We start from the raw sequence: 70,142 nt of genomic DNA on the forward strand, positions 1-70,142 counted from the left end.
AGGAGGACTGACATGTAGGTTAAATCGTGGAAATAAAGACAGACAGGAGACAAAGAAAAAGGGCGGACATGTTTTATGTTCGCATCAAGTGAAGCTTCCTAACCTGCTCCGACCGTTCCCTCACAGCCAAACGCTGCTATGTGTAGTCTTGCTAATTACTGATGTCACTCATTTACCCCTCGGAGCATATACTGATTCTTTTGCATCCTGCCATCAAGATAATTTGACAGCCAGGATGCGGAGCTTCAAGGAAATGAACTGAGAAGGTCGATAGCTTGAGTTGAGCCTGGTTCAACTCAACAGCAGGTTCTACTGTAGAAAAGTGGCTATTGATCTGCAGGGGCACTAGCAGAAAATACCTGAGTTAATCTCAGAGAGCAGTGAGGTAAATATAGAGTAGGGAGAGAGTGATCTAATAGGATTAGTCTGAGTCACAGACGTGTGCCACAGCACTACACACACACACACACACACACAAAGATGCTGTGGACATGTGGGTAAACAGACACAACACATGCTAAAGCTTCTCAGCCATGACGTTCATCTTTACTGTCCATCAGTCCACCACTTAGGCGTGACTGTTCTGTCTTAACAACTATCGGGTGGATGATTATTGAATTTAACTTTGGTGATCTTTTCATTTAGTACAACATTATAGATTGTTCAATACTTTGGTTTGTGATCAAATACCAGCAAATATAAAGACTTGCCCCAGCGGTTCTTTGTGTTTACATAGAGTAATAATAGTGCTAATGAGCAGAACTAAATATTACCAGCGAAACATTGCATGTTAGCATGCTGAGTTAGCATTTTTAGCTTAGAGCAAAGCTGTGCCTAAGAGCAGCACCACAGAGCCTAACGTGTGCAAGTATAAAGTACAAGTTCTCTAGCTACAAATAACATGAAAACGGTCACGCTTCACATGTTAGGAGTACATAAGGGATCATCAGTGTAAACACAGGGAAGGAGGAGGAGTAATGGCGGCCTGCTGCAGCCCAAACTGACCATAATGTACTAGCAGGGCAGGCAAACACCAGCAGGCACTGATTTAAAGAAACGTCTCTGCTGGGCAGTGGGACGTTCACATCGTGTCCGTGCAGTATCAAAGCTGCTGAACCCACAATTTGTGCAATGTCAGTTATAGTCCAAGCTAAAATTCAATAAAGAACATCACAACCAATCATTATAAAAGTTTTTATTCACTCTGGTTAAAAATAAGACACTTGTGGAGAGAACTAAACATGGAAAGTTACAAAAAAAATCTATATTCATTTGTTTTTCTGATCTGATCAACAAACAAAATGCTAAAAAATGCTGCACGTTGGGGTTAAAACTGAGTGGAAAACACTGAAACACTAAACCAACACATAGCTGTTACCAAAGTGTAAAAAGGTTTGACATGAAATGAAAGACAACACAGATACATTCATGAGTGAAACACATGTAACGTTATTAAAGTAACAACCGTATAAAACTTACTTCAATAGCACACTGGTTAAACTAAAGAGCACGATGTGAAGAGCATCAAGAAGAGAAGAAGAAGAAGATGACAGAGCAGTGGTTCCCGACTCTTTGGTCGTACTCATCACAGCCAGTCGACATATACAGCTGGTGATTAGGGGTTACAGGTGGACAAACAGCCAAACAGGTTGGGAACCACTGAGTATAAAACTCGATAGAAAGCCTTCACATGTAATCAGGAGATGTGAGGTTGTGCTGGCCAGTTGAAATCTGACTAGAAGTCATTTAGAGACGTGTTAGAGTTAGGCTAAATACAGCATCTTCTTCCAATTCATATTTTTATATGTCATTCCCTCTGGGGGACTTTATATATAATGTGGTTTGGGATACGTCTGAGCAAAATATTATTTAAAACATGGAACTGATATTGGACCAGGCTGTGGTCATGGGATGAGCGTTGGATGCAATAAATAAAACAAAAGCTGCTCGCTCACTCTTCAAGACTTAACTCTACATCTACACCTCATCTCTGAAGAGAAAGATTAAGAGTGGAGAGAGAAGAAACAAAGCATTAGTCACCAACCCTGTGTCCATCTACTCTGTTATATTCTCTCCATCTTTTCCAACCCCCCCCACTATCACAGCTTTGTCCTAACTCCCTCGTCCTTATCTGGGTTTGCCAGAGTTCTCTCTGTCTCTCCTCCTCACGTCCTCTCTTCTTCATCACAGCTCGTCCCGTGCGCTCCAGTTCTCCAGTTCAGACTGCAGCACGTCAGAGTTCTGGGCCTCGAAGCTCAGCTCCCCCTGCTCCTGAGTTTTCCTCGACTTGGCTCGGTCCCAGTCGGTGTTGACGGTCTCGTTGTCCCAGACCACCGAGGTTTCCGTGTCACTGATGTAGCCCCGGTCGCCGGTGTAATGGGTTGGATACACCAGAAGCGGCTCGGCAGAAAACGCACGCAGGTCCCGAATCTCAAAGTGGTCCATGTACTCTGAACTGAGGAGTGAGAGGAGCGGGGACGTGATTAGACTAACAAGAGCGCCACAGGACAGAATCGAAAAGACAGATGAGCGGGACGGATAGATGATGAGAGGGACGGATGGGTTGTACTCACACTGGATGTTTGTCGTACATGACGGGGAGGAACTCATCGACAGGAAGCAACTTGTTCAGAGGTTCGGCCCGGAGGAGCTTCTGGGCTCCTTGTAAAGACAGCAGGTAGCCTAGTGTCCAGTAGGAGTAGTCCGCCTCCACGATATTGTGGATGTTTGGTACAGACTTCTCTTGGTGGTCCACCTGCATCCGCTTCCGCCCAATGTAACTGTATTTAGAGTTCAAGATAAGATGGACAGTAAATATCATAAGCACTAGAGTAACACAGGCATCTAAAACAGACTGACATTTAAACACATTGATGCAGTCAGTCGATGAGCAAAGCACTGCACCATAGCTGTTGAATTTATCCAAAATCTACTTAAAATTCAAAACTGATTAGATTCAAGCATATTGTAACGTATTTTGTATAATCTTTAGACTCCAGCTTTCTAACAGCGGTTAATGTTAATTCTAAGCTCAGCAAATTAGATGTTTCTGATCAAAAAACTCTTGCTTGACCTTAAACTTTTTATGAAAAAAAACCAACCTGGGAGACTGTCATGTCCATACACACCTAGTCACTATGCAGAAAATGAATGGTACTCTCACTTTGTGTAAATAACGCCTCCTCGTTAGCTTATCTATGACAGTGATCAGTCTAATGTGAAAATGCTGCAGCATCTCAGTAATTCCCACAAGTGCTTTCAGCATGTGATCATGTGTGACAGATGGACGGATTGCGCTGAAGGGGGGGAGATAATCCTGTCTGTTTACAACGCGGTGTTTTACATCACTCACATGAGATCCCAGTCCAGCTTGTGTGTCGTCACCTCCTGCAGCAGCGTCTGGAGACGTCGCCTGAAGAACACCTCAAAGCGGAGGTCGTCCTCGATGACCAGGGAGGTCTGCAGACCGCGATCTGCTATCTGTTATTGTGATGGAAAAGGGCCAAATGTTCAATCTACAGTGAGTACATTTGATTTTCTGATATGTCGTTGGACTAAACTGTGGACATGAAGACATATAACCAACGACAGGTTTCCTTTTGCTAAACAGAAACTTGCTGCAAAACCTTATTCCGCGAAAGGCAGGCGTTTTATTTATTGAAACATAAATAAAACGAGCTCATTACTCTCACCAAGCTGCCACTTCTCACACAAACTGAGATACTGTGTTGTTCAGTAGTAAACGTTATCTACCGTGCACAGGTAGACCCAGAGGCCTGAGGCCTGCCCGAGCGTCTCACCTCCTTCCAGATGTTGTAATGAGAGAGGAAACAACCCAGTTCACCCTTGGTGAGGGGCCGACCGTGATAAGGGTCTTTGTAACCCGGCAGCATCTTAATCCTCATCGACTCTACATCAGTCTTGTTCAGAGCTCTGAAGGGGAAAGAGAAGGCAAAAACAACGAGGTTAGAGATGGAAACAACTAATCATATGGATCTGATGTGTGTGTGTGTGTGTGTGTGTGTGTGTGTGAGAATGGGAAGCAAACATAACATAAGGCATGCATGTCTTACGAGCTGTTTTTCTATTCATTCTCACCATTTTAAATGAAGAACTGTTAACTACTGACTGGAGAGCCAACACAGGAATCAGAGCTATATTTTACTCACAGATGAGCTGAAACTACGAGTCTAATTGACAGCATACACCCACTACTTTTCACCTGGTTGTTAGTCTCAGCTCAGCCTCCCTACATCAATCTACACGGCATGTTGCAGAGGCACAAATCAGGAAGACACAGGCAGTGGGGGAGGAGGGAGATGAGAAACGTACTTGCCATCCACAGCAGCAACAACCTTACAGCTGAGCTCCTGCTCATACAGAGTTCTTAGCATTCGCTCGCGACGGTCAGATCTCCGCACCAGATTTATCATAAACACCTGGGTGCACACAAATGCAAAACCTCACACACATGCTTAGGTTATTGTGTGTGTGTGTGTATCCATGTGTGTATGCGATTTGGTGTGTGTACCTCATCAAAGCCCATCTTGTTAGGCTGCTTGGGAGGGAGAGACAGGAAGCTGGAGGGCTCCAATGGAGGATTTTTCACTTTCAGAAAAAGGAAAATGGGGGGGGGGGGGGGGGTGTTAGAAAGAGAATGTGAAATGTGCTGGGACAGGAGGTTCCCAAAATGTGGATCCGCACAACAAACCATTTATTTGCATTGACTAGAACTCAGCAAGATGTTTAAGTATAAAGATGACTCTTTAATTATCATTATTGGTTTTCAAATTGTAGTTTTCACGGCAACGCAAACAGCAATGCTGCACAGAGACCATGCACATTCTAATAAAAATAAAATCAGGGTAACAGAAGATCAGTACATTTGCAACCAACAAACCTCCATAGTATAAAGACGTGACCAGGTGTAATCACAGCCTAGTCTGTGTAAGTGCTTCACCACTAAAGCTGTGAAACACAAAGAAATCATTCTGGTCTTTGTGAGCGCTCTCTGACCTCTCGACTCACCCATGATCTCAAGCTGAGTATGCACGAAGCTCTCCGCCTCATCCTGCAGGGTACCGTGGGAACGCATTGGCACTGGGAAATACCCATAAGTCTCTTTGTTGCACACGTACATCTGCACATCTGAGAAGATAAAAGCAGAAAAACAACAACACTTGCTTACAAACACAAAGCATAGCAAGAAAGATATTAAGCAGCCCTCCAGATGACAAGCCCATCTCTGTTGCCTTTGTCTCACCTGACATGCGAGCCGAGTAGGCAAAGACGATGACGTCGTCCAGGGCCCAGCTGTACTCTGGGTGTGGTGGATAAAACGCCAGCTGACGGGAGGCCTCTTTCTGTAGGTCCACTAGATAGGTGGAGTGGACCATCGGTACGGCGAAACAGCCACGATGCTCCTGCTTACGGATAGGCATGTAGGCCGGTGTACGTTTGTAGTAACCCTGTAGTGAGTGCACACAAACACTGTACGCTCACACGCAGCTCTGTTGTGTCCAACTCTTTTCCTTTAGGGAAGAAGACGAATCTGAAACTGCATACTTTACTACCAAATTACTAAAAAGAACATTTGTTTTAATTGAGAGAAATAAAAGAATAAGTGAATGACACTGAGTAATGCTGACAAATAGGAAGAGACAATGACATTAGCCTCTAGGCTGCTTCAGACCCATTAACTGTCGTTAAAGGAAATGAGAGGCCGACTCTTGATGAGTTGGTTTATTCTGTGCTGGAGGATAGACAATGTCCATATGTCTACTCCGATTTGAAAAGAAGCAAAGATGAGTACTTAAAGGCATCCTGTCTCAACAGATCGCAGACAGAACTGTATCCGAGACATAAAAGCCCGATACATCAGATGTGCAAGTTTGTTGCACGTTGGCATAACTGTACCGACACCAGTGTGTCTGCAAAACATCCCGCTGCTGATTAATCTTCATTAAAATACAAGGCATACATCAATAAAAGACACAGTGGCGTATGGTTTGGTAATATCTAGTGAAGCCCGCAGTAACAAACTGAGAAGGTGGAGCACATTAAACATAATGAGCTGTGTGGGCTGTATGTGCACCAGTCCTATAATAAGCTTTATTACAAGCTAAATCCTATTATATCAGAGCAGAAAAGTTTCATTTACCTGTGAAACCAATCATTTACTTTAATTTACTAATTATATTCAGCAGAACATTCAGTTCCGGCCCAGTAATCTGAGATGAAACACTGGAATATAATAAGAAAACTTCTCTCTCGCCTTCAAATTGACTCATAGAAAGTGTGACTTATTTGCACAAATTTGATTTCCTCGTGCATAGGAAAAAATAATGAAGTGTTAAATTCCCACTAGATCATATGTATGTGCTAAGAAGGTGGCAGGAGCTCTATTATTCAGCAGGACTGCATTAAAAGGGACATTTTATTCACCATCAGTAACCCACAGAGAAGCAGACTTTATCTTCTTCATCACCATGATGATGATGATGGAGAGTAATCTTGACAGTCTGTTGGTCCAGTTTGTGTGTTGAGAGTGAACGACGATGCTGGTGGAAACTTTGCCATGCGTTGTGAATATGGGAATATGAATGAAGAAAAAGCTGTCCGACGGTAACATGCTGTTCATAATTCCAAGCCCATGCAGAATATTGGTATAATAGTATCTGATTATGTCCATTTCTAAATCTGATTTCTAATGTCACCATAGTGTTTCTAAACATTCTCACTGTAGCAGAGTATACCTGTGAAGTCATGCCGCACCAGAAGTTAGAGTACGCAGCTCTGGACTCCAGCATTGGCGCTACAATGGTCTTGTTCTCACTCATCAGTTTCCACAACGTGTCCGTGTTGGTGAGCAGGTTGTCACAGTCGGCCACCTGCAGACGGAGGAGAAGGGCACAGTATCGACAAGAAATCACACACAAGCGTGAACATGCGAGCACACGGGGCTAAATGTCCCCCGCTGTCACTGAATGATTGATCGGGCCACAGCAACATGGCTCGATCACAGAGGACTGTGAGCATAATCAGATCCTTCCTCACCCGTCTTATCCCACAGCCCAGGATTTAAAACAAGCCTGGGCGACTGGCTGCTCTGACATTTGCAGGGGGATGTTCTGCACTCTGGTTTAAAGCAGAGTTCATTCTTGAACTGAGATTATAAACTGTACTTTTTGATTGTCTTTTACTTTGACCGCTAATCAGTGGGGCTGATATATTAGCTGGTATTAGCCAATCCCACATAAATCAGCATTGGCCTACATGTCGGATAATAAATAAAAAGAAATATTTCTTCGGTAGTTTAGAAGCAGCGTCACTATTACACATCTTGGTCATAGTTCTTTAATCACCAAAATTGAAGAAATCCTTACGAAATGTTGTCAAAGAAAGAAAAAGATATCAGCCATATATGATCAGCTTTTTTAAACTCTCAAATATTTCGGTATCAGCCATAAAACTCAATATTTTATATATACTGTATATTTTTTACATTTGACATCATGGCTGTGGAAAAACTCACAGCTGACTGAGAGACAGGCGGGGTTAAAATCATATTGAGACAGCTGACTCAGTTCAAATGAACATCAAAGTTCAATGGAAAATGTAAATATACTCTATACAGTATTTACCAGCTATTTCTGAGGCTTGAAGGCTTGAGGAAAACATTTTGACAATCTCTAAATCAGTGCTTATGTTGTATTAAAATGATTGTAACAATAGCAACAATACTTAGGCTTCATTCGACATTAACAGTTAACTCTAAAAAATGTAAATCTAATCACGGGTTTAACTGCCTACAAACAAATTGTTTGAACTGCACCCCTCTCCTTCACATTGTGGCATTCACTGCCTCCATCTTCTCCATTACTTTATTACATCAGCGCAGCTCATTATGCAGTAGGTTGCATTATTCATAACACAAAGAAGCACTTGCATGTCACAGAGATAATCTCTGGGAGATTAGATTTAAAGACTAAGTAGGAATTAAGACATTATAAATAAGAAAGTGCATTAGTGAGTAGTCAATGAAAATGTCTAAAAGGTGGCTTAAGTCATAGGTCATAATGTTGTCTCCTTAATGCAGTTCCTTTTCTTTTCTATGTAAAAGATTGAGCTCAGCGTTCTCATCCACATTCTTTACTTATACCGTGGCGCCGCGGGATGCCTATGCACACATCTCACCCAGTGACCTCACAGAGAGTGCCGAATAAGAGGAGGCTCGTGGAGCTGTTGAGCGGATGATGACATACCAGCAGGTAGTCGGCCCAGATCTCACGGGCGGTCTCCAGCGCTGCCTGACGCAGCTTCATTACGCGTTCATATCGGAGATTATTCCAGTGCTTAGGCCCCGTCTCGTCTTCAAAGGCACTGAGACATGCACAGAAAAAAAACCCATTAAGTAAAGTACGTGTCTCACACACACACACACACACACACACACACACACACACACACACACACACACACAGTACCTGGGTTCATCTTGAGGTCTCCACTCCACATAGTGATAGTCATTCTCCACCTTGATAAGCCAGTCTCTCAGGATGGCTGTGGTGTTGTCTATGTTGTGATCTGTCGCCACCCTGTGGGAGAGAGAGGGGGGATGGGGGGGTGGGATGGGGGGGTGGGGTGGTGTGGGACAGACAGACAGACAGGCTTTTGTTAGGGCTGGTGATAGGCTGAAGCTGTATTCGTCCAGATACTGACCGTATCAAGTCTTGCCTGCTCCTCATAAAAACTGCTTCCTCACCACTGTCGTTAAAATTCAGCGATTCCGCCTTTATTCGGTTGCATCGGGCCACTGGCTGCAATCCCTGTGCACGATAATGCCTTATTCATAAATATCTGACAGCGGTTATTATGCTGTCACTCAAACGGCACTCTCACTACAGGGGCTCTATTGTGTTCTCGATCTCCATTCGTTTATTGCAGCGAGCTAAAGCCTCTGAATGAAAAAAAAGCTTCCACTTACAGTAAGAAGCGATGTGTAGTTACACGCTCATGGCACCTGAAAGATCCCAATCCGTTGCATGCATTGAGGTATGCAGGTTTTAAATAAGGTATTTGTATCTCATTGGTACTGAGCAATAGTTCCATCGAAGGTTTTGGAATCTGTGTTCCTATCGGTGTTACGATTGCTCCTCCAGAATGTGTGTGTCTGATCCAATGAAATGTCTCCTGATAGAGCACATGTATCTGGTAATATAGATTAAATAACAAGAAATAATAAATAGTCAGCTGTAGGCAGTATTGACAAACTTACATTTTTGAAATTATTCTGAAATAAGCCTGAAACGTTTACTCATTTAATTCATTAGTAGATTGACTTCATGAATAGAATAAAACAACAGTTTGCAATTGATAGTTAAATAATTAATCAGTCAAATGTGTATAAACATTGTAATTGTAAAGTCAGTAGTTTTAGGTTGTTCTGACAAAACAAGCTTATTTGTCCATACCACCTTGGTTGCGATGGGCATGTTTCACGTCCCTCTGATATTTTGCAGACTAAAAACATATTTAAGATACCACCTCCCAGATGACATAATATCGATTCATCACCCATCTGTACTTTGGTCCTGTGAGGGTCTTGTTGTCATTAGAGCAGAGCTGCACATGACTGTAATGTCAGACGTGGTGGACAAAGAAGAGCACAGACAGACAATAGGGGCTGATAAAAGAGGAGCGGCAGCATTCGTCTGCCGTCTGTGTTATCACAACAAATCTCAGTGTGTGTCAGGGAGGGGGCGGCGAAACGGACAAAGCCGGAGAGAGGGAAAGAATGTGGAAATATGAGAGAAATGGATTTACTCCCAGCACCATCATGGAGTGAGTGACAGTCGGCGTGCTGCAAGTGTTAGTTTCCCGTCTGTCCGTGGTGTTTTTAACACAGCAGTGCCGTCCCAGCACCCACATGTGACCGGCTCACCAATCCATCTTCTTCTTCTTCTTCTTCTTCTTCTTCTTCTTCCCCCACCTCTCCAGTCTCTACCTTTCCCTCTCTGATTGCTGCGAAGTCTTGAATGAGCAGAAGGTAGAGCAGCGAATACAAAAAATGATTTATTCAGTATGTGCTTGCATGCCAGCAATAGAACCATGCCTGAAGGATAAGAGAGAGAGCGAGAGAGAGCTGAGAAAGAGGTAGACGGATACAAATGGAAGGTTTACGGAATGATAACGTCCATCCTGCATGGCCCTGCAGAAAACACACACACACACACACACACACACACATGTCATTAGGCTACATGTGTGTGTGTGCGTATGCTGCCGCTTGCCAAATACTCCATCTTAACCTGTCAGGCTGATAACTGCAGGTATCGACAGGTGGCCAGCCAGCAGCTCGGTTTAAGTCTTTCATGCCGCTTTTTCCAAAATCTCTTCACATCTATTCTTCCACTGAGGGAGGCAAGAGATGTGTTGCAGATCAAAGCAACCACGCAGAAGACTGAGCTCCGGCTGCCACATGGGCATATAGTTAGACGCAGGCACCGAGGCTGTATTTGCTGGCTGGGATACAAGGGGAAGCGGGGGGGGGGCTCCAAGCTGGTTTGTTCAAACAGACACACAGACACTTGAATCCCTCATTCTAGCTCCAACTGAAAAAGTTCACTGCAACATTTACTCTCAGAAGAGGCACCCTGTTTGGATCACATGTTAAATTCACTCCTGAGTGAACGGTGTTTAGTTTGAATCCAAGCACAGCCACATTAGACACAACTCTGCTCCAGGCTATTGCTCTTGCCTGCCTTTGTCAGGTCACTGGGTTTCCATGAAATATAACCTGTCAGGTCTGTATGCTGATGAAAAGATTACTCTTCATCTTTAATGATGATATATCTAAAAACAGATCTATTGGCACGGGATCAAAACGACAAGAGGAAGTGAGCCATGCTGGAGACCAGAATGATCTGGAAGGCCCGTGTGAGATAACGACAACCTGACTGAGGCTGAGGAAGGGAAATCCATGTTCATAGAAATCTTGAACAATATTTTGGTGGCTCGGGTGCCAATTATAATTTTATTTTTTCACAACTACTGATTTTGTTCTAGTCGAGTCTGCAAAACGAAGATGTGGAAAAGAGAAGAGGGAGGGGAAAGAAAAATGGGAGGGTGGGGTAGAGTAGAGGGGGGGGGGGGGGGGGGGGGGCGATGAGAGAGACGATCTGGGACTGAATGGAACTTTTTCCACAGGCGCGAGTCCGCTGCTGCAACCCGCCCTCTGTGCTCCGCTGCACGGGGGAAAGTCTCCACAACACCCCCGGGCGCGGGTGTGAGGCCACGCGCTGCTCTGACTGTTACTTATTGCACCGCTGATTTGATTTGTAAAGTGTTTGGTGAGATAAAACGCTCGTGCGTTAGTTGATAATAACACAGCGGCCCCACCTGGCCAACACGCACAAGGGCACGCGCATAAGGCAGGCAGAGCTTTCCTCTTTAATGCGTCTAACAGGGCTTGACGTGTCTCTGCTGTGCCTTGTGTGAGCTCACACGGACGTTGAATAACACTTTTGTCGCACTTTACTGCCTGTTCTATTCTCTTAAAAAACACTTTTCAAAGTTTTGACATGTTATAGCTGAGACATTACGTTTATAACGGTTTGCAGCGGTGACACTCACCACAGCGCAATGCGGTCCTTCGGGTAGTTGAGGCGCTCGATGGCTCCGAGGAACAGCGGCAGAGAGTGCGCCGAGTTGCGGCACACCAGCGCGACGACAACCCGGGGAGCGAGGAGCGGAGACTCGGGGCTCCAGCGCTCCTCGGGGAAATATCCCCGGCTCGGGCCCGGCAGGAGGACGAACAGCAGGGCAGGCAGCAGAGAGGTGACCCGGGGCATGGCAGGGGAGATAAACTCGCAGGAGACGCGGCGGACAGAGAAGGATACGGAGGATGTGGAAGCTGAGGGTCCCGCTGTTGTGTTATGCCGACAGCGGCGACATGGCGGAGGAGCAGGCGGAATTAAAGGGCATGTCTGGACCGGTTGAAGGGGAACTTGGTGTTCTCAAAATAAAGTCGTTGATGCACATTTCTGTGCCTCGTGTAGATTGTTAAAATGTATCGTATCAGGGAGTTCCTGCCAGTTTTGGTTTAAAATGAATCGTATTTCATATAAATAACTTGGTGTATCGTTTGAGGCCAAAGAGACTGTTGGGCATCCCTCTGGAATATGATGTCCTCCCCTTTAAGAACAGATCCAGCTGTAGGACAGATAGAAAGCAACATGGGCGTGTCCGTGCGTTCAATATCCTGCAGGCCTGTCTCATCGGCAAGCAAAGTATATTGCAAGAAGAAAAGCAGAAATGCATGTAAAAATAAACAAAAGTCTTAGGTTGGGAGTCACTGCTTTGCAGCATCATCGATGTTTGATACACAATTCACTCACAATACATATACTGTACATGTATCAAAGCTGTGCATGTGATTGTGTACAGACAACTTTGCTTATTCCACATGAGCCAAAAGTAATTCATTTGTAGTTTAATAAATGATATATTTTAGGGTTAAAATGCTTGTCGATTAGGCGAAACCAATTTCACTATATGACTGTCAATTTGTTACCTTTCTATTGACGTTTTGTCGTGAAAAATGCAAATGGCCATACATATACAGAAGACACCAAACTTCACTATGGTGCATAGTTGCACAGACCCTTCATGGCTCAGTGAGATGGATGTATTTTCCTGCATCAAGCGAAGAGGGCGTGTGGTTTTCAAAGGTTTCTGCGTTGGCCAAAGTGTCATCTTGGTCAGACACGGTGCTGCTTGGGGTGAGGGTTTCAGATCCTGAGGTGGAGCCTTCAGAGGTTTGGCAGAAAGTCTGCTGGCAGTCAGCGGGAGGCTGCAGCTCGTGGATCACTGGCTCAGAGAAACTAGAGCTGGCGCTGCAGGGGTTGCTGGGACTGACAGGGAGAGGCATGAACTGCTGTGGCAGGGAGCACCTCATCCCTGCAGGAAATGAAACTATTCTTGAATAACAAAAGCAAACAACTGGTGCAAATAAAAAGGCCCATAGTTACAGCACGGATGAGTTCTGCTTTTCAAACAGGGCTGAACATTTAGCGCTTAGTCTTGTCACTTATTTTCTATTGTTTTGATCCAACCTGTAACCAAAACAATCCGTCATCACACACTGTACCTGACTGGATGTAAGAGGTCAGGTTGTCTCTCAGGATGGAGTGGAAGATGGTGTCGGGATGGATGAAGAGGGCTTGTTCTGAGTTCACCATGTTATAGTAGTGAGACAGATCCTACAATCGAGGGGAGTTAGATTGAAATGAGGACCAAAATGAAAAAGATGAACATACATAGAGATACTGTATAAAGAATCGTACCTGCTCACCCACTCTGCGTGTGAATGCTGGCAGTGTTACCTGCAGGACCGCTTCCAGAGTTAAGTGAGATCGAAGAGCCAACAGTTCTGTATCCAGGTGCTGTATTCGTTTGCATTGTGAGACATAGCCAGACTGATGTGGACTGAGTGACATGAATATAAGAAGTGTGTGTTTTTCCCGAGCCCACCCTGCTACACACCTTGACCACCTTCTTTTTGATCCTGCACAGCACCGCCGTGAGTCAAAAGAGAAACATGGATATCGAGAGAGCAACCTCCAGAACATCACAGCACACATATCAACCACCTGGAAGAGAAAGAAGAAGAGCGGAGGGATGAGACAGACAGCATGGTACGTTTTTTCTAAGAACACTATTCACTACCTTACACACAAACATGTTTGTTAAATGACTTTGTAGAGAGCGTTCTGAGCTTTGAGGGCCAAAGGCCTCCAGGTTCCTCCGTGGACTCCCCATGTCTCCTGGAGCCACGCTCGCCCCTCTGAGCTCAACTCCAGCCTGCCGAGGCACCGCCACATCCTGGCATCGTCTGGTCCGAGGCCAGTCAGAGTCAGCACCTACGAGAAAGAAAAAATATATATCTTCAGAAAGCATTCAATTGAATTCTTCAGCACAATCTGTGAATGAGTTGCCTGTTTTATCAGTTCACTTTGAAGTGTGGCTCTATGTACAAGTATGTATTTTTTGCAAAAATGCTCAATAGATCATCCACACAGGTTTAACGATCCACATTTATTTCTAAGAATTAATAATATTTTAGAAAGAAACATGGCATGAGCTTCCACAGATCACATGCCTCAGGCCTCACAATATATCTTCCCCTCACATTCCATCACATAGTTACACAATAGCATAGCTGCCAGCCAAATGAATAAGTGGTCTAAAGAAACTATAAAAACACCTCTCCTGTCGCCTGAGGGAAGTGTTATTTAAAGATCATCTGTCTCTTGTTACTGTGAGCAAGACATAAAAAAAACTCTTCCGCTACGACCGTTGAGTCCAGATCAGTGACTCGCTCAAAATGAAGGAAAGCTATCTGTGACATCTGATCACAGATTACGACCTCATTGCCTCAGTGTGAACACGTGTTGACGGCAGTTCAACCAATGAGTGATTCACATTATTTTATTTTAAGATTTCAAGAGGCCTGAACAGCTGGAAGTATCAAGAATCAAGTATTTAAAAAGCAAGAATGAGACTATTTTTTTCCTTCTTTTTCTTAAATCATCTTTGGACCCCTCATATTTTAATTAGGGCCCACACATGGGTCCTGATGTCCGGGTAACTGGTTTAGAATATTTCTTTGCAGAGCAACATCAAAACTAGCGTCTTAAAAACAGGGGGGGTTAGAAAGGCTTAAGACCCAACGCACCTCTTTTTTGATATCTTTCACTGCTTTGCTTTCTGATCCCAGGTCTATGATGTTATCGCATGTCTACAGGAAGTATTGCCAGGTAGAGGCAAATCCATCAAAGGTGGGTGCGGCCACTTCCTGCAGAGTACGGTCGAGCCTTGGGATGATGGCGTGTAGGAGAGACTGTAACAATCGGCTCACACATGTCCTCTCAGGTGAGAAGCAGTAACAAGGATCAAGACGCTGAACACGGTCTCATTTTACATCCTCTGACTTCACAGAGACAAAAGCACACCTGTGATCGTGTGAGCGATGTGGTCCTGCAGCAGACTGGCCTGTCGCAGTACTGCAGAGATCTGTTCTTCCAGATCACAACGATAGAGTGACAACTCCTCCCCCATGGCAGCTTTCACCTGATGCTTTGCTGTCCTGTAGACCTCAGACAGAAACTGACAGGCATGTAAAATATACATAAATGTGTTATGTGTATGCTTAAACCTTGATGTGTTGGACGTATATTATTTGTCCTTTTCACTCACTTTGATCCAGGCTGTCCTCCTCCTCCTCCTATGACGCACAATGATCCTGGGAAATACTCGTTCCTTGAGGTACGGCATCACTTCTTCCATCACTATGCTTACCAACTCCCGAAGGGCAAAGAGAGAGAGACAGAAGGAGAAGTGGAAAGATGAAAGATGGGAGGTTTTAGAAAGGCAACATGGCTCACATGATAGAAAAATAAGGTAGAAAACAACAATACAACTCAGGGCTGTCCTTCGCCAAAGAAATTCTTAGTACTCTAACACTCATTTTGTCGACTTAAAAGTTTAGTTGATTTAATCAAGAGATCTGTAAAACCAAGTTTCTCCACAAAGAATCACACAAGAGCACCACTTTAAATATTGTGTTTACCAGAGATGTGCTCATACGTTTCTTAAAAATGAGTCATTCAGCATGGAAAAAACACAAAACAATGACTGATCAACTAAAGAGATCTCAGACTGAGACCAAAACGACTGGTTAGTCGACTAAAAGGGGGCAGCCCTTATACATTAAAACAGGACATCATACAACACAAATAGGTGAAAATATCAAATCATAAAACATTAAAGGCAAACGAGAAGTAGCATGGTTTGAAATGGACAGAGGAATGAGAGAAGGAGGATTTATCATCTTGTCTGAAGATGGCTCACCTCTTCCTCATCGCCCACTGGATGAACCTCTGTTTGAAAGTTTCCTCTGAGCTGTTTCAAAGAAGACACAGCATCTAAGAAGGCCCTGGACTCCGGTGAATCTTCACACCAGAGTACTAACAGACCAGACATAATCAAGGGAACGGAGGGTAAAAGAACGACTTGAAAAGAAGGCATTGAAGCAGGCAGAAACTTCGTCTTGCTCATCAGTGATATAGAAGTGCACCAGAGCTCTGATGTTGTGTTGCAGCTCGTAGTATGTTGGACCGCCGTGTCTGTTCGTGGCGTGAACCGGTGGCCAGACACACCGGGGCACTGCACGGGTGCTGCATGAAGACAGGAAATGCCGTGGGGCAATCCCAACACGGCAGTTCACCAGCTGATTTACCTTAAGCCTGTATGCACACACAAGCACAGACGGGATGAGACATTCAGGTGTGTTTGTTTGAATTAAGTAGAACATTGTATACATACTGCATTTAGACAGTATATCTAGTAATCTAGTAGTCTAAAAGCATACCTTTGATGTGCCGGCACATGTCATCCACTAACTCACGATGTCTTGCACCCCCAACCACCTTCAAAAACCTGCAGCATTCAAAGTCACAATCAACCACCCACCCACACACACACACACACACACACACACACACACACACACACACACACACACACACACACACACACACACAGACACACAATGTTCAGATCAGGCTGCAGAGGCAGATGTAGGTCAGGGAGCAGGTGGCTCCTGGATTTCTGTCTGTACCTGTTTGGAATCACGGCTCTCGACTGTGAAGCTGCTGGTGACCCGTAGGTGGCGATGTGTCCAGATCTCCTCCACCGTATTGAGGCAAAGTACCCTCCAACACAATCCCAGCATGTGCAACAACATCCTGGAGCACAGAGTCCAAGCGTGTTTTAAAAAGCTACTGTTCATCTCTGAAAATGTACAGAGATGGATATAAAGTATTTTGGGATTTTCTCACAGGATGCTGAATCAGCGGGCGAGGTTCGGTGGGCTCCACGTGTTTGTTCCTCATGTGGGCCAGAAGGTTTGAGCAGAGGTGTCGTCGATAGAGAGGCGCCAAAGTCTTCATGGTGTCAGCAGTGTGCGCTGTTGGTAGATTCCAGCAATTTAGTACCAGAATGCAGTTTGGGGGCGAAACATTAAAGGAAAATTCCATAATACATGATTGGAGAAATTATGCTTCCACACAGCCAGCTTGCCACCAAATTGAACCACTTCAGGAGATGTTGGTGTCAGACATCACTCTCCCCCACATCTGTCAACCTTCTGTATGTACTGTATAGGTGACAGTTCACACACAGAGTTGATGTGGACGACTAAGCAACAGGTATCAGGTATTAGCTTGCAGATTGAATCTGTGTACGTGTCTGCATGCACTTATGGGTGTTTAGTAAATAGCAGCATTCTCTGCAATTGAGCATGAATGACAAAGGACAGAAAGAGTGAGGTTAAAGGTCTACAGGCCACAAAGAGAGAGAGAGAGGGAAAGGACTAGTAGATATTTTTGTGTAAGAAATAATACATTAATGTAATATGAAAGTTCTAAAATCATTGCATTTTTAAGATTAGTTTGACATTCAGATATTCAAATATTCAGATAAACATGTGATTGGACCGGTCGTTACAATAAACAGAAATCCCCTCATGACATAACTGATGCTCAAAAATATTTGACCCCCATTTCTACAGCCTTACCTGAGATGTACCTGTGTTCTGTGGAGTTTAGGTGACAGGTGAGCTTCCCTCCCTTTCTCTTTCATCAGTCTCTCTCCTCTCGTCGTGTACTATCCGTTTACATCCTTATCGGTTGTGATTGTTTGTCCTCACCCTTATGATCACTCTTCCTCCACCTCTTCCTTTACTCACACGTCATTTCATTGTGGTGGACTCAATAAAACTGATTCATGTTGACAGTCAAAACTTGAGGCCCTCATGTTCTAGTTTATGCGCAGCAATGTTAAACAATGGAATCAGGACAAGAAATGTAATTCAGAGAGAATAAAAATGAAGTGGTGATTATAATTGACCCTGACTTAAGAATAATGGAGGGCTGGTGAAAGAGACAGGGGGATTCTAGCACTTCATCCTCTCAACATTTTGGCAGCAAAATCCATTTTCTGAGCATGATGTGACTGATGCTAAGTGGTACAACCCACCATCAGCTGTTGTCATTGAGCAAACCGATGAAAGAGCTGTGCAGGCTAGACGGAAAATTGTGTGCCGCAACTATGGAACCACTTTTAAGAGCAGCGAAGCTTTTAACTTCACCGTTTGCCATTGTCTCTAAAACTCCTCATGTCAGAGGAGAGACACGTAACTCTCCTTGTCAGGATTATCGGAGCCGAGGAGGAGGACAGCAGACCGAAGTCTACAAAACCATTACAGAAAATACATGCAAAGAAACATGCAGAGACAGCTGGCGGAGGGTGATGTGTCTCATCTTGTCCCAGCCAGTATGTGAGGCATAGGTTGCATAAAATGTGTGTGTGGGGGGGGGGGGGGGGGGGGGCTGCTGCTCAGGTTTGTGACCAAATCTGTTGCAGAAATCGTGTGTGATGATGGATGTTTGTAGGTGTGCATGCACACCATCATGCGTGTAAAGTAGCACCCGTATAAACAAAGTGGACATGGATATGTCTTTACATGATAACAGCTAAACCTGCATGAGACGATGAAAAAAAGCTTTGAGGACATGATCACATGCTTATCTCTTTGATTAACTCTTAAATGGTCCAACCCGGGACAAAAAAACTATGACATTTTTACACAGTTTTTAGTTTTTAAATGAATATTTCAGTTTTTAAATTATGAGCAGCCCCCAAGCGGTAGAGAATGTGTTGCAACACTACAATTTCTGCATGAATTTTTAGTTTTTTTTGTAATTTATATCTATAGATATATTTGAATTTTAACATGAAACAGATAATATGAAAACAAAACAAAATTACAATAAAATGAAAAGTAAATATATACAGCAAATTCTAAATTAACAAATATGTGTTCAGAAAGGAGTAGGCAGAAGTATAGACTTGATGGATGGAAAAAAAGTAACTGACTTTGTTTTATATAATATAAAAATGAAAGATTGTTTTAAAATAAAATAAAGAATGTTTTTATATTTTTCTTTTTGAAAAAATCATGACAAAGTTATCAGACCTTTGGAGGTTAATTGAAATGATTCTGCTTTTTAAAATATAATACATTTTAAGGTCCTTTTTTGTGAGAACTTCACCACAAGCAAATCATAAAATCATTTCCTGGGAGGAAATTATTTAGCTTTTGAAAAATGAGTGCACCCCTGGGACTTGACATACTTCTACCAAGACATCACGGCTCAAAATGTTCCAGGAGAATGTACGTATTATATGTCATTCATTTCACTTTGGAGCTTATGATTCAAGGAAATGTGATTCGCCTGTCAGAGCTGATCTGATGTTCTCTGGAACTGAGCAGCTCAAATTGTTTCGGGCAAGTGAAACTAGATCCATTTAACATAGCTCAGGCCGGGCATACAGTACATGAAGTGCTACTGTATGGGAAATGGACAAGTAAATAACAAAATGTCCAATCACCCCTTATTTTTTGCATGCAAAGTATGTCATTTAGTGAAAGAAGTGCTATACCTCTCTTGGGGGAAATACGTAAAGTACTTACAGTAACAAGCACAGGCACAGGAATAAATCTGGCCTTGGGATGTGTGAATGTTCCATAGATCACAGGGGTCATGAAAGTCAACCTGACACTATAGTGATGTATGGCTAAATCTGGTGTGGGCATGTTGGCCAAGCTTCAAGTTTGGAAAGGAGTGTGTAAGCAGTTCTACTTTAAGTAACTTCAGTGCTGCTCATGTTATACATAGTCAGAGCGGGACTCAAGACTGATGCATGTCAACTGCACATACATCACTGATATGGTAACAAACAAACACACTGCTCCTCCCCCCTTTCTATACCTTCCCATGATCCCACTTTACATCTGTTTTGATGCAAACTCACTTGCTGCAGTCTGGAGACCACCAACAACCATGAGCCTCCTATCCTTCCCCCCCGTCTCCCTTCACCGGGCAGAGGCAGAGGGTCTCGCCTCAACGTCCCGGTCAGTTGACTCTCCAGAGTGGTGTGAGGAACATGAAGAGAGTCTGTCCATGTTCTGCTTGGATGACCTGGAGCCTTTATGTGAACTATGTGCAGCTGAGAGCCACGCAGGACACAGGGTTTACCTCCTGACTGAGGCTGCAACAGACTGCAAGGTAGTGATCAGGTGCCACTGCAACTGATGTGTTTGAGCACTTGAGAGAAGATTGGCTTGCGTGACAGATATGGTTTCGTTTTGCAAAGTCGCACTGTGTGTGGTACGTTCTAATGAGCCTGCATGTGATATAAGGAAGAGTCTGAATGCCTTTTTGAATCACATGTTTTCTGATCTAGACATCCCACATCTTTTTAAAAAAAAGAGCCAGGACAAATCATATCACTAATCATCTAGTTTATTTTTTTTTTTTTATTCACTGAAGTAAAAAGCCTGAAATCGGCCTCCTTATTCCTCCACTGAAAGCAATAAAGCATCAGGCTGAGGGATTGGATACGGAGCAGCTGGCAGGGATTCACTGCTATCCTCAAGGACACTTCAGCAGTGCAGATGATTGCCAACAAGAGTGCTTGAATGCTGGTTTTCTAGTCTAGAGCCGTCCCTGCTGCCACAAAGCCAAACAAAACAGCGGTACAAAGACGTCAAATAACAGCAGAGCTCTTCCCAGATTTGAACCCTGCTTTTTGCTGAGACTAAGTGTGCCCCCTCATGACTGTTTCCATACTTTTTTATTAACATGCTTTCTGCGAACCACAGCAAGCAACAAGGAGGCAGTCAGGCATTTTTTCATCTCCTGTAAATATTTATTCTCCTGCCCAAACAGATGGCGCCCGTTAATCCAAGATTAGTTTGCACAGGCAGAATTTAGAGTGAGGTTTAAAAAGGGACCGAGTTGAAAACTAAGCTGGTAATTACTGTTGCTATCATCACGTCTCAAATGCATGTTTAGATCTCATTAGACGTGCAGTTTGACACACACACACTCCCCAAAATGCTCAGAATAACCTGAAGAGCTGGTGGATTATGTTAATTTTGTGTGAACTCAGTGTTATATATTCCTTTCAAATATTCCAGATTTATTAATACTGATGCATTGAAGTATAAGCAGCATGTTTTAGCTGGTTGAAGTAGAACACATCTTATTACAACGTGTGTTAGTTTGATTAATGAAATTCAAATGTCACCATGTGTTTGTTTGTGAATCCTTAGCGCTCCTGCAAACGCATTAGTCCACCCACACAGGTGTTGTCCCTTACGTCGCCTGATTAGGACTCTTCTCGGGATAAAGTCAAGTTAGATTTAGGGTCTTTTTAATACAGCAGACTATTCAATTTAATACGTTTTTCATAGTCATACCGATAAAAAATATGACTGAAAACCAGCAGGGACATAAAGCATACAATTATTTTTAAGTATATGCATTTATTGACCTTCATATTGTATTTTTTTGTTTTTCAGTTAAAGTACTCAGAATTGCCAATGTCAGTGTTCTATTATCATAAATCATATCACTTAAATATAATGATTGATGTAACAATATGTACGCAGAATGTTAATGTTGAAGCTTTTAAAGATGTAACTTTTTCTATCAGTAAATGTCTACCCTACATTTTGTTTTCTCTAAAACAGCTGTAGCTACCATAGTGCTCTTTGCTCAAGTTAACATGACTGACTCAGTACTTGACATGATGTGCTTACTACTACTTGCCTCCTGTGATATGGTTGCAACAGCTCTATCAATGGAGCGTATTTTCAAAGTGATTGTCCTTTTGGCCACTAGGAGGAGCTCAAGACATCACTAAACGGGCTGATGAAGAAGAAGACTCTGTACGAGAAGGTCACACTGACCTGTGAAGATGCATACAAACATAACCAGGTTGAAAAAATTACAACAACAAAAAAAGTTCAGATGCATTGTTAACTTTATGATCGGTTCACTCATCTTTCCTCACATGTCCCTTGCTTTTTCTATTCTTCATAGGCTGAGGTCAAACTCACAGAGGAGCACATGAAAAAGGAATTTGAGAGTCTCCACCAGTTTTTGAGAGAGGAGGAAGCAGCCAGGCTGCTGGCGCTCAGGGAGGAGCAGGAGGAGAAGAAGAGAGATGCAGAAGAACAGATAGACAGAATGAATCAGCTGATCAAATCTCTGGAAGAGAGGATGCAATTGGTTGAAGAGGAGCTGGATGCAGGAGGAGACGGTGTTGGATATTTAGAGGTAACAATCAGTCAAATGTTACATTATTTCGTCAATGAATGGGAGCAGGTCTTTGCACTTGAAATAGTAACCATGCAAACTCTTTTTTTTTACAGAACCATCAGGACATGATGAATAGGTATGTGCCATTTGTGGGGAATTTTCACACACAAGCACATATACATGCAAATGAAATGAAACTGTCTGCATGTGTCTTTACTGCAGTGCACAGACAGATCACGGGGAGCCACAGAAGGGGTGCAGACCTCTAATAGATGTTGCCAAACACCTGGGTAACCTCCAGTATGCCGAGTGGGAGAAGATGAGACACATCGCCCCATACAGTCAGTCCCTGTCTCTGCATGCCCGCACTCCCTGTTCCCTCCCCCCTTCAGTGCCCTCTGACCCCCCCCCCCCCCCCCCCCCCCCTCTCTATCTTCCAGCTCCAGTGACCCTGGACCCCAGGACAGCTGGCCAGTCTCTGAGGGTGTCTCCTGGATTAAACAGCGTCCACATCACCCCTGGAACCTCACAGGGGCTGGGGCAGTGTCTGGCTGTACCGGTCCCAGCTAACCCTGAACGTTTCCACCCTTATTCCTGCATCCTAGCGAGAGAGGGCTTTGACTCTGGGGTGCACTGTTGGGATATTGAGGTATCCACATACTGAGCCTGAGCAGTGTAACTATAAGCTATAATTATTAGCTAATATTAGCTTGGAAAATAGTTTCAGTACACCCGATTTCTAGGCTGTTTTTTTAATGTACTTGATTCCAGTTTAATACATTTCTGTTTAGATTTGGGAAATATATTTGTAGTAACGATAGTCTGTCACCGTTTATTAAAAATCATATTTGGGGGATCCTGGCAAAAAGAGAAAGAAAACATTACACCATTACATTTTGTGTTTGTGTAAACACAGATATCCCATAGATAATGGTTCCCGCCTCAAGAATCCGGTATCGGTTGGGCTCTAATATACTAATTCCTTGATATGCATTTATCTCTGAGCTATTTTCCGTGCCATCCACCCTGTTTGTCTAATCTTTCCATCTATTGATTTCAACAGATTGCTGACACCAACAATTGGACAGTCGGTGTGGCTGCTCAGTCAGTGTCTAAAAGGTCTGAGTTTGAGGCCTGTCCAGAGGCAGGACTCTGGTGTATCAGCCTGCGAGAGGGCGAGTACCTAGCTCTGACAGCTCCTGCTCAGACCCTAAAGTCACACCACCTCAGCAGGGTCCGTGTGAGGCTGGACTGGGATGAAGGGACGTTGGAATTCATGAATGCCGATACTGACAGACATCTTTTCACGTTTAGACATCGTTTTACTGAAAAGGTGTACCCATACTTTGAGTGTATATCGCTGTGTGGAGGCTTTACTGTGTTGGCACAGACAGCGAAGGTCAGAGTGGGGTCAGATTATGTCCCTGTGGAGGACAACTTGCAGATTTCTTCTTTGAGAGAGGAGAAGAAAACCAAACCTCAGAGATGCACCTCGAAGGGCCGGCTCATTAAAACGAAACCTACTGGAAAGGAAAAGACAACAGACAACAAAGCGCCTGTCAAACCACAGGGCAGAGAGCCCAGGTTCAGTGTGACCTACCATGTTTCACTGAACAGAGCTCATCAACAATGAATCTAACACACACAATCACAGACGAATCATGTCGATCATATGGTTCATCATCTGTGTGTCAAATAAGCCATCATTAATTATAATGCCGTCTTTTACATTCACACAGGTGTTACTCTTCATTTTTAGTAGCATGGCTCTGAAGATGGCAATGTTGGTCCAGTACTTTGGTCCAGCCTTAAATATCTCAACATTATTAGATGGATTGCCATGAATTGTTAGACACTCATGTTCCCCAGAGGATGAATCCTGATGACTTTGGTGATGCCCTGACTTTTCATCTAGCGCCACCATGATGTTAACATTTGTAGTTTTGAATGAAATGTCTCAACAATTGGATTGTATTGCCATGAAATTTGGTGCAGACATTTATATTCCTTTCAATAATTAATTTGGTCATATCTTGAATATTGATTTGCAGGATCATGTGATCAAAGTACTTTGGTTTGTGTCTAAATGCCTGCTAAACTAATTAACTCAATGTTCCCATCAGCCTCAGCTGTACTTTGTGATTAGTAATATCAGCAAAAGTAGCATGCTAACACATTACGATAAGACGGTGAACACGGTGAACATTATACCTGCCAAACATCAACATGTAAGCATCGTCATTGTGAGCATGTTCGCATTTAGAGCAAAGCACCGCTGAGCACAGCCTCTGGCATACCGTCGATGTAAACTGTCGTGTTTTAAATACGTTTAAGAATTGATTAGATCGGATTTTGTTTTTAAGGAGTGTGATGAAAATATATATTTGTCGTGTGCTCATCAATATTTAAATCCTCTGAAATTGTATTATATCCCAACAACAGAGGCTAATAACGTGTACGTTTTTCTTTATATTGAAAGCTAAGTTTGTTTTTATGCAAAACGCTTCATATTGTCATCTGTTCTGTTGCAACACATTCAAATTTGTATTAAATCTGGTATAAAAAATAGATGAGTTTATTTGGTGCAAGAAAAAACAAACATATTTCATATTTCCATATCAGCATTTAAAGTCCCTGGAATTACATGCCTGTGTTTTCCTTCTCTATCTTTCTCCTTTTGAATATACACACACTATCCTCTTCAACAGTCGGTTACTTCTCAGCCTCCTCCTGTCTCACAGACACACTCTCCCCTCCACGATGGCATTATATAGTTCATCAGTAACAGCCTCGTAACGCCCGGCACGACTGTTCAGAAAATACATCTTTTCACTCGAGTCTTGCGGCTTGTATCCTTCCCTCTGCAGCCGTGTCTTCTGGATTTTAAAAGTACCTGAGGACAAAAGTGGAAACTTTAGTTCACGTGTGACTTTGTGAATGTGTGTGTGTTTTGCATGTCCTTGCGTCACCCTCTCACCTGTAGTGTCAACAGATGGCATGAGTCGCAGGAAGACGGGGCGTGCGTAGGAAGGCAGGGCTTTCTGTACAGCGATCAAGAACGCATCGAGGTCAAACTGGCCTCCTGCGTGAGCTATTGCAGCCATACCGGCCTTCCCCTCCACACCTGCAGACAGACAGAAAGGTGAGGCCACGAACAGAAGACTGTAGGCTGTAACCACACATTAAGCACTTCATCTTCTGTCCGTCATTCATGCGGCGTCCCGTCCCGACTGTCTCGTCTCATCTCTACCTGGTACAGAAGCTCCATAGACGGCTACAACCGCGTGTCCCAGCAGGCGGCTCAGGACCCCCTCCACCTCCGTGGTGGAAACGTTTTCCCCTCGCCAACGGAATGTGTCGCCGCTACGGTCCCTGAAATAAATGTAGCCATATTCATCCATCACCAGCATGTCACCTGAGAGACAGACAGACAGACAGACAGACAGACAGAGACAGAAATAACAGCAATCATCGTCATCATCCCCGGAAGGGATCACAGGGTAGAGGACAAAGACAAAAAGTAGAGTCTGTAGTGATGATGACTCACCAGTACAGTTTTGATCTGGTATGACTATGATTCACTGTTGGCTTCTCTCTATTGTTATTGTGGCAAGGTGGGAAACATAATGGACAGGTTCCCAGTCCGCCATCACAGACAGTGAATCACTAACATTCACATTTATATTTAAAGTCTCCAGACCAGCTGTCTTATATTGTGTGTCTTCAGGCTGTGGGAGGGAACCTGTATGAACCCAGACATTTCATTCTTATTATTCTGACTGTGCTCTAGAGAAACACACTGAGGCATACCTGAGACATACGCAGAGTCCCCCACCTTGAAGACATTGTGCGCTATTTTCTGATTGGTGGAATCCTTATCAGCGTAGCCGTCAAATCTCCTGAGTGGATCAGTGTGGTTGATGCGTCCTACCAACATGCCCGGCTCACCTGCAGAGACGGAGAGGTACAGGGGAACAACATTTTCAACCGTTTTTATCCAGTTGTGACAGTGCGTGTGTGTGTGTGTGTGTCTGTGTCTGTGTCTGTGTGTGTTCTCACCGGGTAGGCAGGGTATACAGAGGCCTTGTGAATCCCTGAGCAGCTCTCCGTTCTCCTCCTGCACCCTGACCAGTCTGATGGGGTAAAAGCTGGGCAGGATGCGACTGTTGAAGCCACACGCCCCCACCTGGACGTGTAGGACATGATACGTCAGACAGGATTGAAGTTTGGAAAACACTCTACTTTGAAATAATTAAAGACAACACACACCTTTCCATCTATGTTGAGCAGGCTGCAGTTGCACTCTGTGGCGCCATAAAATTCCCCAATTCGTGGGATTCTGAATCTCTGGACAAACTCTTCCCACACAGAAGGACGGAGGCCATTGCCAATGGCAACACGCACCCGGTGATGTGCTTCGGATGAACGGACCGGCTGGGCCAACAGGTAGCGGCAAATCTCACCTATGTATTGAATTACCTTTGACAAAAAGGAGATCGGTCAGTTCAAGGGAACCAGTTGGACAGCTGGCCTGCAGCTCGACACTCCTCGTTGTTAACGGAGTTTGGTGGCGTTGTGAACTCACTGTGCACTTGTGTTTGACACAGTCGTCCCAGAAGCAACTGGCTGAGAACTTCCTTCTGACGACAACAGTCAAACCAAAGAGCAAACACTGGCCGACGCCCATGATGGTACCTGGTAACATTCATATTTTCACATGAGTAAACATATGCTGTGTACATACAGAAAGGCACAATGATAGTGGTCAACCTATTATTATTCTTTTTTTCCCTTAAGCTTAACAGATTCTGGTATTGCAATTCAATGATATTAAACCCCAGGGGCATAAGGACAGAAAGGCACACAAGAACCTACTGGTACAATTCATTCAGAGAGGAATAGTCTTCAACCTCTATGACAACATGTTTTTAAATTAAGCATTTTATAAAGACACAATGATATAATACGGGGATCGACAGGAAAAATGGCTGGGAGAGAGCAGATCGAGTGATTCCTACCTGCAGAATGATACAGGGGAAGACAGTTGTAGATGACGTCATTATGACACAAACCAAAGGAGTGGAAACCAAAGGCAGCGATGCGATAATACCTGAAAAGAAAGATGGAATAAAGTGACTGACATCCATCATCACCAGACCTCATCAAACAACACTGACCAGAAATCCTTATGGCCCTGATTTTATTAAAACACTTTTTACTGCAATAAGAGCTAATAACCAGACAATGACAAATGAGATACATATAAAGTCAGATGTATATCGATAAATCATCAGAGTTTATGGTTCCTACAACTTGCTACTGCAAGTGTCAGGTAGACACTTTGTGTTCCCTCCATTAACTTACAGTGCATCAGATTGAAACCACAGATTAACTCACCGACTGTGCACCACCACAGCTGCCTTCGGCATACCTGTTGTACCAGAAGTGTAGATGTAGAAAAGTCTGTCTGAATGCACAGAGAGAGAGAGAGAGAGAGAGAGAGAGAGAGAGAGAGAGAGAGAGAGAGAGAGAGAGCGAGGAGAAGACAGGAAAAGAAAAGTAAGTTGTTACTTTAAAGAAGCTTTAGAATGACTTGTTGGCCTTTTGGCCCTCATCAGACAGAAAGGACAGATAGACTGGAAAGAGCGGGAGACAGAAAGGACGACATGCAGCAACGGTTAGCGGGTCGGATTTGAACTTGGGAGCCCATGGAGCTGGATTGTTACAGGGAAAGTTCACTTATTCTTTGTGTTTTGTTTCACGTGTGTGGTATGCACCCAGACTCTCCCCTTCATTCCTTAACATGTTTCTGTCTCTCCTTCCATACTCTCTGTTTATTAGACAGCCTGCGCAAGCAAAGACTTGAAGAGTATTAACTTAGGAATGTCATGAGATAACAGGGGAAAAACCAATACAGATAAGAAGCAAATCATTAAGAGGAAAGTGAATGCACAGATATATCACCTAACATATCACGTCAAGAGTGAAGTTTAGATAGAAATGTAAAGGAAAGTATGTTTCAAGATGCACTTAGATCTTGGATGATATCCAGTGTTTCTTTGAAATGAGTTGATGATTTGTTTGACAGTTGTGCGTGTGCTCATGTGCATCCTCCATCGAGTCAAAGAAGGCCAGAAAGACTGACATCTGGCAACGAGCAGTTCACTCTGGCAGGCAAAGACTTGCTAGGGAAAACATGGTGTTGCAATCAGAACTGATATCCTGAAACACGATGAGGACCTGATATGGCAACACAGTCATACCGGCAACCCCACGCACAAACGCTCCGCAGAGACTCACCGTTGAAGTCCTTCCTGAGTGTGTATCGCGGTGGGTGTTTGGGCGAGCGGTCCAGCAGGGCGTCCAGGCTCTGGACCCGGAGGCTGCAGAGCTTCTCTTCACCGTCCTGCTCACCGCTGCCGAACAAAACCATGTGGGGCTGCAGGGAGTCACTCGCCTCTGACACCGCTGGGAGAGAATCCAAAAGTCATGTGATACAGATGTGACTGTCAAACCACCGCCTGCATATTCTGTAGTACTCAGTCAATACCCCAAGCTGCCTTGCATTATCCACATGTTCCTACCGTCTCTCATCTCTGCCCCGAACACCATTGCCCGAGCACCAGACACGCCGACACAGTGCAGAAGCGAGTGCTGTCGGAGGTTGTGGTTTATGAGTGCAGCCTCCACGCCGACCATAGACAGCCCCAGCCACAGAGCCACCACCAAGGGCTGGCTCTCCATGTACACAGCCACCACGTCTCCCTCAGCCCACCCCTGTGCCAGCGCCCAGTGAGCCACAGCATGGCACCGCTCTTGCAGCTCCCTGAAACTCCAAACCTGGAATAAAATGAAGATGGAAATGCAGTGAGTCCGTCCATCTCAGTCAAACGGCATTCATCTGTAATCCTCGATGAGTCCTCACCTCTCCTGTCGCCTCGTAGATCAAAGCAGGTTTGTCCGGGTGCAGTGTCACCACCTGGGCAAAGAGGGCAGGGATGGTGCTTCTATTTCGCAGATTACGGCTCATGGAAAACCTTACCCGCAGGATAACGACCAGGCACCTTTTTAGAGAAGAGTTGAACAGGGGTGAATGAAAGAAAGTTTGCAACAGGAATGGAATAGAAACACGCATAAAAAAAGAAAAATCCTTACATTAAGTCTCTTTTGATGGTGCATAGAGCGACATGCAGGTACTTCCAGGAACCCCTCCAGACCATGAAGAGCCCCAGCCCTGCCAACAGGCTGCAGATCCAGGGGAAGGAGAGCAGCCTGTCAGCCCCAAGCACAGCGAGCCACCCTGTGACACCACTCATCAGATGCATATCTGTGGGCGTACAGACAGTGACTTCGTGCACAGAAACCTTCACAGTACATAGACTTGTGGTTTGGTGAGAGGAGGCTTACCTGTCCGAGAGTTCCAATCCTGCTCCACCAAGGAATAAAGAAAGGAGTCAACAGCAGCGAAGCGCTCCTACAACAAGTCCAAAGATGTATCAGTAAACTTTTTAAAGTGGAGCCGGCGCAGCTTAGACGAGCTGTCAGAAGTAACATTAGACGTGATGAGCGGCAGCACGTACTGGATCTGAAAGCGACGCAGGATACAACTCATAAACTCCTGCGTCACGGAAGCATCGCTCCCTGCGGTGTGATTACCCCCCCCCCCCCCCCCCCCCCCGGGAGAACAACACGTAGAGTCACATTTAATGAATCACGAATGTCTGTCAGTCTCATTTCTTTCGGGAAAAAATATTGTTCGTTTCATGAGAAACTCGGAATGACACATGTCGTAAATGGCCGTGGGGAATTCATTTACTGGAGTAAATAATGTACAATGGAGGAATATAAGTCATAAAAATGTTTTATTTTTTTATTGTGCATCAAAACGTAAAGCACGGTAGAATGGCGCTAGATATAATATTACATAATAACATACAAGCAGAATCTTAGAGCAGTTTGTTTTGCGAATTGTTAGCAGTTCATCTCACTAGAAATCACTGTTGAAAAGCGAACAAGGGCCAAGTTAAAAACAATTGTCTTGTTTGAAGGCCAACCACTACACAGTGTCTTCAATGGACTCCGAAGCTCATTCAGTGAGAGTCAGGATGCCTCAGTGTTCTACTGAACGACTGAGAAGGTCTTTCGTTCCAGCAGCTGTCCGATTTTTTAATGAACACCTTTAGAGGTTTCTATCTTTCTGATATCAATCATGTTTTATATGGTATTGTCTGGTGTTATTTACTCTTTGTAATGTGTCTTTGTCTGGTGTGTACTGTGGACTGTGTCGTCTGTATGAGTTGTGGGTGGCAAATAAGTTTCCCCACTGGGGATTAATAAAGTTATTCTAATCTAATCTAATCTTTATTCTATGAGCTACATGTTTGGTCTGTCAGCTAGCCTAATTACAATCACATAGATACAATATTTCCCCTTGAACTGTAGAAGTATAACGGAGCATAAAATATAAATACAAAAAGTACAAGTACCTGCAATCTGTTGACGGGAGATTGAGCACATTATTAAATTAAGTGTTTTGCTGCTACACGCTAACATTACTGGTATGACCAGTATGTAATGTTAGCAAACTTTACAGAGATATTGCTGCCGAATGGACATCACTCACTCAGTTTGATATATTTATGAAGTCTCATTTTAAATAGTCTATAGCTGAGTGAATTATTGCCTGCTGTCACCATCCACCACAGATATATTGAAGGGTTGTAATGTTTCACAATCATCATGTCAGTGAGTCATCCATCTACTGTCTTTGATGCAACAGTAAGTGGGCAAGTCTCTGCAACTTTGAGTCATTCTGACTAATTTACATCAGTCTACACTGAAATCTATCTATCAATCTATATATCTATATATCCATCTATCTATCTATCTATCTATCTATCTATCTATCTATCTATCTGTCTGTCTATCTATCTATCTATCTATCTATCTATCTATCTATCTATCTATCTATCTATCTATCTATCTATCTATCTGTCTATCTGTCTATCTACATATAGTTATCCATCTGCTGAGGACTAACGTTAAAAAAACACTACCGATTTTTCAGATGAAATAGAAGCTTTAATAAAAATGGTGGCACATATTCTTTAAAGAAAACCAAACAACATACAACAAAACAAAGTAGAACCTATGAACAGTTTAGTTGTTAAACCAACACTCTGTGCGTGGTCTTAATCTGGCTCGTAGATGAGAAAGGGAGAAGCAATTCAAATATAAACAAATGGTGCGGGACAAAACCAATCACATAAAAAGACTGATTTTCTTTATTCCAAACGGCCTCTCTCTTTATAGAAAATACAAAAATATACAAATAGCTTTTTTACAACAAGTAAACTGTTCAGGTTCTGTGAGTGAGGCTGGTTCTCAAGTTGATGGTTGCACCATTTGAGTGAGGATGTGCTGGATTATCATTTCTTTGTAAAAGTGCAATAACACAAACAAAAGGTCTGTACAACTCCCATTAGACCTCATTAAAACTATTGAATTTCTCATTTAAGGGATGCAATAATTTACAGTCACTAACAATCTGTGGAGACATTGGCTAACGGCTGTAATAAGACAACATGACGACAAAATGGAATTGTATTCCATAAACACGGTTTGATTGCAGGAAGCTGCAGGCTTATCAGAAGGGTGGGTCTGTTTTGTGAATTTGCCAAGCAGCTATTTTGGGGCTGGATTTGTTTTCTTATTAAAAGAGAAACATATAGCTTTAAAAGAACACCAGTGACAAAAGGCACATCTCAATTGCAAATCAATTGCAAGAAAAGATTATCTATAAATAGCCACAAGTGATGAAAACAAATCACTTATTTTGTTAAAAATCAAGAAACAAGAGACATACAATCCTTGTGAGAACACATGTTGGATTTGTAGGACCATGAAGGGAACTTCAGAGAAACTGGGACATATTCATCATCAGTCAGTTGCTTCCTTGCCATTTAAATACAGAACATGGAAAACAATTCTAAAAACACACCCACCCTTATTTTATTTACATAAAACATTTATAAAAATACAGCACAAACTGTTTGCTCATGCTTTAAGAGCGTTACTCATATTTTAATAAATCTCGACAGGTTTAAAAAGGCATTTTCTGACATTGAGTGTGTGTATGTGTCACTTTTAATCCTTTGAAAGGAGATACAGTTTATATTAGGATTATGATGTGTTTTTGATGAACCGATAAGATACTGAAATATCTTTCACTTTTGTGGTAAAACAAAACTGAAATGGTTTCAATTGACATCATGGTAAGAAAATAATGACAGATTTATTAATTTAAGTCTTCCAAACCTTTAAACTTAGCCCGGATAGGTTAAAGGTGTGACAGTCTGTCTTTGGGGTACAATAACTGATAGAGCGCTTCATATTTTTGATTCTCCGGTGTGCCGCCCACTCCGAGAACGCTGAATGAACACAAACAAAGATCAGAAACAATGTTAGACAACGCTCTGTTTGCCACAATGGAAGATGTCTGATTTTAATAAAGTAAAATACCACAATGTTAAAATACTCCATAAGCAGTAATTGTCTGACACTCAAAAGTATATTTACGTAAAAATTCATTCAACAAAATGTACTTAGCGTATAAATTGTAAGTGTTATGCATAATTCAACATAAATGCTATTGCTATATATATTATATGAATGAAATAAAACGTTTGATGTATTATCATGTCAACATCCTTTTCATGTTGTAGTTGGTCAAGGTGGATCTAATGGTAACGCTTAATCTCTAATGATGCATTATATTTTTTTGCATGTAAATTTGAATCTGCAAAGTAACACGTTACTGTAAATGTCAGCTAAATATAGGCAAATAAGAATTAGAAGTACAACATTTCCACCTGGGATGTTGTAAAGATGAAGTATTAGGCAGTATAAAAAAGAAATACTCAAAGTGTGGTACCGCAAAATTGTACAAAAGTACCGAATTTGAGTATTGGTGTTTGTGGTAGTAAGTAATGTCCCATTAAACTTACTTGTGACTGACTACTGGAGGGATTGGTACTGCTGACGTCGGAGTACCTCTTCTTCTGTGGTGTGCAGACACGGGAGAGGAAATGGGCGTACTCGTCTCTCACCTGCAGGGGGCAGCAGAACATCAGACCAAAAATCCACTGCTCGAAACCTTTATATTTCTGTCGCTACACTTTCTCTTTTAGGTTCTGGTGTGTTAATATCTTACCTGCATGCATACAGACCCAGCGCATTAATTACACACACACACACACACACACACACACACACACACACACACACACACACACACACACACACACACACACACACACACACACACACACACACACACACACACACAGCTGCTGTGTCCTACCTGTTTAGACAGCAGGCAGTGCATGATGAATACCAGTGCACCCTGCAGGCTGTTGAGGATAGTGAAGATGTATGCTTCCACCGTGGTGCCCTCTTGAAACAGGAAGGCCCCAAACACCCACATCAGACGCAGTATGCACATCTGGGCAATGGCTGTCACTGTGAAAGCTCTGCAGAGGAGGAAGATGGGGGAGGGTGGGTTCAAAGAAAAGACAACAGACAGAGAATGAAAGGAAAGATTAACATGAGCCCAATGACTCAGTTATCACTGCAGCATCTGGAAAATCCTTAAACAGTGGAAAGAAGAGATAAATATAAAAGGAAAAATCCTTGCAGAGCAACACTATTTCAACTCTGCATGGGCCCTTGGTAGTATTTGGTGATATATCTCTCTTATTCCCATTAATAGCTTGCAATATAATCCACAGGGGAAGTGGGGAAGCAGCATGTCATTAGAGAGCAGAGTTGGTACTAAGAAAACATTTGCGACATTTCCCCCCACAAAACTCCCACATTCTTTCCATCCATGCATTTTTCAGGTCCCAAAGCTGCTCCATTCGGCCAACATACGTATTCATGTGCGTACTGGTTTAGGTGACATTACGTCACATTACGTCACACATTAACACAAGAGCAGACATACACAAATAGACACTGCTACACACAAACAAGCACACACACTCACCTAATTTTATGCAGTTTGGAGAGGTCTGGGTTGAGGCTGGTGAACTTCAGGGCCAGCTTCCAGACGGTGACGATGAAAAAGAAGACATTGAGGATGATGATGAAGCACACAGGACTGTAGAAACTCCAGATGAGGCCGTGTTCCAGAGACAGCCAGCAGCTAGATGAGAGGAAGGAAACGCATGTGCATGACAGAGTTTTCCTGAAGTCACAGAGATAGATAACAGCAGGTCTGTGTAATGCACTGACATAATTGCTATCACACATTAAGTATTCAAACACACACATACTATTGATCGGTGCCGTATCCGTTTGGTCTAATGATGACAGATATAACGACGATAAGGAGAGGTGTCCCATAACCAGTGAGGAATAAGTAGAGGGGCCGCATGGTGGCGTTGAACACCAGGACCACCATACGGTACAGCTGCACCCCTTCTAACAGCATCCAGGTAAACACTCCCAAGAAGAAGTAATGGAGCATCGCCGCAACGAACCTGCAGCCGCCCTGTAATAATGTGAGCACATGAAGAAAGAGATCAGAGGACTGAAATGTCTCACAGCACCAATCAGATCCAGATACTACTTTAAATAAGAAGTGTCAAAGATATTTTTGATGATCGTGACCTTAATTAGATTACAGTCATATAAATTAAATCAAGACCATAAATTAACACACTGTATATTATTAGAAGTAAGAATCCTGCATTCAAATTGTTAGTAAAAGTGTAAAATCAACTTCAGTACCAAAAGTAAAGTATTCAAAACTAGTAAGATTAATAATATATAAGTCTACTGTTCCATTATTATTAATAACGCATTAACATTTGACCAACATTACAGTAATCAGAGTAATTACTGTGAATACTATTGCTGTCAAAATATATTCTCCTGATATGTTGTGAAGTACAATATAAAGTTGCATAATATGGAAAGTATAAGATCACTAACCTGTAATTAAATACAGTAACTATCCACCACTGATCAAGACACATGTGTCAATTCTATGTCTTTCAGAAGTGCTCTCTAGTTGGACAATAAAAACAAAAAAACATCCTATTTGGCCATTTTGTGATTTTCCGCTCCACTGTCAGCCTTTTCAAGAAAAGTACTGTCTGTGAAAAAGCCTCTGAGTGCAATCTACCTTTTTTCCCCCTCAAGATAACCACAGGGGCGTTTGACTGTAACGTGGCAGGAAGACATGCTTGAGGTTGTACATTGCAGAAACGCTCTAATGTTGAAAGTTAATGTGAGGAGTGCCTCTTCACATTGACTTTGTTGCATGTAAACAGGAACATTAGTGGAACAGTTCAACCCAGTCTAAATGTTTTAATCAAATTACTTTCTTAGTGAATACAATGTCAATCCTGATGATTACAGCAGCATGTGTAGCTGCAGTCGCTATTTGCTTCACCAAACATACCACAGGTTTAGTTTGTGAAATGCCAGCCAGAAAGATGAGGTCAGCCATGAAGAGGCAGATGCAGAGGTGCAGGTGGATGGTGGTGCGGGTTCCTTGTATGGAGCGGCAGAACTTGAATGTCAGGATGCACAGTACGAGGCACAGCAGGGAGATGGTCAATCCTATCTTGGTCCCCAACTGGAGCTCTAACTTGTGCTGGTAGAGAAGATGTGGTAGTTGCAGAGGTTATCATTTACAACATAATATGTGTGTGTGTGTGTGTTACTCTGACATGTAGGGGAATGAGGAGGAGAAAAGTAAGAAGTAAGTTTATTGTCCATCAGCATTAACTAATCTGTTGGTGAAATAAACAAGCTGGAAACACAACATTTATATATTATCTATATATTATATATATATATATTATTAAGTTGATAATGACAAACTTGTTAGCAAACAGCTGCCTATTTACACATTGAACTGATACATTATCAGTCATTTGGAATCGAGTTTCTGGCCACCTGACGAATGTAAGTTCAATATTTACTCTATATTTAAGACTATTCAGTTTGCCCTTCTAAAACATGTGTATACTCAAAACTACAGGGCTGCAGGGAGGTTTAGTAAATTGAGGAAATTGGTTAAAATATTCTTAAGACAACCCACAGTGCTTGATTATAACTGACCCTGCACTCTGAGCTTGTGAAAATAAACCCTCTGTTATAACTAAATACATTGTTGCAGTGTGCTAATAATGTTGTATCTAAACATGCAGCTTACCGGTGCAGGACCGCCGTTTCCATTGAAGCTGTCACAGTCGAGCTCTTGATGGAACGGAGAGAAACGTCAGATTATCATCTCACCGGTTGAGTTTGACACTTCACTCCAGTATGCATTGAAAGCAGAGGAGTGTGACAAAATCTATGCAGCAAAAACAGCAGCTCTGAACAGAAGCTCATCCTCAGTATCCCATGAGACATTCACCACAGGTTATCTGGGATCACATGAGTCATTGGATAAACCTGGGAAGTTTATCCAAGGAGGTGCGTGAACATGTAGAATCTTCATATGAGCTAATAATAGATAGTGATGGAGAGGAATAGTGTATGCATTCACTCACTTGAGCATGTTGTCCTGTAGTTGCCATAATTGGTGTATCCTGTTGAACACATGCACCAGTAACTGCCATTTCTGTTTTCACAAGTCCCGTGTTCTCCACAGAGGTCTTCTTTCTTGACTTCAGCTTCTTTGCATTCATCGATGTCTGAGTTAGAAGAGCAAACAGAGACATAATCACTGACATTCCTCATGGGCAAGGATTTCAGTCTGGAACCAATCCGAATATAGCAGGTATGGCAAATGGAACAAATGTTTCTGTAATGTAACTACGGGCACAGTCGTGTGAGTCATTCGTTGTTGGCAAACGGAAGCTCAGACAGCTCTGAACTTTGCCTGCAACCAGTGTGAGATGTTGTTAAGAGCTGCAATTTGTACAAGCAGGAGGCAGGACATGGCTTTGTGGTTTGTGTCAGAGTACAGGGAGCTACAATAGTTACAAAAATTGTCAGAGGCAGCCACCACCGATTCCCAATTTGGTGGAAATGATCTAACAAGATGCATCGACACACACACACACACACACACACCAGAGTTTTCAGGACTGTGTAGATGAGTACAGACCAAACTTGATTGAAATATCTTGTTTGGTCAACTTTGCCCTTTTTGACTCGATTGAGCATATCGTTTAGTGATCTCCCGAACTCCCAGCACAGCACCAGTCACAAGTGTAGACATACATTGAACAAGTAGACAGTATTCACCTTTGCAGTTTCCAGGGCTACTGGTGGCGTTGGTGTACCCAAAGCGGCAGGTGCAGTTGTAGCTTCCAATCAGGTTGGTACAATTAGCAGCGTGACCGCAGATATCTGTCATCTCTGCACTCGTTGATATCTGACAGAAGAACAAGTGAAGATGGGTAAGAGCGGTTCGACAAAAGAGAGACACAAATCACACACACTCACACACGCTCACCTTGACACTGTCCACCTAGCGTGAAGTAAACCCTCCCTCTAACTTCTGTGAAGCCCTTCAGGCACTGGCAGTGGAAGCTGCCATCCGTGTTAAAGCACTTTGAGTTGTTGCCACATGGTTCTTCTAGGCACTCATCGTCATCTGTGTTTCGATACGAATAGAAAAAACAAAGAGAGTACAATTATATTAAATCTCACAGGTCAATCCACTAATAAAACATTATTTTCAGTAGATGGTGAACTTGTCATTTTGATTGTAAGCAGTCTTTATCATTAGCTGTTTTCTGTATTCTTAGATCACCACGATTAGCTTGTTTGTGGCTAATCGTGGTGATCTAAGAATTTAAACATCTCCTACTAATGTTTTCCTTGCAATCCACTCTGAACATGAGCGGTGCTTAAATGCCTAAAATGGAAAAACAAAGTGGAATGTCACCAAATAAAGACTTCTTTTCTAACTTCAGTAAGAGGTGTTGCAAAAGGAACACCACTTCTTTCTGGGAGTTCTTGTCTTTAGTAAAAGTCACAATAGAAACATTTGGTAGACAGAAACAAGACAGTGGAGGTGGATGTTTGAAGTTAGAGGTCATGGCAGAGTATTACCAAAACATTCTCCTTCTTCTGAGTGTAATAAGCCCGGGCCACAATCAGAGAGACATTCCCCCAGCATACACAATAGGCCTGTGGGGAAAGAGAGAGAGGCCATTTAGTTTCATTTCACAGTTAAGGAAAAATCTTACAATAACAAGGAAAACCTAATAAAGCAGAGCAAATATACCTGTGTATTTATTTAGCCATTCAGGCCTTTATGGGAAACTTTCAACCATAATTCTTCCCAGAAAGGGCATTTGAAGAGCCCCACTAACCCTTGAGTTGGCTACAAAAGCCACTTCCCTGGTGATGGCGCAAAATTTTATCAAAAATGTTAACCCACATGCAGCAGTGGTGCCCCATTTTCATGTTTGCCAATGCCTATAAGAGCGCTGATCAAATATGAAAAAACTTGAATTACATGCAGTTTTGCTGCGGCGCTATCACACGATTTCCGGGGATGAAGCTTTGAATTTGCATGTGAAAAGGCACCAACAGTGGCTAGAGCATTGCTCAAGGGATCAGTCTTTGTGTAGGTCAGTTGGTCCAACACTGGTCCAGACTGAAATGTCTCTGCAGCTTTTCTATGATTGCAATTTTGTCCAAACATTTCTGGTCCCGAGGGGATAAATCCTAATGGTTTTGTTAGTCGCCTGAATTTTCATATGGCGCCTCCAGCAGACTCCTGACTTTTTGGTGGACATTTCTCAACAGTATTGGGGCGATTACCATGAATATGGTAAATGTTACACCTGCTAACCATCTGCATGTTAGTATTGTCATTCTGATCATGTTAGCTTGTTGACTTTAGCGTTTAGCCAAAAACATTTGTAGCCCTGGTGTAAAAGTATGCTAAGGGATACAAACAAGTTAGTTCCTAATAAAGTTGGATGGAAATAGCAATGAAATGATCAAAAAGCGTCATGAAATTTAAAATTGCCGACTTGGTTTAAAGCATACTTCCTAGAGGATTTTTTTGTACGTCCCATCACGTTAAACATACATACCACATTTCATACAGCTAGGTGAAACCCAATGTTGGGGCTACTGAAAAGGGGGTGCTATTCAGCCAATATATCATACAACATCATCAGACTGCAATTTTCGCCATTACTGCCTTGCGTGCTAAATTTCAAAATCTTACCAGTATCCCAAGCACCTCCTTTTCGTGATGAAACACGTATGATAATAATAATAATAATAATAAACAGAAGAACAATAGGTATAAAGCAATTAAAGAGTAATTCAGTTTAATAAAGAAAGTCATAAACGAGGTAGGATATGAACAGTTGAATAAGTAGTTAAAATAAACAATTTCAAGAAGGTAAACAGTAGAGTAAACTAAATAAAAAAACACAGATTGTGCCTTTAGTTTCAGCTATTTTGTTTGATTGGTTTTAGTAGCTCTCAGTCAGTATCACCTGTGGTAATTGGTCATAGCTCAGGAAAGTGGCGGGAGAAGAGAGAAGAGAGAAAAAACACGGGAGAGATGCGGTGAAAGAGAGAAAGAAACAGCGGGCAGTCACACGGAGCAAAGTCAAAAAACGAAAGAGCCAGGTCGAGTAAATGAAGGTAAAATGGTAGCAGAAAGTTAAGAAACCAACACACACTTTTCTCTATTTAATCTTGATTCGGTAGCCTGACTGTTCGTGTTTGTACAAGAATGCTGTGAATAACTGAAATCATGCGACAGTTTGCCGCTAGGCTAAAGTTAGTATAAATGCTAATGGTTTGGCTATAGGCTGCCAATCAACTGTATTGGCAGCATCGGCTAGCGGCAATTTCTTGTGTGACTGGTGGATAAGTGAACGAGTCGAGTGTGAGCTTGGACCCTGAGCTGGATTTAAGGTCAGACAGACCCCAAGGTGACCGGGAAAGCTGTGTGGGTCGTCTGATGAAGACGTCTCCTGGGCCGTGGCTAACGGCATTGCTGATCGGAAAGGACCGTTTAAGTGCGTTCTACGAGGATTTCATCTCCACGAACTGCTCCTCCAGGGTTGACGTCGAACTGTGTTTTCTGTGTTTTTGCTCTGTTTAGGATGGGCCCGCTAGTTCTCTAACGCAGCTATCAATTACTGCTCCTGAACTACATTCAAACCCTCAAATCACATTAAACAAGAATCAAGATTATGTTACTGCATTGCCTATTTCTCGCCTCAAATGTTTTCAGGAACGTATTTTAGTGTCAGCTACTGTTAAACTGTAAAATCAGTGGGTGATGCTTGGTCATTTTCAACATATCATTTTAACAAATGTTCTCATTTTACTATTGGTATTTGTTATTGGTATAAACATATGGTTTCCAAGTAATGGTCTTCTAATTTAAATGTAAAATAAATTCTTGCCTCAATACCTGAGTGCTCAGTAAACATACAACATGATTTTATTGATCACCAATAAAACACTCTATGGACAGGCTCAAGTTATTGTTTGACATCCTACTGGCATATGAATGTAGGCATTCATCATGAGCAGCTGTTCTTACTCTTATATAGTCTAAAAAATAATTGGACACAGTACTGTTTTAGGGTCATACATCATGGAATAGCTTCTTTTCTCAAAAACATTCAAACTTTCACACTTGAATGACATTCTGTTGGAAATATTTGCTGCCTGCTGCTGCAGAAAACAAGGTTGATGGTAAGAATCAAAACCATGTAACTGTGGGCCAGAAAAAACCCCACTAATCTGTGAGAAGCTAAAATACTCCGTAGTGCTGAGGGGAAAGGTCATACTGGGTTCCACCTTTCTAGTTTTGTTATATTGAGTGCTTGTTGCTGACATGAACCAACAATGTGACAAGATAACATGTTTGCCTCTCGTAAGGAAGCCAAAGTGTGATGAGATCATTAAATAAAATAGATAAATAAATAAACAGAATATTACTTTTTATATAGACATTATACTTATACAGTATATGTACTATTACATGTAGTATAGTGGTAGTTCAGTGCAACCCATTATGTTTTGGATATGATGTAATAGGTCTGTCCGACATAGTATGAATATAATAACATGCTCAACATATAGTATAATGTATGATATAATAACACTTTTTTAAATTCATTTTATGAATACATTCTATGGTGATGAGCTTCTGAAATAGGTCTGACACAGATGTGTAAACCAGAAACATCCCCATCATATCAAGATCTGTGGTTTGCCCTGAAATAACTATATTCTTCTTGTTGTGAGTCATTGTGTGCCATCAGACCTCTGCACGCTGCCACTACTCATCCAGACTCTGGGTTTATTTTACTCAGACAGCCTGAGGAGCTGCTCTGACTGACCTGGTCAGTCCTGCAGCGCCAGTCCTGTGACTATCCTATTCACTAATATAGATAAGTGATTTATTTACACATGTTTCTGTAGCAGCCCCACAGTCATAGACATGTGTGAACTGAAACAAAAAGTAGAAGTACACCAACTGAATTACAACATTTCTAACCTTCCCCGTACTTTTTATTTCATGTCTTTTTACTCAACCTTCACACACCCACCCAGTCACACACACACACACACACACACACACACACACACACACACTATCTCTCATTGATGGACTTACCCACAAAAAGTAGCTCCTTCCAATACATGTTAAAGGCAAACCAATATCCCCCACACAGCTGAAGACTTTATCAGAAATGAAGCTCTCGCTTAAATTCAGACAGGAAGACTATACTCTTGCATGCCTAAGCCCGCAGTATATTTCTCATACATCTGCCGATCACTCCTCATGCATGCACACTCATTATTTCCTTGCTGTCAATGTCTGGGGCTATTTCAATCATCATATCAGCTGTCTAGATTAGCTGGTCTCTCCAGCCAATAGCACAACAACACAATGACATCGTTAGCCTATCATCTTGCTGCTGTCTCTCTTAAATATGGTTCTCTCTCTACCTTACGTTCATGCTGCTGTTATACAGCTAATGCAAGATTCACGACCGCCATTGTAGTAGTAGGAGCGCGGGGCGGCAGCCGTGGTAATGAGCCCTCGTGTGAGGGAGCCCCCGTCGCTCATCTCATCATTTCGTTACGACTGTTAGCATTAAATATGTTGTTATGCTGAGCAACATTTAGGTTTATGGAAATGTATAAGACAAATGTAAGGCATATCACCCTCATAAGAGTTTTGGAGGCGGTGTAACTGTTAATGTTGTGCATTTGTATATATGTTGAAACAGTGAATGAGAGAATGAGAATCTCTGTGTACATGATGGAAGCAGAAAACGCTGTGGAGCGACTGTATACCTAAACGCATATTTTTGTACTTTGCAGAACATTTTCATTAAATGCTACTCGCAGGTGAGCGACTGGTCCATCGTGCGCGGGGGGGGGGGGCTCGGCTCTTCTACTTCTTCTACTCTTCTACTTCTACAGGGTGCGCGCATGACAGCTCTCATCTCGTTCGCCCCCTGGTGGTTGGCTGATTAAAATTCGATTAATTGTGCAGACTGAAAAAAATCATAATGCGTCTCTGGTATTGTTCAGGGGGCCGGACCAAATGTGGAGGCGGGCCGCATCCGGCCCGCGGGCCGTAGTTTGGGGACCACTGCCGTATAGGACAAATTTATTCCGGTGTACTTGTTACACCTTTAACACGCTCCACCCCTACAGCCAGTTGAATTTTGCTCTACTTCTGATGCAAAAAGACACAAAAACATAGATGCAAGACAGCAGCTGTAAAGGATATTATCTGAGAGTGAGTTGAGTAAGAACTCACTCCCGTGAATATGAACAGGTCCTATTGAGTTCCTGTTAGGTTTACTGTGTCGGACATAATTAGATATGTGAGATGATAGTGGTCATGGTTTCCTTGCAGCATACAACAACAGAGTTTACCACATGCCAAACTCACAAGCTTGTGGTACAGATGATAGATGTAGATAGGTTGTCTTTTCATGTGTGATGGAAAATGTCTTAGTATATTGCGTAAATGCTTAAGTGCTTGTACTTTTGCTCTGAACTCAGTAGATCTTCATCCTGTGTGTTAACATACGTGCTCAAATGTATCTTGCTGTTTGTATAATGGAAACTTCCTATTCTTATGAGTATTTTATATTCTTATAAGTAGAACTGTTTTACATACTTGTTGTGATCCATGCAGTCTATCATATGCTTGCATCATGAGATTTGTGATCCATGCAGCAGCTGACTGCCTGCACCCATATCCTCCTGTTCTCTGTGTTGGATAACAAGTACCTATTGTATATTCACATATTCTGTGCCTTAAGGATAAAACGTATATGTCTGTGTGTCTGTTGTAACACAGATAAAGCACCTCTTATACTTCACTACCATGGCCTGCACGGCCTGGAACAGGATGTTCCAGTACACAGGCCCCAACGCTTGTTCACTCCGAGTGACTCTGTGTAACTGTGCCTCTTCTCTGGCCAGAGAATAAATACTTTAAAAAGACAAGTTCTGTTTGACAATATTCAGTTTAAAAAGACTCAACAGCATAATTTTTCCACCACACATGTTACACGCAGTGATGGTGGAGCAAAACATACACAATTGTTGCACAACACGCTACAGCCGTTGCACACAGTGGCAGCATATATCGATCTGTCCTTGTTTATGTCTGTTTTTCAGCAAGTGTCAGGCTGTGAAAAGGAACTGTTTTTCAAACAGTATCTGTACAATTACATACTCGTGTTTCCATATGGAGACCTCCAATCTGAGTGTGTGTGCGTGTTGGCAGCTAGCAAACATTAGCCCCACATGCATAAAATGGTCGTCAGCCCATTGTGACCCTTAGTCATCTGTTAGAAAAATTGTAATCGACACCAAGATAAAAACATAGTTAAAATGTACGTCTCAATGTCACACGGATTACATTATGTCATAGCTGTAAAAATAATAAAAATGCTTCAGGTAATACTGCTTTCATAATTTTGTCACTTCTCACAATTTTCGACATATTAATCATCATTTGCTTTACATTCCAGTGTCAGCATTTTGTTCAAACAACGGCACGATTGCGTCATCATAGTAGTCAGGTGGGGGACCTGGAGGGGCCCCTGGTGTGTCGTAAACCTCTCTTTTGCGTCTGCTGTGACAGGTGACAGGTGAGAGTGTGCTAGTGCCATTGTTTTTGGCAATATCCTTCGGTTGGTTGGAAATACCTCGATCCATTTAGAATATCCGTCTATTATTGTCAAACAATATTTCTTCCCTTCACATTGGTTTAGTTAAATGAAATCCATGCAAATGTGATGACATGGATATGCTGGTTCTGGTCATTTACCCCTTGCTGGTCTTTGCTGGCCTTGAGGATTATGTTTTGCACATAAAGTACATGCTAGACAACATTACCTTTGAGTAGTTTGTGAAGCGATATGCTGTAAATACTCTGTTTATAGATACCCTCCCTATGTTGAGCCATGGTCTCTAACCCATGGCTCAAAAGAGCCACGTATCTATATAAAGCCTTTGGTAGTACTAGTTTGCCCTCAGGTCAACTCCAGAACCCATCACCGTCTACTTTGCAGTTTTGTTTTTTCCAATAAGCGCGTTGTTGTTGCGGAGCATTTGTTTGCAGTGCTGTACTTCAAGAGGTGTTTTTTGTGCAGCCTTCTTAGCTTCCTCATCTGCTCTGCGGTTTCCTGGGGTCAGTTCCTGTTGTATGTGCTGTGGATTCACAGACTGCTACTTTTCTAGGCAACTGTACTGCATCTAGCAGATGTAAGATCAAGTCTCTGTATGTAATGGGTTTGTTGTTTGATGTTACTGTTGAGCAAATACATATATGCATGAATATGCAGTTCCTGTCAGTGTAAATATTTATTTACACTGTCTTATTGTCTTATTTTTTCTTAATTTACATGCATGCTTCTGTTATGCCAAACGCGGCACGAATAATTCACGCCACGTTTGGTGTGAACGCAGCTATAGAGCAATGAGTTCCTTGAGACTTGATGTGATTCCTTGAGTGATGCTGCGATTACAGCTTGTAAACAGACAGGCGTTGCTCTAGCAACAGAATCTAGTTGAGAGGAATAGAAAGCTATAGGTCTGTGTTTTCCTCCATGTTCTGGAGTTAACACGGATGTCATAAAACCGCCTCTACAATCATTTTCATGAATCAAATTTGATAAGAGATTAACCGACTCCGCATAATTAGGAACCCAGCTTCTGCAGAAATTAGTCACTCCTAAGAATGACATCATTTGTCTCTTTGTTTGAGCTTTTGATGCCTTCAAAATGGCTTCTTTTCTTTTTTCATCTAGTGATCGGACATTTTTAGATAGATCATAGCCGAGGTATTTTACGTTTTTTTCCCTCAGCCGCTTCGGGTTTGATGGGATACTGATGTTGGAATGGTCTGAAACTGCTTTCAGGAGTTATTTTTAGTGGTTCTATCCCTTTTACTTTCCCTACATCTGCAGGTCCTTGAGACCACAGAGTGTCATCAATAGTTTCTAGATCCTCCTCCTCAGCCGAGGAGAGGGAGAAAACATCTCATCTATTTTGCATCTTGGCTGACATGTGCACTGCTTTCTTTGCCATTGTTACCCAGTTTAATTTAGTTGTGTCGGTTCTTAACGAGGGAGAATAGTAAACATTCCCTTGCACATGTTTCCATGGTTCCCCAGATTCTTGTTGTTGTTACAAATCCCCCTACATCTCTCCAAAATGTGGAGGGGGGCTTGGCTAGTGACACATGTGGTGCATCACCTGCCCTGAAAAGCTTTTTCTCATCCTCTTGGAGTGCACCTGCAACTCCCACAAAACCGTTATCGTCCCAATAAAGGTAAGTCATTCTTAACTTTGCTGTTGGTGTTTTAAAGAACTTGTTTATACTTCTTATCTGTCCTTATGATACAGGGGAAGACAGCTGCAGGTGAGGTCATTATGACACAAACCAAAGGAGTGGAAACCAAAGGCAGCGATGCGATAATACCTGAAAAGAAAGATGGAATAAAGTGACTGACATCCATCATCACCAGACCTCATCAAACAACACTGACCAGAAATCCTTATGGCCCTGATTTTATTAAAACACTTTTTACTGCAATAAGAGCTAATAACCAGACAATGACAAATGAGATACATATAAAGTCAGATGTATAAGGTTAAATCATCAGAGTTTATGGTTCCTACAACTTGCTACTGCAAGTGTCAGGTAGACACTTTGTGTTCCCTCCATTAACTTACAGTGCATCAGATGAAACCACAGATTAACTCACCGACTGTGCACCACCACAGCTGCCTTCGGCATACCTGTTGTACCAGAAGTGTAGATGTAGAAAAGTCTGTCTGAATGCACAGAGAGAGAGAGAGCGTGAGGAGAAGACAGGAAAAGAAAAGTGAGTTTTAATGAAGCTTTAGAATGACTTTTTGGCCTTTTGGCCCTCATCAGACAGAAAGGACAGAAAGGACAGATAGACTGGAAAGAGCGGGAGACAGAAAGGACGACATGCAGCAACGGTTAGCGGGTCGGATTTGAACTTGGGAGCCCATGGAGCTGGATTGTTACAGGGAAAGTTCACTTATTCTTTGTGTTTTGTTTCACGTGTGTGGTATGCACCCAGACTCTCCCCTTCATTCCTTAACATGTTTCTGTCTCTCCTTCCATACTCTCTGTTTATTAGACAGCCTGCGCAAGCAAAGATTTGAAGAGTATTAACTCAGGAATGTCATGAGATAACAGGGGAAATACCAATACAGATAAGAAGCAAGTCATTAAGAGGAAAGTGAATGCACAGATATATCACCTAACATATCACGTCAAGAGTGAAGTTTAGATCGAAATGTAAAGGAAAGTATGTTTCAAGATGCACTTAGATCTTGGATGATATCCAGTGTTTCTTTGAAATGAGTTGATGATTTGTTTGACAGTTGTGCGTGTGCTCATGTGCATCCTCCATCGAGTCAAAGAAGGCCAGAGAGACTGACATCTGGCAACGAGCAGGTCACTCTGGCAGGCAAAGACTTGCTAGGGAAAACATGGTGTTGCAATCAGAACTGATTTCCTGTAACATGATGAGGACCTGATATGGCAACACACACTCACTGCCAGATCGTTCTCTGCATTATACCAGACTTTCCCGCGGTTACCCACCGACAGATCAAAGACTGTTTGCCTGTTGTTCAGCCTGGAATAAAGTTCCGTTCCAACTATTCCGTGTGTCCGTCGTACTGCTTCTAGGTCCTTACCACTCCCGTTACAGATCCAGTTATCCATCTGCTGAGGACTAATGTTAATAAACCACTCTACAGATTTTTCAGATGAAATAGAAGCTTTAATAAAAATGGTGGTGCATATTATTTAAAGAAAACAGTACCAAACAACATACAACAAAACAAAGTAGAAAAATAAGTTCATACACCTTCCGACTAGAAGACCTATAGAAGGCCTAGATCTAAAAATAAGATTCTTACATTCACAAAATGCTGCATAATGCACATAGCTTTTTTTCTCATAGAAATACATTTTGCAATGTATGAATAAAACGTATCGCTGGTCACAAAGAGAGTGCAGCCACACATAAGAACCTATGAACAGTTTAGTTGTTAAACCAACACTCTGTGCGTGGTCTTAATCTGGCTCGTAGATGAGAAAGGGAGAAGCAATTCAAATATAAACAAATGGTGCGGGACAAAACCAATCACATAAAAAGACTGATTTTCTTTATTCCAAACGGCCTCTCTCTTTATAGAAAATACAAAAATATACAAATAGCTTTTTTACAACAAGTAAACTGTTCAGGTTCTGTGAGTGAGGCTGGTTCTCAAGTTGATGGTTGCACCATTTGAGTGAGGATGTGCTGGATTATCATTTCTTTGTAAAAGTGCAATAACACAAACAAAAGGTCTGTACAACTCCCATTAGACCTCATCAAAACTGTTGAAGTTCTCATTTCAGGGATGCAATAATTTACAGTCACTAACAATCTGTGGAGACATTGGCTAACGGCTGTAATAAGACAACATGACGACAAAATGGAATTGTATTCCATAAACACGGTTTGATTGCAGGAAGCTGCAGGCTTATCAGAAGGGTGGGTCTGTTTTGTGAATTTGCCAAGCAGCTATTTTGGGGCTGGATTTGTTTTCTTATTAAAAGAAAAACATGTAGCTTTAAAAGAACACCAGTGACAAAAGGCACATCTCAATTGCAAATCAATTGCAAGAAAAGATTATCTATAAATAGCCACAAGTGATGAAAACAAATCACTTATTTTGTTAAAAATCAAGAAACAAGAGACATAAAATCCTTGTGGGAACACATGTTGGATTTGCAGGACCATGAAGGGACCTTCAGAGAAACTGGGACATATTCATCATCAGTCAGTTGCTTCCTTGCCATTTAAATACAGAACATGGAAAAAAATTCTAAAAACACACCCACCCTTATTTTATTTACATAAAACATTTATAAAAATACAGCACAAACTGTTTGCTCATGGTTTAAGCTTGAAGAGCATCACTCATATTTTCTTGTAGCCTACATAATGTAGACTTTATAGTCTGCACGCTGCCATTGAAATTAAATAGTCTACATCAGTGTGTATGTGTCACTTTTAATCCTTTGAAAGGAGATACAGTTTATATTAGGATTATGATATATTTTTGATAAACCGATAAGATACTGAAATATCTTTCACTTTTATTTAAAGATTTCCTGAATAAAAACTTTTAGTAGTTGGCTACTTCTTGTCTGCTGTGACTATATTGACACTAAATAACAAATTCAGTCATCATCATTACAACTTGATCCACCATTTGCAGCACTGTAGAGCATCATCAGGGAGGAAAATAAGCAAAACTAAGGAGGTAAATAGCAGACTTCCTGACCCATAATGCAATTGATTGGCAGGCGATGCTACTCATATTGGTGGAGTTTCTTGGTTGTAAAGAATTTGGTCTTCATATCGCCTCAGATTTAACTTGTGACCTCTTGGAGGCCCTGATTAGCGGTCCATTAAACTGTTGGTATAGTGGTACAACAAAACTGAAATGGTTTCAATTGACATCATGGTAAGAAAATAATGACAGATTTTTTTAATTTAAGTCTTCCAAACCTTTAAACTTAGCCCGGATAGGTTAAAGGTGTGACAGTCTGTCTTTGGGGTACAATAACTGATAGAGCGCTTCATATTTTTGATTCTCCGGTGTGCTGCCCACTCCGAGAACCCTGAATGAACACAAACAAAGATCAGAAACAATGTTAGACAACGCTCTGTTTGCCACAATGGAAGATGTCTGATTTTAAGACGGTAAAAGTAGCAATACCTCAATGTTAAAATACTCCAGAATTGACTGACATTCAAAAGTATATTTACGTAAACATTGTGTAAACAAGTATTAGGCAGTATAAAAAGGAAATATTCAAAGTGTGGTACCGCAAAATTGTACAAAAGTACCGAATTTGAGTATTGGTGTTTGTGGTAGTAAGTAATGTCCCATTAAACTTACTTGTGACTGACTACTGGAGGGATTGGTACTGGTGAAGTCGGAGTACCTCTTCTTCTGTGGTGTGCAGACACGGGAGAGGAAATGGGCGTACTCGTCTCTCACCTGCAGGGGGCAGCAGAACATCAGACCAAAAATCCACTGCTCGAAACCTTTATATTTCTGTCGCTACACTTTCTCTTTTAGGTTCTGGTGTGTTAATATCTTACATACAGACCCATACAGACCCAGAGCATCAATTACTCACACACACACACACACACACACACACACACACACGCACACACACACGCATACACATACACATACATACAGCTGCTGTGTCCTACCTGTTTAGACAGCAGGCAGTGCATGATGAATACCAGTGCACCCTGCAGGCTGTTGAGGATAGTGAAGATGTATGCTTCCACCGTGGTGCCCTCTTGAAACAGGAAGGCCCCAAACACCCACATCAGACCCAGTATGCACATCTGGGCAATGGCTGTCACTGTGAAAGCTCTGCAGAGGAGGAAGATGGGGGAGGGTGGGTTCAAAGAAAAGACAACAGACAATGAAAGGAAAGATTAACATGAGCCCAAACACCTGGATGACTCAGTTATCACTGCAGCATCTGGAATATCCTTAAACAGTGGAAAGAAGAGATGAATATAAAAGATTAGTTTGAAGGAAAAATCCTTGCAGAGCAACACTATTTCAACTCTGCATGGGCCCTTGGTAGTATTTGGTGATATATCTCTCTTATTCCCATTAATAGCTTGCAATATAATCCACAGGGCAAGTGGGGAAGCAGCATGTCATTAGAGAGCAGAGTTGGTACTAAGAAAACATTAGCTACATTTCCCCCCACATTCTTTCCATCCATGCATTTTTCAGGTCCCATAGCTGCTCCATTCGGCCAACATACGTATTCATGTGCGTAGAGGTTTAGGTGAGGTTAATGCTGGGCGGTATACCGGTTTCAATTACCCCGTATGATATGAATTTTTCACATACCGTCATACCGGTGCATAGCCAGTACATTGCTGACAGTCTTCAACAGGCTGCTAAAGATGATGTTTGCCACCGGAAATAGTTGTTATGGAGCTAGTTATCTTATCTGTATTGAGACGGCTCCCTAGTCATGGTCATAACTTTATAACTTTATAACAATTAACAACCCACAACTAACGCTCTTTAACAGAGCAAAACACCACAACACAACAGTCTGTGACACATAAACAATTTGTAACACTAATAATTGTACATTTATAAACTTTCACCGCCGAACTGCATGCTGGGTACAGCTCACTCGCCTGCTAGCACAACAGTCTGCTAACAGCTGGGAGAGGCTCCGTCCTCCAGTAACGTTACATTACAGAACAGCGATGCAGGATAAACATAGACAGACCGGAGATGCACCGATAGAGTTTGACACATATGCAACGCTGATTACGTGTAATATGTGTGGTATTTGTTATAAATGTACGTTGGTACGTAGAGGGTGATACGAAGCTGTACTTGGAGGGGCTTAGGACCCAAGGGAATGTCGGTGAAGGAAACCGAAAGAGACGGAAGACACGCCACACAAACAGCTGTTCACCGCTCGTCACGATCCTGTAGAACAGATTCTCAACTGGTGGGTAGTCACGGACCCGTTTTCAGTGGGTCGCGGGCCTTTGCCTTAAAGCAGCGGAGTTATTCACGCTCCTTTCCAGCATTTACGGCACTTTTTCAGCGGCGCAGGAAAAACACAGGCCAATGCGTTGTAAATCACGTCACGTGATGCAGTTTAGCCAATCAGATAAGGGTATTCTGATACGTTTCCTTACTCCAGTGAGATGTACCCACACCGTGACACAGGGAGGAGAGACAATGAAAGACATCATAGGGCAGATCTCATGAGAATCCATATGTGAAAGTTAAATATCCGTGGTTAATTTTACCAATTTAAATTGCTAAAAGGACTGCATTCCCAAAACAGCAACGTGGAAACCTTGAGATTAAAGTATTACTTTCCCACACACTTGAACTCAAGGTGAGGCTAACACCGTATACCGTGGTACCGCCAAAGTTAGGCAAAATACCGTGATATACATTTTTGGTCATACCGCCCAGCACTAGGAGAGGTCACATTATGTCACACATTAACACAAGAGCTGACACACAAATAGACACTGCTAAACACAAACAAGCACACACACTCACCTAATTTTATGCAGTTTGGAGAGGTCTGGGTTGAGGCTGGTGAACTTCAGGGCCAGCTTCCAGACGGTGACGATGAAAAAGAAGACATTGAGGATGATGATGAAGCACACAGGAATGTAGAAACTCCAGATGAGGCCGTGTTCCAGAGACAGCCAGCAGCTAGATGAGAGGAAGGAAACGCATGTGCATGACAGAGTTTTCCTGAAGTCACAGAGATAGATAACAGCAGGTCTGTGTAATGCACTGACATAATTGCTATCACACATTAAGTATTCAAACACACACGTACTATTGATCGGTGCCGTATCCGTTTGGTCTAATGATGACGGATATAACGACGATAAGGAGAGGTGTCCCATAACCAGTGAGGAATAAGTAGAGGGGCCGCATGGTGGCGTTGAACACCAGGACCACCATACGGTACAGCTGCACCCCTTCTAACAGCATCCAGGTAAACACTCCCAAGAAGAAGTAATGGAGCATCGCCGCAACGAACCTGCAGCCGCCCTGTAATAATGTGAGCACATGAAGAAAGAGATCAGAGGACTGAAATGTCTCACAGCACCAATCAGATCCAGATACTACTTTAAATAAGAAGTGTCAAAGATATTTTTGATGATCGTGACCTTAATTAGATTACAGTCATATAAATTAAATCAAGACCATAAATTCACACACTGTATATTATTAGAAGTAAGAATCCTGCATTCAAATTGTTAGTAAAAGTGTAAAATCAACTTCAGTACCAAAAGTAAAGTATTCAAAACTTGTAATAATATAAAAACATTATTCTCCTGATATGTTGTGAAGTACAATATAAAGTTGCATAATATGGAAAGTATAAGATCACTAACCTGTAATTAAATACAGCAACTATCCACCACTGATTAAGACACATGTGTGACAATTCTATGTTTTTCAGAAGTGCTCTTTAGTCGAACGATAAAAATAAACGAACATCCTATTTGGCCATTTTGTGATTTTCCGCTCCACTGTCAGCCTTTTCAAGAAAAGCGCTGTCTGTGAAAAAGCCTCTGAGTGCAATTTTTTCTCCTTTTTTCCCCCTCAAGATAACCACAGGGGCGTTTGACTGTAACGTGGCAGGAAGACATGCTTGAGGTTGAACATTGCAGAAACGCTCTAATGTTGAAAGTTAATGTGAGGAGTGCCTCTTCACATTGACTTTGTTGCATGTAAACAGGAACATTAGTGGAAGAGTTCAACCCAGTCTAAACGTTTAAATCAAATTACTTTCTTAGTGAATACAATGTCAATCCTGATGATTACAGCAGCATGTGTAGCTGCAGTCGCTATTTGCTTCACCAAACATACCACAGGTTTAGTTTGTGAAATGCCAGCCAGAAAGATGAGGTCAGCCATGAAGAGGCAGATGCAGAGGTGCAGGTGGATGGTGGTGCGGGTTCCTTGTATGGAGCGGCAGAACTTGAATGTCAGGATGCACAGTACGAGGCACAGCAGGGAGATGGTCAATCCTATCTTGGTCACCAACTGGAGTCCAAAGGTGTGCTGGTGGAGAAGATGTGGTAGTTCCAGAGGTTATCATTTACAAAATAATGTGTGTGTGTGTGTGTGTGTGTGTGTGTGTGTGTGTGTGTGTGTGTGTGTGTGTGTGTGTGTGTGTGTTACTCTGACATGTAGGGGAATGAGGAGGATAAAAGTAAGAAGCATGTTTATTGTTCATAAATAAACTAATCTTTTGGCCACTTGGAGGTGAAATAAACAAGCTGTAAACACAGCATTGATATATTATCACTTAATAAAGTTGATAATGACAAACTTGTTCACAGCTGCCTATTTACACATTGAACTGATACATTATCAGTCATTTGGAGTCGTGTTTCTGGCCACCTGACGAATGTAAGTTCTATATTTACTCTCCTCTTTGGTCTCTACAAACTCCCGAGGTAAACATCTGGGTTATTCAGCTGCTAAATAGTCCACCAGCTAATTTCTAACTTCTCCATTTGCTGCTGGTCAGGTTATTCATCAGAGCTTCTTCGCTAATACAGCTGCCTGCTGCATCCAAACACTGCATGACACGGTAAAGTTGTTGAATAAATGAATAGGTAATGATGAAAGAAATAATCACAGAAATAAATTGTGGGGAATATATGAATTAAACAATAATTTGTGAAAAAAATAATTGAAATCAATAAAATAATAATGTCTAAATATGCTTTCAAGAGCTTAGTTGTTGTTTTTCTAATGTCCTTTTCAGGTCCAGTAACACTTACATATCATGCCACTTTTTATATTGTTACTTTTCATAATGCGACAAAGGGTTTTTACGGTGTGTGTGCTTCTTACCTCCATGTCGTAGAGTGCCATGAGCACAGCAAAGCTGCTCAGATGTTTACATGTACACACGGTGTGAGTGGCATTGGACTGCCATTGATAACAACCATCTGTGGACCAGGCCCCACTCTCGTTCCAGTACGCACAGATGTAGCTCAGCTGAGCTGACTCCACATTGTCCTGTGAACAAAAACATACCGTCCTGTCAAAAGCAGGCTTTGTGTATATGTCTTTCTTCATATTCCAGTACTCCCAAGTGTTTTGACTACAATGATTTAAAAAAAAAAAAAGTAGGACCACACTGAGAAGACGATGTGACCGGTAGGACTACCTGTAGATGTCTGAGGGTGATGTTGACGGGGCTGCTCAGGTTCTGAGTGGATGGGTTAGAGACCACAACGGACACAACTCTAGAGGAGATCTGAAAGGAAGGACTCACACCGTCCTTTTCGTGTCCTGTGAGCCTGTCAAAGGACCGGTTTACAGGCACCTCAAGGTTCTTGTAGCTCAACAATGCAGCCAGAGCAAAACCTGTAAAAGACAATACGGAATATGATAATATTCATTGATGAACCATAAACATGTGGCCTCGTTGCCAAAGGGAGGAGAAGTTTACCGCGGTATGATCCCATCCCAGCTGCTGTTGTCCAGTCAGTGTCAAGTGTGGCGTTCTCATTGGTCAGATGGATTGGTCCAGTGGGGGGAGTCTTTCCCCTCTGCACTGCAATCTCTATATCTATTTGAGCAGATGACTCATTTCAAATCACCCAGTTCACATCAGCTTTCCCAACATCATGTATTGAACTCTTGCATGCATCTACATAAAGGCCTATGAGCTTTTTACAGTATAATACAATATGCAAATCACAACTGAGCTCGTGGCCACTGGTACCTGTCTCAGCGGTGTTTGTCTTGGTGCGGCCGTCTTTGAGCTGCGGGCCAATGAGCATGATAGCGTTCTCCACCGTAACGAGCAAGCTGCTCACATCTTCACTGCTGTCCAGGTGACCGGGGGACAAGATGTCCTCGGTCGCTGTGAAAAGTTTCTGTCCAAGTTGCAGGATGGGAGAGGGAGAATTGAGAATACTGTACGGGTTTGTTTGTGTACCAACGTGTGCGATCGTGTTTCTGTATCTGCTGCTCTGACCTTCAGTAGCACCTTTCCATCACCAGCAGTGCTTGGGTCAGACAGAGCCAAACAGCTGTTTCTCATCATGAACAAAATGTCTGCCAGGCCTCCGAGCGACTGAGAGACAGAGACGGGGAGAGAGAAGAATAAGACTATTCAGTTTGCCCTTCTAAAACATGTGTATACTCAAAACTACAGGGCTGCAGGGAGGTCTAGGAAATTGAGGAAATTGGTTGAAATATTCTTAAGAAAACCCACAGTGCTTGATTATAACTGACCCTGCACTCTGAGCTTGTGAAAATAAACCCTCTGTTAGAACTTAATACATTGTTGCAGTGTGCTAATAATGTTGTAACTAAACATGCAGCTTACCGGTGCAGGACCGCCGTTTCCATTGAAGCTGTCACAGTCGAGCTCTTGATGGAACGGAGAGAAACATCAGATTATCATCTCACCGGTTGAGTTTGACACTTCACTCCAGTATGCATTGAAAGCAGAGGAGTGTGACAAAATCTGCGCTGCAAAAACAGCAGCTCTGAACAGAAGCTCATCCTAAGTATCCCATGAGACATTTACCACAGGTTATCTGGGATCACATGAGTCAACACAGAAAGTACCCAGAGCTACCACAATGACATCTGTGTTGAGAAGTTTATCCAAGGAGCTGCGTGAACATGTAGAATCTTCATATGAGCTAATAATAGATAGTGATGGAGAGGAATAGTGTATGCATTCACTCACTTGAGCATGTTGTCCTGTAGTTGCCATAATTGGTGTATCCTGTTGAACACATGCACCAGTAACTGCCATTTCTGTTTTCACAAGTCCCGTGTTCTCCACAGAGGTCTTCGTTCTTGACTTCAGCTTCTTTGCATTCATCAACGGCTGAGTTAGAAGAGCAAACAGAGACATAATCACTGACATACCTCATGGGCAAGGATTTCAGTCTGGAACCAATCTGAATATAGCAGGTATGGCAAATGGAACAATGTTTCTGTGATGTAACTACGGGCACAGTCATGTGAGTCATTCGTTGTTGGCAAACGGAAGCTCAGACAGCTCTGAACTTTGCCTGCAACGAGTGTGAGATGTTGTTAAGAGCTGCAATTTGTACAAGCAGGAGGCAGGACATGGCTTTGTGGTTTGGGTCAGAGTACAGGGAGCTGCAATAGTTGAACCATGATGAAACAAAAGAATGTAGGACCTTTTCGAGATCAACCAAGAATACGACGGAGTTTTTAATTTTGGAAATGTTGCGTCGCTGGTTCTGATTCTTCCATAATTGTTCAGAGTTGTATTTGAATGTGAGAAATGTGCCCATAGGTATCCCAGGTAAGCTCAAGGATTTAGCAGAAGAGGACATTATCACGACAATCTCTCGACACATTCTTCTCCTCTTGCAAAAGAAAAGGGGAGATTATTTCCAGTAAAGCGAACCAATACTTTATCAGGGGTTTTGCTACTTCGACCTCACATGGTCTGGTATTACCAGTAGCTTGTGGTGGCTAATATTAGCTGATAATAAATAGATACTGCTGTATGACAGAGATTACTGACTGAGTCAGTTTACTTTAATGTGTTGCTGTTAAACTATGTTAACTCTTTTATAATTAAGGCCTCAGCATACTAAGTATATGTTATGAAGTATTTATACGGGTTCAGAACGTTGTTCTTCTTGGCCATGATGACGTGCTACTTGTCACGTTGTGGTAAAGACAGGAAACCCTGCAACCATGGAGTGCAGAGGACACGTGAGACAGCAGGTATGTTGCTGAATCCTCTTTCAGATGATAATAATAGCAGACAGTAGCTCAGATGCTTTTGTTAACTTTAACTTAACAATTTCACAGTGTTATCGTGTTGGCAGAGACAATGGCAATTTCACATGAAATATGTGTTTATTAGTTTGTAATGTTTACAGTCCTGCCAATATGTGTGGTTTTTGTGTACTTGTCACACAAGCCATTGATTGAAGTCATCCCAACCAGCACTGAGCTTGGTTTTGGTTTTGGACTGTAATAGCTACACTCAAAGTGAGGGTGAAGAGGGTGAAGGGCCTGGTCGCTTACTTTCACACCTCCACCTCCATCGGGCCTATCAATGCTTTCAGTGGCTGTGCTTGTCCCATCGACCCTTTTAAAAAGTTACAAAAATTGTCAGAGGCGCACCGATTACCAATTTGGTGGTAATGATCTAACAAGATTCACCGACACACACACACACACCGGAGTTTTCAGGACTGTGTAGATGAGTACAGACCAAACTTGACTGAAAATCTCACTCACTCACCTGTTTGGTCAACTTTCCCCTTTTTGACTCGATTGAGCATATTGTTTAGTGATCTCCCAAACTCCCAGCACAGCACCAGTCACAAGTGTAGACATACATTGAACAACTACATTGTAAAATGTGATTTTACTTGTTTGTTATTTTAGCATATTATTCTATGTCAGAATGACAAAAGATTATCGAAGTTGTCACGATGACACAAAATTACTGGTTAGCAACATCTCAACGACAAAACAAATGTTTAACTTGAAAATTCACATTTAACTGAATTAGTAGTGTAAATCTACTTTGACTTTCCTCCCGTCCTGTACCTGATTCGGACCAGACATGGGTGTCGTCGTCGGCTCAGACTGTTTTCGAGGTGAGTGAAATCATAAGTGTTTAGATATAAGTGATATATAAGTTTATATATGTAATACAAGTAGACAGTATTCACCTTTGCAGTTTCCAGGGCTACTGGTGGCGTTGGTGTACCCAAATTGGCAGGTGCAGTTGTAGCTTCCAATCAGGTTGGTACAATTAGCAGCGTGACCGCAGATATCTGTGTCATCTCTGCACTCGTTGATATCTGACAGAAGAACAAGTGAAGATGGGTAAGACCGGTTCGACAAAAGAGAGACACAAATCACACACACTCACACACGCTCACCTTGACACTGTCCACCTAGTGTGAAGTAAACCCTCCCTCTCACTTCTTTGAAGCCCTTCATGCACTGGCAGTGGAAGCTGCCATACGTGTTAAAGCACTTTGAGTTGTTGCCACATGGTTTTTGTAGGCACTCATTGTAATCTGTGTTTCGATACGAATAGAAAAAACAAAGAGAGTACAATTATATTAAATCTCACAGGTCAATCCACTAATAAAACATTATTTTCAGTAGATGGTGAACTTGTCATTTTGATTGTAAGCAGTCTTTATCATTAGCTGTTTTCTGTATTCTTAGATCACCACGATTAGCTTGTTTGTGGCTAATCGTGGTGATCTAAGAATTTAAACATCTCCTACTAATGTTTTCCTTGCAATCCACTCTGAACATGAGCGGTGCTTAAATGCCTAAAATGGAAAAACAAAGTGGAATGTCACCAAATAAAGACTTCTTTTCTAACTTCAGTAAGAGGTGTTGCAAAAGGAACACCACTTCTTTCTGGGAGCTCTTGTCTTTAGTAAAAGTCACAATAGAAACATTTGGTAGACAGAAACAAGACAGTGGAGGTGGATGTTTGAAGTTAGAGGTCATGGCAGAGTATTACCAATACATTCTCTGCCTTCTGAGTTTAATAAGCCCGGGCCACACTCAGAGAGACATTCCCTCAGCATACACAATAGGCCTGTGGGGAAAGAGAGAGAAGCCATTTAGTTTCAATTCACAGTTAAGGAAAAATCTTACAATAACAAGGAAAACCTAATAAAGCAGAGCACCTATACCTGTGTATTTATTTAGCCATTCAGGCCTTTATGGGAAACTTTCAACCATAATTCTTCCCAGAAAGGGCATTTGAAGAGCCCCACTAACCCTTGAGTTGGCTACAAAAGCCACTTCCCTGGTGATGGCGCAACATTTTATCAAAAATGTTAACCCACATGCAGCAGTGGTGCCCCATTTTCATGTTTGCCTATAAGAGCGCTGATCAAATATGAAAAAACCTGAATTACATGCAGTTTTGCTGCGGAGCTATCACACGATTTCCAGTAATGAAGCTTTGAATTTGCATGTGAAAAGGCACCAACAGTGGCTTGAGCATTGCTCAAGGGATCAGTCTTTGTGTAGGTCAGTTGGTCCAACACTGGTCCAGACTGAAATGTCTCTGCAGCTTTTCTATGATTGAAATTTTGTCCAAACATTTCTGGTCCCGAGGGGATAAATCCTAATGGTTTGCGCGCGGGTGAGCGACTGTTGCATCGTGCGCGCGGATCGGGGCGGAACACCGCCGTGCGCGATACAGAGAGCAGGGGAATTGAAAACGCGCAACCATGTAGTGACAGACATGACATGCCGGCGTGTAAATAAATTAAGCACAAGTACTCGTCCTTCAAGCTCCCGTCTCTCTGCTCTTCTACTTCTTCTACTCTTCTACTTCTACAGGGTGCGCGCATGACAGCGCTCATCTCGTTCGCCCCCTGGTGGTTGGCTGATTCAGGAAGCGTTTGATTTGATATGTAGCAGAGCACGTATTTTAAACGTTAATATCGCAGACGATCATGCTCATTTAATCGTGGCAGCCAAAATCGTGATCGCAATTAAAATTCGATTAATTGTGCAGACTGAAAACAAATCATAATGCGTCTCTGGTATTGTTCAGGGGGCCGGATCAAATGTGGAGGCGGGCCGCATCCGGCCCGCGGGCCGTAGTTTGGCGACCACTGAGGTAAACAGTAGAGTAAACTAAATAAAAAAACGGGAGAAAGAGAGAAAAAACACGGGAGAGATGCGGTGAAAGAGGGAAAGAAACAGCGGGCAGTCACACGGAGCAAAGTCAAAAAACAAAAGAGCCAGCCGAGTCGAGTAAATGAAGGAAAAATGGTAGCAGAAGGTTAGGAAACCGACACACACTTTTCTCTATTTAATCTTGATTTGTTAGCCTGACTGTTGGTGTTTGTACAAGCCTGAATGCTGTGAATAACTGAAATCATGCGAGAGTTTGCCGCTAGGCAAAAGTTAGTATAAATTCTAATGCTAAAAGCATGTGCTTAAGCGTCTATTTGACTCTAAATGTGACCATAATTTACAAAATGAACATCATGGTGTATTGGAGAAGACCTAAAACTAACAGTTTAGACCATAAACTCATGTTTGCAATGTTTACTGAGGTAATAAATCAAAAGTAATATAGTTTTCTCATAGACTTCTATACAATCAGTATAGTTGTCTTTGCACCCAGATGAGTAGCTATTAGAAAGAATGCACTTCGTCATTGGTCTCAATTTCCAGAATTACATATGTGCATGATTTTAGTGATTATTTTCTTCCTCCTGCGAGACTTCCCATGACCCAACTCCATGTCGGTCAGATCATTTACAAACCACAACAGACACTTCAGATTCACTGTTAAAACAGAAAACAACCCCCATATGTTGTAAGTAAAAAAAAACAAAAATAGCCCAATTCCCTCCTATTTTTCCCTCCCTGCTTTACAATGAGCCTTCTGTTGTTCTCTGATGAAGCTGGAGCTCCTGCAGTAACACCACTGTAGGAAAACCAGGCAGAGGTTGACAGTGACAGTGAGTGTGTGTAACAGTGTTACTGAGTCTAACTTCATGACTACATAATTGTGGATAGAAACTAAGCCTGGAAATATACAAAGAGTGAATTTATGCTCAGCTTGCAGCTGATTATCATTCACCAGTAAGCCTAGTGGTGAATGAGATAGTTGTGTGTGACATAAACTATCTTTCTTTCTAAGCTGTATGTTGCATTTTCGTCCGTCTGTCTCTCTTCCTGTCGCATTCACTTTTGGCCTGATAGAAAGAGGAAGTTATAAACACAGCCAACGCGTTGCGTGTTGCCAGGGTTTCTCATGTGTATTTTGTAACCTGAAAGCAATTTCTTAGAAACCAAAGGACTCATTTCACTCGTATAAAAAGTTAAGCTGACTTATAAAAGCTGTAAATTCACATGTTAACAAATCAACACCTATTTCAAAATGATGGGACCAATTGATTCTGCTGACCTTTGAAAAGACAGTTCTGAAAAAATGTAAAGTAAATTCTCAATACCTGAGTGCTCAGTAAACATATACAACATGATTTTATTGATCACCAATAAAACACTCTATGGACAGGCTCAAGTTATTGTTTGACATCCTACTGGCATATGAATGTAGGCATTCATCATGAGCAGCTGTTCTTACTCTTATATAGTCTTTCTGCAGGAAACAAGGTTGAAAAATAAAAACCATGTAACTGTGGGCCAGAAAACCAAAACACTAATCTGTGGGAAGCTAAAAGGTCATATTGGGTTCCACCTTTCTAGTTTTGTTACATTGAGTGCTTGTTGCTGACATGAACCAACAATGTGACAAGATAACATGTTTGCCTCTCGTAAGGAAACCAAAGTGGGATGAGATCATTAAATAAAATAGATAAATAAATAAACAGAATATTACTTTTTATATAGACATTATACTTTTACAGTATATGTACTATTACATGTAGTATAGTGGTAGTTCAGTGCAACCCATTATGTTTTGGATATGATGTAATAGGTCTGTCCGACATAGTATGAATATAATAACATGCTCAACATATAGTATAATGTATGATCTCTGTACAAAGATGGAATAAAACTTTTTTATGAATACGTTCTATGGTGATGAGCTTCTGAAATAGGTCTGACACAGATGTGTAAAATAGAAATATCCCCATCCTATCTGTGGTTTGCCCTGAAATAACTATATTCTTCTTGTTGTGAGTCATTGTGTGCCATCAGCCCTCTGCACGCTGCCACTACTCATCCAGACTCTGGGTTTATTTTACTCAGACAGCCTGAGGAGCTGCTCTGACTGACCTGGTCAGTCCTGCAGCGCCAGTCCTGTGACTATCCTATTCACTAATATAGATAAGTGATTTATTTACACATGTTTCTGTAGCAGCCCCACAGTCATAGACATGTGTGATCTGAAACAAAAAGTAGAAGTACACCAACTGAATTACAACATTCTAAACTTCCCCGTACTTTTTATTTCATGTCTTTTTACTCAACCTTCACTCACCCACCCAGTCACACACATACAAACACACACACACACACACACACACGCTAACACACACACTAACACACACTGAGCTCTCATTGATGAACTTACCCACAAAAAGTAGCGCCTTCCAATACTCCATGTTAAAGGCAAACCAATATCCCCCACACAGCTGGAGACTTTATCAGAACTATGAATTGGTTGTAAATCTGGTTGATGTCCTGTAATAAAAGATCCTGTCGCAACGTTCAAGAAAGATTTGAGTATTTTTCAGACTTCTCAGTAGTCCAAGGTCCATTAAATCCAGAATGAGAGTAAAAAAAGAGATAAATCCTTTCTCTAGAGGATGATTGTATGGCAGGGGAAATAACTGTGAACCTTCACCAGCTCTCTTGCTCTTTCAGATTCAGACTCTCAGTCTCAGCCCGCCTTCTCCGCCTGATTTCCCTCCCCCGCTCTCTCCCCCTCCCTCTCTCTCTCTCTCTCTCTCTCTCCCTCTCTCTCTCTTCCTCCCTTTCACGTATCTGTGTGGCCTTGTCTTTGTCACGTCACTCTTTCTTGCTCTTTTCTTTCACTACCATATCTTTCCATGTGGACACATTTCTCACACTGGCACCCGATCACATTGCTTGCACAAACCCCCCTTCTGTCTACGCCGTCTTTCACATTTCCCTTTTCGCTCCGGCGGCCTCTATTTCAGGAGCTATTCACAACACTCTCATGAGAGACAGAGAAAGAGAGGAGGGGGGAACAGAGACCGACGAGAGGCCTATGACTAACGCTCAATCTAAGCAGCTGCTGTACTTGAGTTTTGCCAGTAAGTAATCGTATATCTGGTTCCATTCTTCCCAACTCCTACTCTAAATCTCCTCCTACTTTTTCCTCCTTTCCCCCCCAAATGTTCAGCCCTTCACCCAATTCCAGTGACAAACTGTCTGCGTTTTCTCAACCCCCCAGACAGCAAGAAAACGGATGCAGGATGACCTCTATTAAAGTGAAATTCTCCACAGGACCCCAATAATGTGGTTCAGAGAAAACAGGGTTGAATACAACTTGAGTTAAAACTATCCACATACATTTTAAATATATTTCTACATAATGACTGAACTAGTATAAACCAGTAAAGGAATAAGACATAAATATGTGAAGCCACTTATGTAAAAGTGTTTGGTTACTTTGGTTTGGCGAGTGCAGGGTGAGTCTAACTACATGGAAACAAAAACTCAATTGCAGCAGCTTCAACTTTAACCGTTACACCCCATCCCCCTTAGTCACTGTTGCTCAATCTGACCAGCACCAATGCAAATTACAGGGATAACTGTGACAGGTTTACCGTGAATAATTCTTAACAATGAGACAAAGACAGGTTTCTCCTTTCTAGTTTGCAACTTAATTGGCTCATATTATTTTTAAGAATTTAAGTTGGTTAAAAACGTAATATCCAGTTGACGTTTTAATGTCTCCAGCTGACTTGTTTTAACCCCAAATCTTGCATCAGAATGCCATGATGACCACATAAAACACTGGCATCATGTCGAAGGCAAAAGTCAAGTCTGTTTTGTTCCATTTCTTACACGTAACTTCAGTGATTGTGTGTTGTGGTCTGAGCACAGCCCAAAACTCAGATGCCCTATTACTCAATACTGTGGCTGAATACATCCTGTGTAGACACAGACGGAGGACGGAAGCTGCTGCTGCTCTGCTCCAGATATCCCGTTTAACCTCCACTTCTGCCAAGTGAAGCCAATCTGGAAGTCTCTTAAGACTCCTCCGGTTGCAAAAAGAAGTCTGGAGATGGAAGTCTATGAGAAAATGACCCTACCTTTCACCTGATTTACTCCCTCAGTAAACATTGTAAACATGAATGTATGGTCTTAATCGCTAGCTTCAAGTCTTCTTCTACACAGCATGATGTTCGTTTAGTAAATTATTTTCTCTATGCTTCAGGGCGGGCTTACTGTGATTGACAGGTCGCGGCCGCTACCTGAGCCGTATACGGCGTCTCTACGTCCGTCACTCCTCAGCATTCCAAATAGAGTAACTTCCGTTCATTGGTTACGGGGAAAAAAACATGGCGTTGGCCTGAATCCAAGATGGCGACGGCGAATTTGAGGCTTCAAAACAACAGTCCTTAAACCAATGGGTGATGTCACGATGACTACATCCACTTCTTATATACAGTCAGGCATGTAACGTGACTGTGGTCGCAGGAGTTTAACTTCCCCAAATCCATTAAAGAGCCGGACAGAGCCAGCTTTGTCGCTGATAGCATCAGGGCCGCCTTCAATGCAGTTGGGAAATATCACACAATGGATGTGCTTGTTGTGAACAGGACTTTTTCTTTTGCATACCCTAACTAAGTTAGTTAATGGCAGTGAGCTAGTTAGCTTAACATGCTAACGATGGAAGCTTAGGTTGGAGCAGATAAACGATGCGTCTGATCCATGTCTACTTCTTGTTCAATGTACGTATTTAGATTAGAGCTGTGAATCTTCGCTTGCCTCACGATTCCGTCAACGATTCTCGATACATTGAGATGCGTCGAGAATCTACACTCTACACTACACTACAGCATACGGCTACTTTTTAAAGAATTAATACCAGCAGACACAGAATCTGAACTCCCTTTATTCAGAAAGTGCTTTCAAAAATCAGACTACACTCTTGTATAAAAAGCTGCATCTTTTCAATTTATTTATTTATTTTTTATTTAACCTTTATTTAACCAAGAAAGTCCCATTGAGATTAAAAATCTCTTTTTCAAGGGAGACCTGGCCAAGACAGGCAGCAGCATCAGAGACACATAGTTACAGACAGAAAACACAGAACAAGACAAGTTAAAAGAAAGTTAAAAGTTAAGAGAGTAACGAAACCGAGTTAATTTAAAAAACATTTACATTTTTGGGTAACCTGCCTCTATTGCTTTCAATTTTGATTTAAAAGCAGTAAATGGTATCAGTTCTTTAAGTTTTAAGTCATTTTGCAATATATTCCACGATGAGGGTATCAGTGTCTGTTTGAGCCACCTCACATAAACATTACAAAAACCAAACATAAATGCTTTTTCAGTGCATTAGCAGCTCTGACTGCTTTTGGCATTTTACACCGCACAAATTAGCCAAGCAGCTAGCAGACTTTAGTTAGTTATTTACTTTCTGTTACCGGTCAGCACAGTACAGTCACAATTCATACCGTCGGGCAAATACTTATTAAACCTTTTACACGCCCCCCCCCCCCCCCCCCCCCTATTGAATTTTGCTCTACTTCTGATGCAAAAAGACACAAAAACATAGATGCAAGACACAGCAGCTGTAAAGGATATTATCTGAGAGTGAGTTGAGTAAGAACATAACACACCATAATGTGTAGGACATTTAGATTTAGACTTTTTCCAGATATGTGAGATGATTGTCGTCACGGTTCCCTTGCAACACACAACAACAGAGTTTACCACATGCCAAACTCGCAAGCTTGTGGTATAGATGTAGATAGGTTATCTTTCCATGTTACACGAAGTGATGGTGGATAGGAAGCAAGTGGTCAATAACTCTCTGCTGTTTCCAGTGAGCAAAACATACACAATTGTTGCACAACACGCTATCGCTGTTGCACGCAGTGGCAACAATTTCCACGGCAAGCCGCTTGTGTGTCCTCAGCCTTTCTCAGCTCGTTCACAGAGAGAGAAACGCTGGTTGATATGACCTCTTTTCCTCCCTTCAGTCTCTCATTGTCGCTCTCTTAAGCATCCTCTTGACTCTCAGTCATCATTTCTCATATTCACACAGACAGAGGAGCAGACATACGGAGACAAATGAGCAGACGCATGGAGACAGACAAATCACCCGCACATGTAGGCAGGAAGAAGATGAGAGGATGCAAGTTCATGTCCCCTCAGCATCTCCAGTAAACAAAAGGCTGAATAAAAGCAGATGCATCTAGCTAACACAGCGTTGGTGTGTTTGTGTTGCGTGTGTATGTGTGTGTGTGTGTGTCGGTGTCTGTTTTTCAGCAAGTATCAGGCTGTGAAAAGTAACTGTTTTTCAAACAGTATCTGTACAATTATATACTCCTGTGTTTCCATATGGAAAGCTCCAATCTGAGTGTTTGTGTGTGCTCATGTTGGCAGCTAGCAAACATTAGTCCCACATGCATGAAATGGACATCAGCCCATTGTGACCATTAGTCATCCAAATGGAAAAACTGTCTGGGAAAAAAGCAATCTGTCAGATGGAGAATGACAAGTTGCAGTGATCATTAGAGAGTAATGAGAACGTTAAACAGGGGGGGGGGGGGGGGAGTATGTGACACATTTTCACTTAATTTAAATAGCCTGAACGAAACACTTTCATGACCACCTTTCCATACTGACACAGTGTTGTGTGTATGCAAGTACACAAAATGGCAGTGTGCTAATTTACATGTATCCATCTGTAAGCAACTACCTGAAACGCCCCAGACATGTAACACATGTTGTGCAGATTTGCCTTTAAGAAACATCACATCACGGAATGTTTTTTCCTCACTTCCTGTGTCCTGACTTACACTTCAAAAACACCTGTATGTTGTGTGTAAGTCCACGAGTGCATACAGTATGTGCAAGCTTCATCATTAGGCTTTAAGAACCGCATAATTGTAAGATCCAGTCTTACGTTTGTGCTTGTGTGCTTTTGTGTGCATCTTTGTCACTTAGAACAAAATAGGTCACACTGCAATGCCTGCAAGTGTTTGATCACAAGATACAAGTAAGGTTACATCAACTGAAACCATTTCAAATGACCATGAGTAATTGCTAATCAACTTCAACTATGTAACAGCCTGTTGTTGTTGTTTTCCTTAGCGAAGCCTGACAGATTAGGAAGAGAGATTTAAAAGATTCATATTTATATTCTTAAACTTTAACTCAAAGGGAACAGTATTTTAAATCATCAATTTTCAAAGTTAGGGTCGCAAGCCAGCCGTGGATCGTGGGAAAGAATGGATCCTCAAGGGGTTGTCAATAAATGACATATAAATCAGCCAACTACAGACAATCTCCCAGTGTAATAAATCTTGTTCAATACCCCAGCTGCCCACAATTTAATGTTACTGTCATGGCACTGTAAGTCATTGTCATGGCATTTACAAGTGGCCTTATGTTGCATTTCTGTAGTGTGGTGGAAAGATTCTGTACAATGTTACAAATGTGGAATAAAACGTGTGACACTGTCAGATAACTAAATGTCAGTGCTTGGAGCTGCTGGCACACACACACACACACACATACACACACACAAACTCACATACAGGATCTTTCCATATGGAAACAGTGGAGAGTAAATGGATCATAATCACACAGTTGCAGTTGCTGTTTACATCCAGAGACTCAGTCGACCACAGACACAGACAAACAATCTTTGGAAAAAAAAAACTGGCATCGTAATAAGGTATTTTCAACCAGTACAGGAGTGAATGAGGAGTGGATGAATAAAGAGATGTTGCCCTTCACTCAGTTGCCACATCCTTTTTCCTGCCCCTCATACACGCTTTTTTGAGGACCTCTTTTCTTCTGAAGGTAGAGTACGGACAAGTGTAATAGAAAAGTGAATAATTGTAAAGAAAACAGATGTCATTCAGTTGTCAGTTTTAGTTTTTGTCTACTATTGTTTTATCAACACAATTACAGAATGTAAAACCTACATGTTGTTGGGCTTGACATGTGACTTACCGTACATGTCATATGAGTTTCCGCTCACCTCCCCACCTCATATTTTGAAACAAGAAGTGCTGCTTGAAATGTTTCCGAACCTCAAGTGGTTTCCTTCTGACCCACACACACCAGTGACTGTCAGGAGGCAGGTTATACACACACAAACACACTCACACACAATTGTTGTTAAGATTATGAAAGATGACATGCCTTTGATCCGTCATGGCTTCAAAGACACTTAAAAGTAACAGCTTCTGCTTTGCAAGAAGAAAACAGGTAGTGGAAGTGTGTGTGCGCACTATGTGTGATTAAGACGACCTGATGTTGTTTGAGTTTCGAGTAAAGAGAAGTGTCGGTGCTCAGCAACGAGCAGCAGTGTCTTTGCAGAAGATGGAGCTGGCTGTGGTTTTAATGCCAACCACCGCTGGATGCTGACAACTGGGCTGTTATTGTGTGTTTTCCCCACCTACAGCCACCCTACGATTAAGGCTGTTAAACAAATACCATTAAAATAAACGATTTGAAGAAAATAATTTATAAAACACATCAAACTAAGACAGACATCTGTTTTTTATTGTGTGGTGTCTGTTGAAGTCAATCTGTGGTGTAGCTGTGGGAGAAGAAATGACTCTATACTTTCGTCTGAATCTCAGAAAATCTTATTCTGAAAGGTTTTGTCCCAGGGTAGTTTGAGGCCATACAGTATAACTAAGATTATTCTGAGATGAGTATCCTGGAACCATACAGCAGCCCTGGGATTTCACAACCCCCTGGTAAATGCTGTGACAGCCCTCTTTGCCATTCGCTTCACTGTTAAAACTATTAAAACACGACTCAGGCAGAGGCCAGTAGCTCTTGGCAGGGCTGCGTCGAGCCAGGCTGCATCTCTGTGATGAATAAAGTGCGTGCACCTTCACAGCCAAGAACAGAAACAACAGACGCAGCAAAGTGATGCTTCCAGTTCACACTCACACTTTGATCAAACCAAGGTTTTACAGCACTTGCTTTATGTCAGCCTTCATCATGGTGTCTATGTAAGGAAGGTTTATAAAACAATACAAAATACAGAATTAAACATTTATTCTAGGAAAGTCTCTTATGTTTGTGGTTACCCAACAAATATGACTTGTGACCCCCTAAAGCAGGGGTTCTCAACCTTTTGATACTAAAGGCCCACTTCCGGTTGTTGAAAATATGCATATGATGCCACTGTCAGCTGTAATGACCAAAATAAATATCATGCTTACCCTCACCCATCACTGCCTGCCATTATGAATCCAAATCGAATGTATTCAGGGTCATATTTCCTGAGCAGACACTGGTGAGGATATATGACGCTGAACAGCGTAGGGTTGTCTCCCACATCCCTTTGTTGTTTCAAAACCTATCCTTTCTGTGTCACTGCATCCGAGGGAAAGTTAGCCATCGAACAGTGAAAACACGTTTGTCTCCACCTGATGATGTGCTGTGATTGGGGTGGTGATATTCTTACTGGTCATTGCATTGTTTGAATTCATGTTTTTTTTATGTGAATTCATGATCACATTTAGACATAAAAATGATAAATTACCCCCAAAAATATTTTTGGGAGAATGATAATCTTTTTTTTTGCTCAGTTTCTAGTCTCCTGAGGGAAATATCGGACTCTTTAACTGTTAAATGCTGCACTACGTTCACCATATTTTTACTTCACCGTGTCTGCTCGTTGGTGCTTGAGTTGAGGTGAAACTGCGACCAGGTGGCTTTTGTGGTTTGGTCACTGCGAACTCCTTTCACTCTATAGAGTCAATTCTTTCTAGTGTTGACATACAAACACCGATCTGTTTACCTTTTAAGGTCCAATATTTCACAAAATAAACCCTCATATTTATCTTGGGGCCTCCTGGGGGGGTCTCGACCCCCAGGTTGAGAACCACTATTTTAGGGGAATAATAGCACTATCACTGATTGTCTGATTGCTGTCATATGTAAAGAGTGGGCTTTTTAAGCATAATATTCATCCAGATCATATAAGAATAATCACTTCATGGAAAATGCGGCCTGTATTCTGTCCCGCAGTGACATGTGTACATAGCCCTTCCTGTCAGCTGTTAAACCTAACTTCCTCAGGGGAATAACTGAC

The 70,142-nt window shown here is 42.1% G+C and overlaps 5 protein-coding genes and 1 pseudogene across 6 annotated transcripts; 1 reads left to right on the forward strand and 5 right to left on the reverse strand.

The window, feature by feature from the left end:
* Window positions 1-1,233: 1,233 nt before the first annotated feature.
* Window positions 1,234-11,852, reverse strand: colgalt1b (collagen beta(1-O)galactosyltransferase 1b; the record flags this gene model as incomplete). The annotated part of the gene is made up of 12 exons (XM_079160264.1): window positions 1,234-2,455; window positions 2,574-2,780; window positions 3,353-3,480; window positions 3,801-3,933; window positions 4,333-4,439; window positions 4,532-4,608; window positions 5,029-5,148; window positions 5,264-5,468; window positions 6,756-6,890; window positions 8,265-8,382; window positions 8,487-8,597; window positions 11,635-11,852. 12 exons carry the CDS (start codon window positions 11,850-11,852, stop codon window positions 2,185-2,187), a joined length of 1,830 nt encoding a protein of 609 aa, XP_079016390.1. The 3' UTR covers window positions 1,234-2,184.
* Window positions 11,853-12,667: 815 nt separating this feature from the next.
* Window positions 12,668-17,012, reverse strand: LOC306696529 (protein Niban 1-like; annotated as a pseudogene). Its single transcript has 12 exons — window positions 16,902-17,012; window positions 16,682-16,808; window positions 16,433-16,490; window positions 16,139-16,300; window positions 15,913-16,028; window positions 15,013-15,168; window positions 14,738-14,929; window positions 13,758-13,922; window positions 13,546-13,652; window positions 13,347-13,445; window positions 13,151-13,262; window positions 12,668-12,960 (listed from the first exon to the last, which is right to left on the reverse strand). The product of its transcript is annotated as a protein Niban 1-like (transcript).
* Window positions 17,013-19,967: 2,955 nt separating this feature from the next.
* On the forward strand, window positions 19,968-23,865 carry LOC306696531 (zinc-binding protein A33-like; the record flags this gene model as incomplete). The annotated part of the gene is made up of 7 exons (XM_079160184.1): window positions 19,968-20,192; window positions 21,813-21,908; window positions 22,014-22,250; window positions 22,346-22,368; window positions 22,455-22,573; window positions 22,673-22,881; window positions 23,296-23,865. The coding sequence occupies 7 exons, from the start codon at window positions 19,968-19,970 to the stop codon at window positions 23,863-23,865; spliced, it is 1,479 nt and encodes a 492-aa protein (XP_079016310.1).
* A 1,023-nt stretch (window positions 23,866-24,888) lies between these two features.
* On the reverse strand, window positions 24,889-29,557 carry LOC306696532 (long-chain fatty acid transport protein 1-like; the record flags this gene model as incomplete). The annotated part of the gene is made up of 13 exons (XM_079160185.1): window positions 24,889-25,125; window positions 25,210-25,356; window positions 25,483-25,647; window positions 26,043-26,180; window positions 26,292-26,418; window positions 26,502-26,711; window positions 26,818-26,927; window positions 27,251-27,342; window positions 27,630-27,699; window positions 28,533-28,700; window positions 28,817-29,072; window positions 29,158-29,296; window positions 29,388-29,557. The coding sequence occupies 13 exons, from the start codon at window positions 29,555-29,557 to the stop codon at window positions 24,968-24,970; spliced, it is 1,950 nt and encodes a 649-aa protein (XP_079016311.1). The 3' UTR covers window positions 24,889-24,967.
* Window positions 29,558-32,540: 2,983 nt separating this feature from the next.
* Window positions 32,541-37,611, reverse strand: LOC306696533 (adhesion G protein-coupled receptor E5-like; the record flags this gene model as incomplete). The annotated part of the gene is made up of 9 exons (XM_079160186.1): window positions 32,541-32,662; window positions 33,239-33,340; window positions 33,595-33,763; window positions 34,279-34,437; window positions 34,568-34,785; window positions 35,701-35,895; window positions 36,460-36,503; window positions 36,800-36,943; window positions 37,500-37,611. The coding sequence occupies 9 exons, from the start codon at window positions 37,609-37,611 to the stop codon at window positions 32,621-32,623; spliced, it is 1,185 nt and encodes a 394-aa protein (XP_079016312.1). The 3' UTR covers window positions 32,541-32,620.
* Window positions 37,612-47,529: 9,918 nt separating this feature from the next.
* On the reverse strand, window positions 47,530-62,602 carry LOC306695546 (adhesion G protein-coupled receptor E5-like). The gene is made up of 17 exons (XM_079158807.1): window positions 62,446-62,602; window positions 58,894-58,971; window positions 58,292-58,432; window positions 58,079-58,210; window positions 56,095-56,238; window positions 55,726-55,769; window positions 55,372-55,470; window positions 55,117-55,270; window positions 54,841-54,960; window positions 54,556-54,755; window positions 54,237-54,404; window positions 53,241-53,435; window positions 52,198-52,415; window positions 51,909-52,067; window positions 50,054-50,222; window positions 49,728-49,829; window positions 47,530-49,446 (listed from the first exon to the last, which is right to left on the reverse strand). The coding sequence occupies exons 1-17, from the start codon at window positions 62,474-62,476 to the stop codon at window positions 49,405-49,407; spliced, it is 2,196 nt and encodes a 731-aa protein (XP_079014933.1). The 5' UTR covers window positions 62,477-62,602; the 3' UTR covers window positions 47,530-49,404.
* Window positions 62,603-70,142: the final 7,540 nt, after the last annotated feature.

This window comes from Pholis gunnellus (assembly GCF_910591455.1).
Source record: "Pholis gunnellus genome assembly, chromosome: 5".
Classification (NCBI taxonomy): domain Eukaryota; kingdom Metazoa; phylum Chordata; class Actinopteri; order Perciformes; family Pholidae; genus Pholis; species Pholis gunnellus.

What these genes read in the sequence shown, in the direction of transcription:
- LOC306695546 (XM_079158807.1), bottom strand. Translation starts at nt 62,476, where the DNA reads ATGGAGTATTGGAAGGCGCTACTTTTTGTGG. An exon ending in TAGCCCTGGAAACTGCAAAG is followed by an intron (nt 56,239 to 58,078) that starts GTGAATACTGTC and finishes CTTCTAACTCAG; the next exon opens with CCGTTGATGAATGCAAAGAA. An exon ending in TCCAAACTGCATAAAATTAG is followed by an intron (nt 50,223 to 51,908) that starts GTGAGTGTGTGT and finishes CCTCCTCTGCAG; the next exon opens with AGCTTTCACAGTGACAGCCA.